Genomic DNA, 72,089 nt, shown 5'->3' on the forward strand with positions numbered 1-72,089 from the left:
GTGAGCAGGTAGACAATAGGCAAGTGAAGGATAATGTATAAGAAAGGAAAAAAGACAGATGAGCTGCATATTGAAATTTAAATGTATCTTGCATTTAATGTATAAGATATAAAAAATTATGAAACTAGGGTTGTGTTCAGATTAAGAAGTTGAAAGAAGTGGAATTTGGATAAGTTTAAGGAGTCAGAATTGAAAAGAGAAACGATAGTTCATCATAACTTTCATACCTTAGTAATATGGAGTTCTGCATCTGAATTTGTGTATAGGTGGGATTAAAATTTGATCCATTAACTTTTAAATAGGAGTTTTTATACATTAGCAAATAGAATTTTAGTTCCCAGAATAAATCACATAACTAATTAAACTATTGTGGACTGTTTTCTTCAGCTTCCCGTGAAAAATTGAGTATAACAGCTATGCCAGTTTACAGTAATGAAAGGTATGGGCTTTTCCATTTCAAATTATAACTTTCTTATAATTATTATCTGTCACTTCTTTCATTTCTACACTATTCTATAACCATAAGCAATTTTCATGTTGTTCAATATTTTTAACTTTTGACCTTTCTCTAACAGTCTCTACTTTTCAAGTTCTAACATTCTTGTCAGCATCAACACTTCTACAATATATTCACCTTCTATCCCTTTTATATTTATGCTTTCTGTTATCTTTCTAGCTGCATGTAGATATCAGAGCTATAACAGAGCTTTAGCAAATATATAAGACAAATCTCTACGCCTGGACAGGCTTGGGAAAATCAACATGAATTCATGATAATGGTGCATATTCCAGTAAATTGAGACCGTACATACTACTGGAATGCTCATAACTGTATACTTTCTCACTTTGAAAGGAATTCAAGTCAACACTAATGTATGTAGATTCAGCTTTTACATTTAAATGAAGTACCTATGTTCCTATAACAATCAGTGAAAACCTGGGAAAACGTTCAGTCTTTTCAGATATTTCAGGTGTCCCTCCTCATCAACAGATGCTTCTCCAAATGATGCAGGACCTCTATAAGTCTTGTATTATGCCTGTCAGCCAGGTATTTCAGATTCCTGTACAGATATCTTAGACACCCAAAAGCTTTTCAAGTGGCAACTGATCCCACTCTTTAATAAATAAAAGCAATGGAAATGAGAGAGTAAGTCACCATAGGCTGAAGCAAACATTTTTGGCTCAGTGCTACTGAGCCATTTGCTACACAAATGTTTCTAGAGCTGTCCTTTACAGTATGTAGTACAGGAGTGCCAGATATGACACAAAACAGGTGAGAGACATGCTATTTTGAGGAAGCAAGTGGAGAGTCCGAAGAATAACATAGGCAATACAGATTTGTATGTTTGGACACTTGTTTATTATACATGGGCAACTGATCTGAGTTTCTAATGATGGAATCATGCTCTAAACATAATAAAGAATATTTCTTAGATATCCTTTGGATTTGGTAGGCATTTAAACATACTCATATGTAAGCATCCAAACTTAGATGTGCTTTATCTTCCACTGAATGTTTAGACTTTCTGCTAATAACTCAGTACTGCAACAGAACATAAAATTTCTGACCTATATCTCAGCAAACAATATATTTTCATATGCTCTTGTAGTGGAATTCCAAGGTCACAGCCTGAACCAATACATGAGCTACGTGAGGACATGAGTGCCTGGAGCCAGGGGAATGGGGGTTAGGGGGCTAGAGACACCCTTTCTGTCTCAATGATGCTTCCAGGAGCGCATGTGTAATTTGACTTTGTGCGGGTTCCCCTTCCCCCTGCCCTTTTCTCCTGGAGAAGGCTACATTCCTCAGCTCACTCCTTTCTCCAAACTGTTACTGGGAGGGGTGAGTTAATTCCTCTTTGATATCTTTTCCTGCAGCGCCTATTTCCTCAAATAAAGGCTCTGTCATCGCCTTTGTTTGCTCTACAGCTCTTTAAAAGAGTTCTTTAAAAGAAGCCCCAAAAGTGGCTGCTATAGGAAAAAAATAACCTGTTTTTCCATTGTTGTTTCCAATTCTATTCACTGATCTTTCAGTGTAGAAGTGAAGAATTAGCTTCTTTACAATTTTGCATCTTGTTTGGAAAGTGTGTGTTATGTAAGGAGAACATATCTAAATTTTCAGGATTCTCCCATGGACAAAATAACACTTACCTAGTCTAGTTTTTTTTTGAGAGATTAGTTTTTTGCTTATGTACTATAGCAATTCAGTGACGTCTTTAGAATGCTGTTTTCCTTTAAGCCAAGATCCTCAATGACAAGACTGGCAGCTTCATAATCTCCACAGAGAGAAGAACAGAAGCTTATTGAAAAACAGTTTCTAGAAGGCAAAAGGGAATATTTTCAATCACTGGAGCTGCTCAGAGTTCTAATTTAAATACAAATGCATATTTATTTATATATCTTCACTGAAATAAATGACCAGCAAATGCTAATGATTGTGATTTATTTTTCTCCCTATTTTCCTTTCCTCCTTGCAGAATTGCAGGGCTGTATTGCGCTAAACTAGTTTCCATATTCTTATTCTTCTGGGACCTAATCAAACAGAGTCTATGTCTCCAGGCTCAAAAAATTGAATCTTCGCTGCTTTTGCAGGAGTTTTGACTTCCTCATCAGTCAGGATCATGTCTTTAAAAGCATAAGGTGCTCTGAACACGCCAGGCTGCAGAGAGCTTTTTTGCTGATAAACCTATGGCACTACCAGAAGGGAAAAAATGCCATTTGTATGCACCACGGTGGAACTAGTAGGATGATAGGCTTCGGATTTTAAGAAAGAATAGGGAGTTAACAAGAATGGAACCCTTTTTCCTTCTCAGAAACACAGGTAATTGACTGTTAGAACCAACTCTGTTGCTGGTATTGATCTGTGACAGTTAAAGACATTCTTTACAATCACTCCTCCTGTGAGGCCTAATTAACAAAGGCTGGCTTGCTGAATTAGATAAAACTCAATGTCCACTGAAATTAGTGTGATGCTGCCTAAGTGTCCTTCAACTATTAAGGGAAAATCAAGTTTAAGTGGAAGAAACGAGGGAAGTCCTGTTAAGACCTAAAACAATTGTGACTCAAAAAGTAGATTAAGACAACACTTTGGCAAGGACAATGCAGAAATATAAAGACGGTTTCTTAAAAAAGAAAAGATTGTTTTTTTTTTTTCCTGATATTTTGACTATGTTTATTCTATCTACTAACGCTTTTTGTTTTGTTTTGTTTTGTTTTAATTTCTTTTTTTCTTTTTTCCCCATGGGAATCACTGAACTGTAGAAAAATCATCGATTGAAAAACTAGAACTTTAAAAATGAAAATATTTCTTGGCAATACATTACTATCCAGCATACCTTCTGACACAAGTTTGTGCAACAGTTTAGACATTGCCTGGGAAGCCTAATACTCAGCAAGGCATTAGATCCTGTGCTGTACACAGATTCTTAAATCAGATCTCAAAGGAGACTAACCAGACCAGCTAATTACGGTCAACATAATTTTCAACTGCATAGTTAAGAAACATATTTAATAACAGTAAAACAATGTTTACGTAGCATTGCAGTACAGGATAACAAAATCACTAAAGAATTTGGATGTGATTCTCTCTGAGCTATTCATTATCTTTAATGTAGCAACCCAACAATTCTGTAGGCTATTCAGCAATGTATGTTTTTTATAAAATATCCCATTTACTGTGTGGTTCACCCCCTTTCAAAAAACCAAGTAACCTTGCATATTTTCTAGGGTAACCTATTTACCTGTGAATTATATTATTTCTTCAGACACACATTTATGCTTTTTTAAAATATGAGTTCCCTCAAATGATTTTTCAAATGTTGTTTAAGATAACTTCAATACATATTCAATCACACATATGTTCTTTTTCATTCCTGTATTTCTCAGGGTCCTTGGAAACTGACATTGCATAACAACCGAATGCACATAAAATACCCTTCTAAATACTTCTCTTTAGCATCTTAACATCTCTCTACTTGTGTTATCTTTAAAGATTTTTTCCACATACATTTATTTTGATTTTCATCAAGCTATAACACTGAGTCAGATCAGAAACTGAGATTTCTGGGATGCTGTTTCCACGAGCAATGAAACTCCTTAGATGTTGTACATAGCGCTGTAAAGTTCTACTCCAGAGCCATATGTCTTGAATTTCTATTGGTAATTTATCCTGTAGGGATAAATTAGGTAAGTCCAAAGGTGCATTGCTTAAGGAGAAGTACACACTTATATTAATCTACAACATCTATATGATTATTTAGAGAAGTAACATTTAGATTAGTGTAAATACTGAAATCTGAAATAGAGAGACCTGTAAATTTAGGATGAAGGAAATGGTGATATAAGTATGCTCTGGCTTTGGAGCAGATTTTGAATGTTCAGTGACAGTAGTTGAAGTTTTTATTGTACTCGTCTCCAGGGGAGACTGTTTGACAGAATGTCATTTTCAAGGCATACACTGGGTAGTCCAAAAGTCTATCAGTTCCAGACTAGACTCTCCTTTCTCTTTTCCTTTTATTCAGAGGACAGCTAATCGAATCTGAAATGTTTTGAATGGTCCTTCATCTGCCAATTTACAGTAATTGCTTGCCATCAGCAAGAAACTTTGAGAGAGGAAGGAAAGAATATCTCCTCATTTTTAGGATACAAAAAAAAAATTAAAAGTAATGTAAGTTAGAAATAGAAATCTGTCAAAATTAACCACTATCAATACCTTTTTATCCTGGCTGTAATCACTCGTGTAAAAATTCTCAAAGCTTATATTGCTGGAAATTATCTTCCTTTTTGACAGGATACTAGAAATTGCAGAACTGAGATTTTTGGTTTCTTTACTCTTCCTATCTCTTTTTGAAAGAAGTATCTCAGCAATGGAAAAAAATCAGTTTTGAATCTGAATTCATAGTTAACAGTAGAAACTGTAAAGTTATATATATTAATTCAAATCAGTTTGGTTAACATCTGTGGACATTCAGAAGCTAGTCTTTTAAACACTGAAAAATTATCTACTCTGTTCATTAAGTAGGGGAATAATATAGATACTAGTTATCAAATGACAGCAATTTACACATACTCTCTTTTTATACTGTCAGAATCAAGTTTTTGTTATCTAGAAAGATGTTTAGATCAATAGCTAGAGATCAGTAAATGTTACATTGATTTGTTAAGCAGATTATGGATGAGGAGTACAAGGAGTTATGGCCAATATAGGTCAATCTCTATGTAATGAATGTAACATCTTTCAGTCAATTCTGTGAACATAATGAAGTATCAGAAGTTCTTAAGTATTTTTGCTTTATATTCAGTGATGAAAACAATACAATCAGTGGAGCTTAAAGTAGAAAATCTGGCATGAGAATATAGCTTTTTATCCTCTAATTATAATTTAGCAAATGTAAAGCAAAATGGGTACAGAGCAAACTTGTAACTTGGTTTCATATTTGTAAAAGTGACTAAACAACATATAAAGAAATAAATTCATGAAAGAAATCAGCAAGGAAAGAGTTGATGTCTTCCGGGAAATGTACATTAAATGAATTTGGATTTTAACTAGTGCTTCATTTGTGATGAAGTGTCCATGATCCATTCATTCATATCATTTAATTCATTAAAAAAATCTGTGTCTGTTTTTAGTTCACAAAACTTGAAAAATCTGTATAATCTAAAATGAAGAATGTGTTTGTTTATTATTATTATTATTACTGTTGTTATTATTATTATTGTTATTATTATTATGCTTGTCTTTTTATTGCCATGAATTTCTTATTCTCCCCTGCTCACCTTCCACTTGGTAATATCTGAATTGAATATTTTCCTGAAAGATAGTTTTATGTCTTTTTAAATACTGGGCTACTTTTCTATAGTTTTATTAATATCATGATGTAGGAGCATACTTGAATATCCTAGATGATTTTGGGTATGTTCTCTATGCAATCCCTCGATGTACAAACTATTCAGAAGAGGGACTGCATCTTGAATCTGGACAGGAATATGAAAGATACCACAAAAAATGATGATAGTTGTGGGAAACAAACAAATAGGTGAACAAAAGGAATTAGCTCCTCATAATTTTTGAACGTGCATAAAATAAAATGAAATAAAAATAATAATTAAAAAAAAAACCCTCAAAGGTATCAATGAATAGCAAAAAATTTATGGTAATTTGAGTTTAAGTGGTACTTATATTCCTTATGTTAGAGAATATAATCAAGTATCCTCTGTTCTCAACCTGTTTTGTCTAACCATAATTATAAGAAAATTTCTTTTGCAGTGCCTTCTTGATACATTCTCGATTACAGTACTGGATAGCAAGGGAAAAAAATAAAAAACAAATAAAACAGAATGTCAGAATCATATAGTTAACACTCACTTCTTTTTATATATGTATATACATATTTAATCTGCAAATAGTCACATCCATATTTCTTCATATACATCCACTTGCTATAGATGGATTGAGTTTATTTGCTTTCATTTGCTTCTTCTGTAGATATGTGATGGATTTAATTTCCTTGTGGGCTTGCCTTGATTCAGCAGAAAAAGACCATATTTGTGAAGACTGATCTTGTCCCACTCTTCTGCTGCAAAGGGAGTATGTCACTGATGGCAGAATGAACTGTGGCACCACTGCCACACACAGAATTTCATCTTGTTCCACCTGATACAAGCATGGTTTTAGTTCATAAGTATATATCAAACAAGTATTTATTAACTATGGCTAAGATTAGGTCAAATATGGAATAAAGAACAAATTCATGTGGATTTATGCTGTATTCTGAATCTGAAATTTAAGTGCAGTTTTAGGGACAGAGTGCAGAATTGAATAGGTGATATATAAGTTTTGGCATTGCCTCTAGACTTAAATATTTCCCTTGCCGTTCTTTTAAGGTTTCATTTAAGATAATGAAAGAAAGGTGTGTTTTTTATTCAAATGAAATACTGGTTAAATTTTGTTAAGAACCGAAGTGAAAGCTAGCAGCAGAATATGGTGCTGAGCTGAATATACATGACTGGACGTAAATATAGTCTTTCCTATTCACTTTTGTTTCACCTTTTTCTAAAGAGTAACTCAGTTCAGAAAATACTTCAGTTAAGAAAGCTCAGAAAATATTTCTGGTATACCTCTTCAACATTTAACTAGAGCAAAACTGTTTCAAAATTCTTGATAAAGACTCATAGCATCAGATAGTTAACTGGAACATTTAACCAAATTAAAAAGTTAGAAGCCTTTAAATCCCAATGAGAATTGTTTTGTTCTTAATATTTATGCAAACAATTTTCATGCAAACAATTTTCACGCAGACAATTTTCTGCAAAGTTTCCAAATGCTTTGTTATGTGATGCATTATTCCATAATTGCGAGGTCCTCAGGTAACCTGTAATTCATTACTGTACCAGTTCTGAAAAACCAAAGGGATATGAGTCCTAATGAATTTAAGTTACAGTATTTTTTTTTGTTAGAGTATTTCTTCCACTTTTTTATATTTTGATTTACAAGCTCAGTGAGCAGCACGTTATAACATTGTAGCATTTTATGCTTCTATATATATATACACACTAATTCATAGATATCTAATAAGAAGTCTAGCATTTTTTACTTAAGAGGAAAAAATGAATGTCTGATTTTCTTACAATTTATTTTTATGGATTTTAAATAGTATGATCTGGAAATAAAATACATTTCTGTACAAGAGCAAATAACTTTAAATGTACGACAAATTTTTATTATTTTCAAGGGCTATTGTAATATTAAGGCTTCATAATAGGAGTGTTATTTGGACATATCTGTGCCTTAAAGTTACTACTTTCAACATGCAAAACAAAAAATGCAATCTCTTTGAATTTTCAAATGAAGTTACCATTCTCGCCTACATACCAAGACTTCATCAAACCTTATATATATACTCATAAAGCAACAAACAACCTTTCAGTTCAAGTACTTTACTATTTATACTCACTATTAAGAGTTGGGCAAAATAACAGTGTAAAGTTATAATTAATTTAGTTACAATGACTGTATGTAGTGAAATAAAGGAAAGAGAGGAGGGAGTAGGAGAACAATGACAAATGAAATAGTAAAGACTAGCATAGGGTAGAAAGATAACAGAATAGAGAGGAAAAGAATACCTAAAAATGATGAATGGTAAGAAGCATGTCTATTAAAAAGCTTGAACAGACATTTTATTTTGAATAAAGCAATCTACAGCAAAAACTACAAAACTATAATCTTCTACAAGAGATTTCCCTAATATAACATGTATTATTTTTGTTTATTTTTAGTTCAATTTATTGGAAGTCAATTGCCTTTGGAAGTCCTTGAAAAGCAAAATATTTCAAAACCTTTTATAACAGCCTTGTGTAGCTTTCTTTTCGAAGTACAGGTTGGATCTTTGCCACTTTTATGCTGCTCAGATTCTTTCCATAAATTTGGAATTAATGAGTGATAATATTAGCATCTCTAGTAGGATCCTCTGACATATGCAAAACTGACTTTCATGTAAAGAGCTAACATAATACAGAACATGTTCCACAATCACTGTATGGATGAACATAGAAATCTTAGGAAAACTAAAGTAGTAAGGAAACTCAGGAGTTCTGAAGTTCAACATAACCCAAACAAATCTGAGTGAAAAGTTGTTCAGAATTGTTCACTTTCAATACATCCATGATGACTAAATCACGTCTGCATGAATGAAGTCGAGGAGTTGGAATTTCCCAGGGACTGAGTGATGTCTTCATTTCCATTGATTGATCTTAGGCTCTTCTTGGTGGTTGATGAGGCAAATATTCTTCTCCAGTCTTCAAGCACTTCCCCCAGTCTCCATCAGCATGTGGCAAGTATTTTTGAGAGGCAGGCTAAAAGTGCAATCTAAATTTTAGTATTCATATTCTTCTTAACTTTCTTGTTGCATTTGCTATCTATTTGTGCCCATTCTTATAGGGTAAAAGGTAAAAGTAATCTCTCTAGACTATATGCACGCTTACAGACACAGCGGCATTCATTTTTTTTCAGACATATGTTCTTGATAATAGTACTCATTCATAAAATTAAAAAAAAAAAATACGAGGCAACAACAACAACAAAAATTAAGCTTTAGGACCCCTAGCAGAAAGATATTGACATGTTAAAGCATGTCCAGAGGAGCATCATGGAGTGATCAGAGGACTGTAGTACCTCTCATGAGAGAGTCAAGAGATATTCATCCAGGAGAAGAGAAGCAAATTTTAAATATAAATTCAAATTTAAAGGTACAAAATTATTATGTGAAATGAGCCTTTTGTTTTATGAATGTGTATACAAAAATGCATTTAAATTGAATTTGAAATATTTAAAGTATTGCATCTTGAGAAAGTGAAAAATCTTTTGAATATGTGGAGTGAATTTTACTTACAAAGTTGAAAATCAGAGAAGATTGTTCTGGTAACTGATTAGTGAGAGCAACAACATATAACTGACTGATCTATGTAGGGTCCAAGGACTAAAGTAATTTATTTGTGCTACGATTTCGGCCTCTTCAAGACTATTGCCATTACTATTACCAATTTCATAAAAAATAAACTAATAATTTTGTCTAAAAATGATTTAGAATTCCATTAATATCTTTTTAGTTTATCTAGGAAAATCCACTCACTGCCTCTCCCACAAGAATTTTATTGGTTGTTCTTTTAGATTTTTCAGACCTGTGTGTTTCTAGCCATAGATTAAATCTCCACAGTATATTCAACACCACGTTGGATGGTGCTTTGAGCCACAGTGTCACAGTGGAAGGTGACACTGCCCACAGCAGGGAAACGGGAACTAAATGGAACAGGTTCTTTAAAGTCCCTTCTAACTCAAACCATTCTGTGATTCAATGATCACTATAACCCTAGAACTTATTTATTCCTATTTCTAGCTCATGTCAATTTCTTTTACTACAGCTATGATTATTATAGTATCCCTCTCTGATTTCTTTTTGTAACTGTCTGAAGAATCAGCCAATTTATTCTTTAAAAAGGTAAAATATACAAAATCTATTATTTCCAAGTTCACTGTCATGTAATTTTCATGTTGATGTACATTCCCAATTTCATGTTGATGTATTGTTCCCAAGAAAACTATAGAAATGATAAAATTTAACTGCATTTAAGCTCAAGGTTCAATGAAGGCACTGCAGTTCAATGAAGTGATTAAAAAGGAATGTATAAAGTACAGATTTGTCTTGTTTGCTCTTTATTTTTTTCTAGCTAAATATGCTAGAGCAAAGAGTGATATTGTATCAGAATGAAAGTCAAGAGTCAGAAAATTATTCAGCTGTGGAGGGTAACTCAAATACTCCAGAGAGTATTAAGTGACCATTTTACTCATAGAAGCAGTAATATATCTATAAGTTAACTTCATGAATAGAAATAAAATTCAGTGATTAGATACTAACTGAGGGGGTGGGCACTTCATTTCAATTCCCCCATCTCAGATAGACTGCATTCCTCATTCCATGAAATTAATTAATGGCAAAGTTCACTATTCCTAGTTGCAGGAGCACTATGCTACTTGAACATTATGCTACTTGAGACATTTCAGAGATGCCTGAGACATTCACAGGACTCTACAACGCAAGATGGAAAATCTTTGTTGTCCTGAGGAGCAGCTGAATGTAAAAGGTTATTAAAATACATTTAAAACAGTGATATCTGTCTTCCTGCCTGGAGAGTAAACACCTACTTCAAGCTACATCAAGGGTTGAGTTCAGTTTCTCACATACTGTCAGCCAGTGTCGCATAAGATACTCTGCCTTCACTATCACTGCTAATGTGACTGAGAAGTCAGTAGTCAATCTGCACTGTAGAGCTGAGTCACCATCTACCCATGCTTCTCAGGTTCTCTGAACTTGTATGCAACCTAAATTACTAAGTGAAACTTAGTATGAGGACTGCTACTAAAGTAATGTCTCCTATTTTATTTTGTTGAATTATGACATCAGAGGTAGAGATTGATGCTATGGCAGTAGAGGTTAAACCTTTCTGCCAATATTCTGTTACATTTTGTTGTCGTCTGACAGACAACAGTCTGACAAAATGGCGTCTGACAGTTTAACAAAAGTATCTAAGATCATCATTGCCACAGATTGAAAATTCTTTGGGAGTTTATCTTCATATCATTCTATGGTGCAAAATATTGCATTGAAATACTAAGAAAAAGAAAATGCGTTGATACACATCTCACACGTCTTTACTCATATAAAAAGTTAAGTATGTATGTATTCTAAAAGTAATGCTTCGTATTTATTTCCACGGAAATTACAGTAGATGTAAAGAACGCAATAACTTTATTTGATAGTGCAAATTCTCAACTACAAAACACTAATTTTCAAATAGTCACCACAGTAAGCTATGCGTTTTCACCAGTTATGAACAAATCCTGCATGCCACATTTGTAAAAATCTGTACGATCAAAGGCAACCCATTGGTTCACAGCTGCTATGATAACGTTGTTGCTGAAGTGCATCACCTCTCTATGTTCAGCAAATGTTGATGAATTTCAGTGTGTCATTTTTTCCTCATAGAGGAATTCAGTTCCACGCATTTACTTCACATGCACTTCCATGTCGGACTGCCTCTGCTACCACACAAGGCAATAAAATGTAATGGAGTATTGTCAGGAAGCTTCAATCTCTACTGCTTTGTAACCAACATTCTGATTTGACATCATAAACCAACATGTTTATGATACAAAGCCGGAAGAGTGGCTCACACACCAAAAGGCTGAGCTACCATTCAACAAAATGGAGAGACTGGAGATCTAGGCAGGAAGGAACCTGATGAGGTTTAACAAGAGCAAGTATAAAGTTTTGCAATGGGGAGGAACAACTGCATGCATCAATACAGGTTAGGGGATGACCTGCTGGAGAGGATCTCTGTGGAGAAGGACATGGCTGTGGCCAGCAGGTTGGCCATGAGCCAGTAGTTTGGCCTTGTATTCAAGAAGGCCAGTGGTATCTTGGGTGCATTAAAAAGTGTGTGGACAGCAGGTTGAGGAAAGTGATTCTCCCCCTCTACTCTGCCTTGGTGAGGCCACATTTAGGCTACTGTGTCCTGCTCTGGGTTCATCAGTACAAAAAAGACAGGAAAGTCCTGGAAGGACTCCAGCAGAGGGACATAAAGATGATTAAGGGCCTGGAGCATCTCTGATATTAGGAAAAACAGTAACCGGGGACTATTCAGGCTGGGGAAAAGAAGACTGAGAGGGGATCTGATTGATGTTTATAAATATCTAAAGGGAAGAGGGAGGTAAAAAGATGAGGCCAGGCTCTTCTTGGTGATATGTACTGATAGGACAAGGAGTAATGGCCTTGAACACAGGAAGTTCCATATGAACACACAGAAGAACTTATTCTCGGTAAGGGTAATGGAGCACTGGAATAGGTTGCCCAGAAAGGTTATGAAATCTCCTTCTATGGAGATGTTCAAGACTCATCTGAACACCTATCTATGCAACCTGTTATTGTAGGGTACCTGTTTTAGTAGGGGGGTTGGACTCCATGATCTCTTCAGAATTTTTCCAACCCCTACAATTCTGTGATTCTGTGATTATAAAATAGGAGGCATTAGTTTTACCTATTTTTCATGTAACTTTGCTCAGAATATCACTTAAAGAATAGAAATATGTGATGCCATTCACCTTGCTCAAAGAAACTAGGGTACTTTTATGATGAAGTGGTACTTGGTCATCACAAGAATTACAAGTACAAATGACAGGATTTTTGTATTAGCACTACATATGTTTTCTCTCTCTTCTTCAAAATGTGATTGATTGCAGCACATCTAATAATTGATCCCTAAAGTATAATTTACTGTACCAGGTATTTTCTGTTTGAAATTATAATTTCCCTTCTCCTCACAATTTGACTGTCTGAAGAATAAAAGCTCTCTAACTTTCAGAATAAAAGCTCTCTAACTTTCAGTTGATGTAAAGACATCTTTATTTTTTAATAGTATTGATGACAGAGAAGTTAGGTACTGATAATATTGAGACAATAAATTATCCAAAGAAATAAACATACTATTAAAGTTATAAAAAGAAAGTAGGCTTAGAAGAATAAAATGCACAAATAATTACGTAGATGTTGAAGACTACTGTATATGTCAGTTTTATTAACTAATGGTGTCGTCTTCTCTGTGATGATCAGAAACAGAAGACTGTTAGATACAAACAGTGCAAACTGAAATTGGCATTCTTTGACAATGAAAATTGTTAGCAAGAGTGCAACACATGCCTAGCATGAAATTCAGATTTATTTAGCTGCCTAGAAATGTTAGTCCACTCTGCAAATGAGAACGTGAATATCAGATTTATGCGTTTTTTGGTGGATTTCATCTTTTATAACTTTAAATATTCACATCGTAATTAGCTACATCTGATTTTGTGTGCAGTGATTTCATGTAGGTTATTCAACTAAGTAAATCATGTCACTGTATGGTGGACACTAAAAGTAAGCAAAACAAGACACATTTTTAAATGTTTTGTTCCAGATGCTTTAAAACAGGCATCTGACTAGGCAAGAGAACAAAGGGAAAAGGATGACGAAAGCAGCTGTCACACACAGGAAAGGTATCAAACAAAAGGCAGTTCTATCCAGCTTTGTATACTGGCGTTTTCATCCAGGGAATCTCTGAGTTACTCTCCTTAATGGCACTTTAGTTTGCACCACAGCATGCTTCCAGGTAATGACCAAGCAGTCACTTGCAGATGAAGCTAATCCATGGGTTGTGCTCCAGGAGTGCACCTAAAACTCATCAACTGTTAATGTGCGTTTTCCCCAAAGTGCTAGCCTAAAGACAGTCTGAAGCATATCCATGGAAATGCATACTGTGTGCATGTTAAGTCGGTGATATTAACCATTTGTTGTAAAGACCTACTGTCAATATTATACCATAAATGATACACTGTAAACTTAATCTTTAAGTTCTAGATCACAGTATAATGTGTAAGATGGTGCACAGTTCTGTAATACACAGAATTTACTTTATGCTTGTTTTTGTCTTCTCAAGGAAACTTTTATCTTCAGCTTTTCTTCTGAAATCATTTTTCCATTCTGTTTCCTCATTACAGGAAAGTGATCACAGAGAAAAACAAACAGATATGTGTTTATGCATTTATTTGAGTTATACATGACTAGCTCATTTCTGTCTTTTATAGAGCAAAACAATAGTTTTATTCTCTAATGTAGAAATATACATTATTGAAAGAAATTCCTCTACACTTGATTGCTTGGAGTTCTACCATGAATTGCTTATCAGTACATTGCTGCATCTTGAAAGCGTGATGTGAGAGGAGGAATCTGCAGAGATATATGTATGGTTAGAATAACAGATATATAGTCTGTGATACATGATAGAAGGAAGATAAATTTAAACTTTCTTAACTGTTTAAGTGGATTTTTTTTTCTCCTTATTTCCATTAATTCTAATCTCACCCTCTATTTACTCTCTAAATCTCTATTCCCAGTCAAGCATTTCATGTATTACAGAGATGGGAAATAAATAAAAGCAGTGAGTGAAAGCAGCAGAGAGGGTAAATTATGAAAAGCTTGTATGCAAATACTCCTAGGTTTTATACAGCAGCTGCTTAAGACAAACTTAAAAATGGGATGTAGAAGAGAGGTGTTTGCTGAGATGCAGATCTCATTCTCAGATTCCACATATGTAATAAAATCATATATATATAAGATTGCTGTTACTAGCATAGAATAAACGTAGAGTTTAAAAACAACTGTGTAATAACCACTTAAGGAAGTAGTCCTCCTCTGTTATGTCTGTGCCAGTTAGAGTATGCTGGTTAGTTTATTCCGATACTATCTATTTGCAGTTTTGGTTGTTGTGTGGGAGATTGATTTTTTTGTTTGTTTGTTTTTTTGTTTTCTCTACTTGGGAGTTTAAATCCTTTCATGAAGCAATGTAAGCAAACCAGATACATTGATGGTGATTTCCCTCAGCCTCTTTTCAGAAGTTAGATGCTCCAGTCCTCCTGTTCCTCTTGTGGACACTCTTCAACAGCTCCACATCCTTCTTTGTGATGGGGGTCCCATGCCTGGACACAATACTTCAGATAGGGCCTTACAAGGGCAGACTAGAGGGGGGATGATGTCTCGCTCCGATTTATAGGAGGGAGATGAAGTTCTTTTAATATTATATACCCGGCGTGAGATTAAGAAACAATGGTTCAAATGTTGGTCTGACCAGTTTATTGTAAATCTTAATTAGGGAGATGGGGAAAGGGAGGGCGGACATTATTATGATTAGGGTAATGGGGAAGGGATGGAGGGCAATAGAAAAGATAGAAAAGAAGAAGCAAGGAGTCTTTGTAGGCAGCAAGAGGGAGATAGTCACCACCATGGATCCAGCGTGCTTCATAGTTCAGTCATTGATCTTCAGTAGTGGTGGGTCGTCGGGCATTGTTGTTCTGTTGACAACGACGACGGCAACGACAACGCCGGCAACGGCGACCATGGCGATGATGGCCTCTTTTCAATGCTTTCAAAGTGGTCGAGTCAGCTATCTTTGGAGTGGCAGCTTCTGGCTCTGGGGTCTCCGCAGGGAACTCCTTTGCTCCTATCTTCCTGGCCTTGCCAGCAGATAAGAGGGAGCAGGGAGACGCCCACTTGTACCCTGCCTTCACAGGATACAATTGTATTACCCCCCAGTCTCCCATAGCAAACAGAAGTCATTTGGTCACAGGCTAGATCTTCCGCCAGTGAACTGTCCTTGAGCACTACCTTCCGAAGGCAAACAGCCACACAGTAATGTTGATTGCCACACGGCAACACCCATCACTCATCTTCTAGACAAGTCAGTCTTATCACAAGAAATACCTCAGGCAGCAAGCTTTGAGCCAAAAAACAAAGAAGGATTCTCACAGATGATCAACTCCCTATTCTTCCTCTTTGCAGGGCTAAAAATCCTAGATTAAATGAAACATAAGGATCAATAATTTAATATGAAGAGAGGAAAAAATTGACAAAAGCCAGTAACTACTAATGTAAACTACTTAATTTTTGTTTTCATCAAAAAAAAAAAACCACAATAGGAACTTGAACTTCCAGTGCCAATATACTTTTTTGTTTGCTTGATTCTATTTTCCAAATAAAATTTGGAAACTTTAAAAGCAGAAGAATTAGTTTGTAAAGCTCCAAAAATGATAGCTTTAGGGTAAAAAAAAAAATTGTAAGGATTTATCAAAATAATTTTTGCGGTTTATCTATGAGAATGAGCAGTGTCCTCCAAGGGACTTTCTTGGAACCAATGCTCTTTAACATCTTTATCAGTGACATCGATGATATAACTGAATGCATTCTCAGCAGATTTGCTGGTGACACCAAGCTGAGTCGTGCGGTTGACATAGAGGAAGGAAGAAATACTATTCAGAGGGACCTCAACAGTCTCAAAAGATGGGCCCAGATGAATCTAATGAGCTTAGTACAGCAAAGTGCAAGGCTTTGCACTTAACCCAGAAGAATCTCAGGCATATACACAGGAGGAGCAATCCTTGAGAGTAGCCCTCAGAGAAGGACCTGGGGGTCCTGCTCGATGAAAAACTGAACGTGAGCCAGCAGTGTGCCCTTGCAGCTCAGAAAACAAATGGTATCCTGGGCTCTGTCAGAAGAGGGGTGGCCAGCAGGGGCAGGGAGGTGATTGTCCCCCTCTACTCTGCTCTTGTGAGGCCCCATCTAGAGTACTATGTCCAGATCTGGAGCCCCCAGTACAAGAAAGACAAGGAGTTGTTGGTGAGAGTCCAGAGGAGGGCCACAAAGATGATCAGAGGGCTGGAGAACCTCCCTTACAAAGACAGGCTGAGGGAGCTGGGCTTGTTCATCCTGGAGAAAAGAAGGCTGTGGGGTGACCTCATTGCTTCCTTCCAATACCTAAAGGGAGCCTACAAACATTCCTGACATAGCTGGTAAGACAGCCTACCAGGAGAGGTGCCCCGCTAGACCTTCTGTTCACAAACAGAGAAGAACTAGTGGGAGATCTGTGTGTTGGGAGCTATCTTGGGCAGAGTGACTACAAAATGGTAGAAATCTCTAGTCCTGGTGAAGTCAGAAGTGGGGGCAGCAGAATTGCTACCTTGGACTTACAATGGGCTCACTTTGAACTATTCTGACATTGGTAAAGAGGATCCCTTGGGACTCTGGCCTGAAGGATAAAGGGGTTCAGAAAGGCTGAACAGTCCTCAAGAAGGAAGTCTTAGATGTTCAGAAGCAGGCTGTTCCCCTGTGCTGTAAGATGAGCTGGTAAAGAAGACCAGCATGCACGAATACAGAACTTATCCTGAGGTTCCAGAAAAAGAGAACTTACCCACGTGGAAGAAAAGACAGGCAACTGGAGGAAAGTATGAAGAAGTTGTTAGGATACATAGGGAGAAAATCAGAAAGACAAAAGCCTAGCTTGACCTCAAACTGGCCACTGTAGTAAGAGAAAATGAAAATCTTATTTTACAAATACATTAACAATTACAGGAAGGTTAAGTTGAAACTCCTTCCTTTACTGAATGCGGTGCGGAACATGATCACTAAGGATAAGGAAAAGGCTGACATTCTCAATGCCTTCTTTACATCAATATTCAAAAGTCAGACTAATTAGCCTTGGGGTACTCTACCCCCTGACCTGAAGTTCTGGGATGTGGAGCAGAATAAACTCGCCATGATTGAGGAGAAAAGAGTTAAAGACTTCCTACTCCACGTGGACTGTTGCAAGTCCACAGGGCCAGATCTACTCAAGGGTGCTGGTGGATGTGATCACCAAGCCACTATTCAGCATCAATCCTGGTCAACCAGAGACTTGCTAATCTGACTTGCATCTACAAGAAAAATTGCAAGAAGGATCTCAGGAACTGCAAGTCTGTCAGCCTGATCACAGAATCACAGAATCACAGAATCACAGAATCAGAATCACAGAATGGCCCCGGCTGAAAGGGACCTCAAGGATCAAGAATCTCCAACCCCCCTGCCACATGCAGGGCCACCAACCTCCACATTTAATACTAGACCAGGTTGCCCAGGGTCCCATCCAGCCTGGCTTTGAACACCTCCAGGAATGGAGCATCCACAACTTCTCTGAGCAGCTTGTTCCAGCACCTCATCACTCTCTCTGTAAAGAATTTCCCCCTGACATCCAACCTAAATCTTCCCTCCCTCAACTTAAAACCATTTCCCCTTGTCCTGCAGTTGTCAACCCTTTCAAAGAGTTGATTCCCCTCTTGTTTATAGACTCCCTTTAGGTACTGGAAGGAAGCAATGAGGTCACCCCACAGCCTTCTTTTCTCCAGGATGAACAAGCCCAGCTCCCTCAGCCTGTCTTTGTAAGGGAGGTTCTCCAGCCCTCTGATCATCTTTGTGGCCCTCCTCTGGACTCTCACCAACAACTCCTTGTCTTTCTTGTACTGGGGGCTCCAGATCTGGACATAGTACTCTAGATGGGGCCTCACAAGAGCAGAGTAGAGGGGGACAATCACCTCCCTGCCCCTGCTGGCCACCCCTCTTCTGACGGAAGATGATCTTGATGTTAGAAAAGGTTATGGAACAGATCATCTTGAGTAAGATCATAGAATCATAGAATGGTTTGAGTTGAAAGGGACATTTAAGATCTTTTAGTTCCAACCCCAAGGAGAGGGTTCTATATGTCAATACAGGATAATTGGATATGAAACACAATTTTTTAAAAAAGGCATGATAACCATCATGACTTCTGTTCCTGTGGGTTTCAAGACATCTAATCAAATAAAACTAAAGCAATTAAATAACAAATGGTAACATGCTTAATTAAATTTCAAAACACTTAAGAAAGAAAAGTCATCACTCTTGAATGAAAAACTAAATATTGAACGGGAAAAGAATCCTACTTTTTAATCATTAGCAGTGTGTTGCAAACAATGAACATGTTATGTTTTAAATATTTCAAATAAACTGTCTGATTTCTCAAGACTGGGATATGATTTCACAAATAATTTTCTGTAAAAAGATTATTACAATTTTTTTTTTTTTTTTTTTTTTTTTTTTTTGTAATCTGTACATTGTTATAGGGTTATAGCACTGCAACAAGATGCTTCACCTTTGAAAAAAATTTAGCACACATTTTTACCTAATGGGAAAATGGATTGGATCATTCAAGCAACTCCAGAGTTTATAGTATATATTGATTTAATAGTTCTGTAGTACAGGAAAAACATCTAATTAATTGCAGTTTATTGCTTCATTAGTAAATGAAAACTACTAATATTTTTAGACTGTCTTGAGGTAAAAAAAAAAAAAAAAAAAACCTGAATAATATGTTCCCTTTCCCACAGTTTATTTTCATTCTTGATCATTAATCTTGTACATATTCCTTGCTAAATCTGAAGGTTTGCATTTCTCAGAATAAATATATGAAAAGGTACAATACAGGAGAGTCAGCAGTCAGCTAACATTTATGTTAAAAATGCTAGCTATATAACATAATATTCAGCAAAATTAATCATCCATCAGCAGCAACTCTGAGGTAGACTTTTAACATTTCTCTGTATAGGTGTTTGGGCTATGATGTATTTTCAAATGTGTTTATTTTAATAATATAAATGTCAAAGCATTTTTTTTTCTACATGTGTGTAAAGAACAAATAGAGAAAGTAATATGAATTCAATGTGTGTTGAGAACACTGGGCTATTTATTCATTTTCCTTTCTAGGAAAACGCAAATAATTCAGCTAGAATTTGGATTTCTTCTATACATCTAATCTCATGATTTTGTTCCTTAAGTTTCTATTTATGTTGACTTTATGTATGATATTAATTCTAAAATATACCACTGACTTTGTATTGGACTCTATTGTCTCTGAGCACCCTTGCTCCCTTTTAAATGTCTGGCAGTTCGCCATGCTTGAAGAATCTCAAGGTCTCAGGGGATCAAGCCCAGAGATTTTAGGATATACAGAGGAAGCTGCTGCCTTCAGCTGTGACCCAAACGTATCTTGTTACAGGGCAAACCCAGAGCTCCCATCAAAATAAATATGGGCTCAAAATAAATCAATGGATTTAGAATGACTTGACTGATTGAGGTATTTTACTCATTTTTCTTTTTTTTTTTTTTTTTTTTTTTTTTTTTTTTTTTTTTTCTTTTTTTTTCTTCTTTTTCTTTTAAGCATATAATCAGTCCTTTCTAGTTTGCTGGCCTGTGTAGAGCAGGTTATAGCTAATAGTAACAACCTAACATTCCAAGATTAGTGCTGTTATTACTGTGACATAGAGACATCAAAAGCAGTATAAAAACATTCAGAGTGACAGGTGGCATTTGCTTTTTTTCTTTGCTTTTGCACATGGCTGTGACGTCTCTTCATAGACACAGTAAAGCTTTGATTCCTTGTTGTTTTGTATTCATGTACTTTCACAGTGCTGCTGTGGATATACAGTATGCTAGGAATTGTAGAAATTCAAAGCATGCATATAAAAGAATAAATGATAAATTGTTGATGGGGGAAAAAATAGCAGTCATCAAATAAGGGAAATAATCCATGAGAGATTTGTATTCTAGAAAGACTATAAAATCCCATGGGAACATAAATGATCATATTGTTTGTCCCACAATTTTTAACTCTTTCAGAGAAGTGTTCTACTAATTCTAGTATTAAGAATAGATAGTAGTTTGCAGAGGCCACAAATGCACTCTCTCATAGCTGGGTAATATATTTTAATCCTGTAAATGTCATTGTGCCACTCTCTGGTTCAACATTGTTTTCCCAATTTAGTATTCAGAGAGCTAATTCATTTTGTTGCTGGCAGCAGTGCATTAATGATCAAGCTACGACAATGAACACTGTCTGCATAACAAATGTGTCTTTCTCGAGCTGCAGTAAATACAAAATGATTAACATGAAATAACTGCTCTTACAAACTGCTTCTCTGCTTTTAAATAGGTACTGGTGATTTTATTTAACCCTACATTTGTTAGATATGTCTTGAATGAGCTTGTTTGCATTTATATTTTGGTTGAGTTAAAAACAAGTGGGGTCTTGCTACCCTTGGAGCTCTACATTACAGAGTACATTCTCTTGGAGAACTGCCTTTAGCATATTTGTTGTAAATGATTATTAATACTCTGTTCCTTTCTTCTGGCATTTACAAAGGCAGAAGCATCAAAGAGAACTAAATCACACCATACTCCTCAAGCCAGCCTAATCCTGCCATTCTATCTAAGCTAATGAAAATAAGGTCTGAGCAGGTTAAAGTTGCAGTTGTTAATAACTTTTAAATCTAACAGAGTACAAGGTGATATTGGTTTGCCTCCTGAGTCAGATGAGAAGGTATGATTTAGGAACTTGATCTAAATGGAAGAATCAAACTGAAGTTCAGATGAACTCACAGCTTCATCTCCATTTTTAATTCTTTCATAATGAGGGACCTCATCAGTGTTACTGTATTATGAAAAGATGGGATTACTCTGTTCTTAGTAGGAGTAAAATAGTGGCAAGGACCCAGATGTTTGATCTGTCATGTCCCTTACCCTCAACACTCATGCCATTCAATCCTCTTTGGGCAAATCCATATCCAAAATGTAACAGACAGAGAGGAAAAGTATAGCATAAAATACTTTGAAATGCTTTTCCTGTCACGCAGGCAGTGCTCTAAACCTGTGTTGCTTATATTTCTACTGTCATCTCACTTCATCTCATTATAAAGTGCCAGTAGCGTAGGCTTTCTACTTTGGAATAGTCTTTTAAAGATGCTTTATTGTTTTATTGGAAGATGTCATAAAATGGAGCTAAAATTTTTCTTTGGTGGTGGTATTGTTTTATTTTTTTGTTGTTGATTGTTTGTTTGTTGCTTTTTTGTTTGTTTCTGCTAAGGCATTGCTATAAAGAAATGCTGTCAGTATTTAATGTTTGTATGTACTTTTAAGGACTGGATTTTTTTATTGTATTTTAGATAATATTTGAAACACTTGTCACAAATTGAAAATTGAGTAACAGAACTTGAATGTGTATGTCTAGTGAAAAAAATATTAGTAAAACTAATCTACAGGTATATAGCTCTAAAAAATATACATGATTGTGCCAAGGGGGAACAATATCACAAGGAAGAGAAAAAGAAAATAGGAAAGATAAATTTGTTTTCCTCACGAAGAATCAAAGAAGCATTAACTATATGTTTTTTGCGGGAAAAACATACTGACCAACTCATCAAGATATTGTCTAAAATTTAAAGGTGGAAGAAGGAAGATTTTGGTAATGTGTTTGGGATACACATGAATTTGTGACTACAATATGCCAAAGACCACACAGAGAAGAGAAGAGAATGGCAAAACAATTTTCCTCAATCAGAGCCTCAAAAGCAGTCAAGTTTAAATACAAGATCAGTGCAGCTGTGCTGATTCATACACAGAGATTCCCATAACAGTACACCTCATCTTTCATTTCTGTAAATCATGATGGTTTGAAGAAAGTGGCATCCAGATAATGTGTATATGAAGTGTACCTGCTGTGCTCAACAGAAAAAGATCTGCAATACTTAAGACTCACCAGCATTATTATTATTATTATTTGGTAGCACATTCAGTGTGCAATGCACTGCTGTAAGCATATCCTTCCTGTCACTTCGCTTCCTTTTTTCACTATTTTTGTTAAAGTTAATGGTGTGGGACTCTATGCAAACTCTTACATGTATCAGAGCCAGATTCAGAAAGTCTGAGAAAACAAATATATCTGGCTCATGAGTCAACTTTATCCAAACTCTTTTAAAATTATGAATGTTGATCTTTTAAAAGATACTTAGGCTGATGAAATCAAATTCACATTAGGGCCATCCAGATAAGATTACACTGAATATTTCTTTTCTTAAAATGGGATTATATGCCAGGCTTTAAATTGAAGAGTACTGATGGAAGTACTGATGTACTACTCGAGGCTGCACCTTAAGTACTGTATTCAGTTTTGGGCCCCTCACTACAAAAAAGACGTTGAGGCCCTGGAGCATATCCAAAGAAGGGCAACAAAACTGGTGAGGGGTCTGGAGCACAAGTCTTACAAGGAGCGGCTGAAGGAGCTGGGATTGTTTAGTCTGGAGAAGAGAAGGCTCAGGGGAGACCTCATTGCACTCTACAACTTCCTGAAGGGAGGTTGTGGTGAAGAGGGGTTTGGCCTCTTCTCCCAGGCAACAAACAGGACCCGAGGAAATGCCTGCAAGTTGTACCAGAGGAGGTTTAGGTTAGACATAAGAAAAAACTTTTCCTCTCAGAGAGTGGTCAGGCACTGGAATGGCTTGCCCAGGGAGGTGGTGGAGTTGCCGTCCCTGGCAGTGTTAAAGAGGTGCCTGGATGAGGAGCTGCGAGATATGCTTGTGGTAGCAGTGGTAATGAGAAGACAGTTGGACTAGATGATCTTATAGGTCATTTCCAACTTTGTGATTCTATGATTCTATGATTCTATGAAATTTTGTAATTAATGAACCATAAACTTTTGAAGAAAATAAAATAACTGACTCTGACAAACTGAATTAATGGACAAAGGAGAATTTTAAAAAAACATAAGAGAAGTTATGTTTATCAGCTGTCATGCTAAGATGAAGGTATCAGGACAATATCAATTTTTAGGGAAAGTTGTTTAATTAGCGATAAATATCTGTGGACTTAGCAACCATTGTAACTGCTGATTTATTTCTATGTTTTTATATTTTTAATTTTGATATTATTGTTAATTTTATATTTATATTTTGACTTTTTAATTTTTATTTGCTTTATATTTTTGTATTTTTTATTATATTGCAGTAAGTCCAGAAACTCCCATCAACTCAAGGAAAATTTATTGAACACAGTGTACAAAAGCATACATAAAAGAAAATCTCTATTGCTTTATGCAGTCCAGTTCAATTTTACATTGATAAGATAATCTATATCCTTTGCCAATACTATTTAGATAGTTTGATATGTGATCAGAAAACCAACAGGCCTATGCTATCTCTTGCATTGAGAAATAATTTCAAGAACATAATTAAACCTGCATGCTATGGATCTTAGAAGCAGTACTTTGATCTTCATTTCTGATAATATCATTAAAACAATTATGATGATGTAGATGGGATTTTTTAAGAGAAATTTTCTCTAAGTCTCTATTTTGAATCTTCGTATCTTTATTCTGACTTCTCACTTGAAGAAAGTTAAAACATAAAAGTTTTGTTTTTCACATACTTTATCGCTACTCAAGCAGGAAAAACGTTATCAGAGCCAAGGTAAAAACTTTTACTTGCATTGAATTTAACCATTTTTAAATATTTTTGTCTTCTCTAATGGCTTCATTAAGTCTGTTGGCATAATGTTGGCAAAATCTAGTGACTTTCTACAATTATAGAAAAGCACTTCCAATATATTCATTCGTAAGACTGTGACTTACTGCAATATAATAAAAAGCTATTTATTTATTCATATTCTTTCTTTTTCACATGTTCACAGAAGACATTCAGTGCAAATATAAAACATCAAACAGATCAAACTTCAATAAATAGTTTTGGCCTTGTGTTAGTAGTATTAGCATACTTTATCCAGCCAATTAATTTTATTCTTCTTAATGCAAATTTCTGTTTGCACGCTCAGGTTCTTTCTTTTGCAGTAACCTTCCTAATTATTTATGCTTTTGAATCCCTGGATTTTTTTTTTTCCAATTTTCATTCAAAAATACATGTTCTGAAATTTCTTTTGTCATATTTATTGTCTGGATTTTATTAGTTAATGCTTGCATTATTTATCACTAAAAAATGTTAAAACTTACATGCAATAAATCTTATGCCGTATAAAACTACATTGTTTAACCTGAAGGAATTATGCTGACAGTATGTCAAATTGTGCTTTGCTTATACAACCTCCACTGAAGTTTCATGGTGTATGGTAAGCTGAATAACACTGGAGGGTAACAGATTTTTTGAACAGCTTTGACAACCACTCTGAAACACTGATAAAAAGCATTAAGGAAAAAGGAGGAGAGGAACACCACATGGAGTTTGCATTAGTAGAACTGTGATAAATTGACAGTTTACTGGTTGCTCATTTATTCGTGCGCTATCACTAGGGAGCGTCAAGCCACTGAAGTAAACATAATAGATGGGAGAAACGCACAGAACACACTGCGCTGCTACAAGGAGGGAATGATTTGGGGATTTATCAGCATGTTTTTAGTGATTTTTATCTTCCCTGGTGCCAGGAAATTCCTTGCCCAAATAGACAGATTCTTATTATCTTGTGTTTCTTACAGGCAAAATATAAAAATAGAAAATTCTACAATAATATTATGTCTTTACTAATGTGAAATTACAATATTACAATAAGTTATTATTTTATACGATGTATCAAAGGAAGAATACGGACCTTCAAGGAGCATTTTACACTAAAAGTATAACTGAACCTCTAAGTTCAGGGACAGAGTCTCTGCAGATGAGAATGTGCTATAAAAATTGTTTTCTAAATGGTTCACATTTTACACTATTCTTCTTTATGAAAAATATGTATTTATTTCAGTAGCTAAATAAATATTTATACTGAATCCTGAGCAGAGAACAGCTTATGATATGTAAAAGAAGTTTGTAAGCAGCAAAAATATGCTGAAATGTTTACATGTTTTAAATCTTCCCAGTGTACTCCTAGATTGTCTTTAAACATGATGCATATTATCAACAGTTGGACTAAGAAACAAACAAAGAAAAAAATGCAGCTCCTTCCTCAGTGAATTCTACAGTCCATGTTTTTGGTTTTTTTCTGCAGGATTTTTATTGTCTGTATGCATTCATAAGTGTTGGAGGAAATGAGTCTTCTGACAATCTGTTTTGATGCCGCTTAGTACTGAAGTGAAGAGGAGCTCTTGGATTCCCACAGGTTATCCCTGTGGATTAATGAAGGGTGAGACAGAAACTGCAGAGGTTTCATGCAAAATGACCTTAACTGATAAGACTGTTCTGCCTTCACTGCAATAGGTGAGAAAGGCAGGCTGTATGCAGCAGGCTGATCTTTTCTACATCTTAATGAGAAAAATTGACCTGTTTATCTGTTTATCCACCAGATATCTTTGTTTTTGATTCAAGTCATTTTTTAGAAAATCTTTTCTGTTTTTAAATTTGATCAGAATCATCTAAAATGATTTAATGTTGGCAAAATCTAGTGACTTTCTACAAATTATAGAAAATCACTTCCAATATATTCATTTGTAAGACTGTGACATTCATAGATTACTTCAAGACACATAGTGCTACTGACTTAATTTACATGAATTAGGAAGTAGTATATGAGTGAACATATGCTCCTTTTTCCACCTACCAAATGGTTTTCAGTAACTATATATTTTTTTGTTTGTTTGTTTGTTTTTGTTAATCTAAGTTCAGCTTTTTATTTCTCTATTGTATCTTTAGGCTATTATTTACTGAAAAAGTAGATATAGAAAATATAAAGATCTCCAAATTACAAATTTCTTCATGCAGAAAATGCTCATTTTGATAAAAATCATTTCCTTAGCTTTAATTTCATAATGAAAGCTAGATCTGTGTATCAAATTGAACGAACCTCTAACACAGCTTTTAAGCTTACTGAATCAAACTTTTAAAAGTTAGGAAAAAAAGAAAAAAACGTGGAATGAAAAAATGTTAGAACTAAGGTAGAGTGAGACATTATCTATTCTGCTACTTGTTTTATGTCTTTCACAGTTCTTGAATTCAGTATCTTTGTGCAGTTGAAATTTCTCCCAGATGTTCATCTCAGCACCTTATTCCTCATTCAGCCATTAAACTCCTGCTTGTTTCCACCATAGAAATATAGCAGCTCTCCTCTTACTCAATTTGGTATCTTCCTTAAATTTGTACTGTACCTATCATCTAGGTTAACGATAAATACATCATTTCTGTAGCTCAGATTGCTCAAAGCCCCCATCCAACCTGGTCTTGAACACTTCCAGAGACGGGGCATCCACAGGTTCTGAGCTATATGTTCCAGTGCCTTGCCAACTTCCAAGTAAATAATTTATTCCTAACAAATGGTCTAAATCTATCCTTTTTTAGTTTAAAAACATTACCCTTATTACTACATTCCTAGATAAAGACTCCTTCCTCGTCTTTCCTGTAGGCTCCTTATAAGCACTGGAAGGTCACTATAAGGTCTCCAGAGTCTTCTTTTCTCTACTATACAACCCCAACTCTTGTAATCTGTTTTTCTGAGGTGCTCCAGCCCGCTGATCATACTCATGACTCTCCGTCACCCCACTCAAAAATGTTCATGTCTTTCTTATGCTTTCTTACACCTCAGGGCTGAACACAGTGTTTCAGATGGGGTCTTAAAGTGTGGAGTAGACAGAGAGAATAACTTTGCATGACCCACTGGCCATTCTTTAGACATAGCCCAGGATGCAATTGCCTTTCACTGCAAGCTCACATGACTGGCTCATGTTCAGTTTCTTTTCCTCCAGAAGCTCCACGTATTTCTCCACAGGGCTGCTCTCTATACCCTCATCATCCAATCTATGTTCAGTTTGGGATTATCCCAACCCAATACAAGACGTTATACTTGGCCTTGTTGAATTGAATGAGTGACCCTTCCCTCCAATGTGTGATCTGCACCACTCAGCTTGGTATCATCAACAAACTTGCTGAGGATACACTTAATCCCACTGTCCATGTCACTGAAAAATATGTTAAATGCCTTTTCCTCTTTCATATAAGTAGAAATTACAGTTGCACTTAAAGTGTTTTTTCAAGACATAACTGGAATAAGTATTATAGAATTCTGTATGACAGGTTTTTTATTATCTAAAAGAATTTACCAAATTAAATATTTCATAAAATATTTGTAGAGTATTGATATGTTGTCAAATGGAAGGCAGCAATGTATTCACTTACTGTAGCTTAATATAGAGGGGATTTAGTACTGTCTATTACAACAAAAAGTACTGTCTTCTGTGGGTAATTTAATATTGTCCTGTGACTTCATTAAGAAGAAGGTATGTGTACAAAAATGTCCTGTCTCTATATGCAATATTCATAGTGTTGCTAATGAAGTAAATAAAAGAAAAACAAATCCCTGCTGGATCCTAGTTTGTTCACTGATATGAAATATCTCATTATGTGAATGGCTATAGTGCACATGTATTACACAATAATTTGGATATTAACATTAAAGTAAGAAGTGCAGTTGGGAACATATAACATTTTCTAACCTTATCCTCTTTTAGAATTATCTTACTCTAAAATAAAATTTGAAACATAATTGTTATGTACAAAATTAACATTTCTTGCTTTCCATAGCAGTTTTGTAATTAAGGATTTATTTCAAGTGAACAATGCTAACATCACTATTTAGTATTTGAGAATATTGCTGTTGTATTGTTTTGCAAACCTTGTCATTTTTTAAATGGCAATTATGTAATACATGGTTCTTGCATGTCATCTGAAAGCATTTGGGAACATTATTATATATTGTACAACTGAGAAACACAGATATCAACTTTCCCTACTAAGTGTAAATACGTGTCTTGCTACAATTTATAGGAGGGAGATGAGATTCTTTTAATATTATATACCCGGCGTGAGATTAAGAAACAATGGTTCAAATGTTGGTCTGACCAGTTTATTGTAAATCTTAATTAGGGAGATGGGGAAAGGGAGGACAGATATTATTATTAATTAGGGTAATGGGGAAGGGAAGGAGGGCGATAGAAAAGATAGAAAAGAAGAATCAAGGAGTCTTTGTAGGCAGCAAGAGGGAGATAGTCACCACCATGGATCCAGCATGGTTTGTAGTTCAGTCATTGATCTTCAGTAGTGGTGGGTCATGGGGCATTGTTGTTCTGTTGACGACAATGACAACGATGATGACAACAGTGACCATTGCAATGATGGTCCCTTTTCAATGCTTTCAAAGTGGTCGAGTCAGCTGTCTTTGCACTTACAGCTCAAATCCAAAGTGGTTGAGTCAGCTCTCCTTAGAGTGGCAGCTTCTGGCTCTGGGATCTCAACAGGAAATTCCTTTGTTCCTATCTTCCTGGCCTTGCCAGCAGATAAGAGGGAGCAGAGAGATGCCAACTTGTATCTTGCCTTCACAGGATACAATGTATTATCCCCCAGTCTCCCATAGCAAACAGGAGTTATTTGGTCAGGCCAGATCTTCCACCAGTAAACACTCCTGAGCACTCTCTTTCTGAGGCAAGCAGCTCTGGAGAAAGGGGCTTTCAAATGTTCCCAAAGTGATGTCGATTGTCACACGATACCACCCATCACTTGCCTCCTCAGTAAATCAATCAGAGTCTTATCACAAGAAATACCTCAGGAAGCAAGCTTTGAGCTGAAAAACAAAGAAGGATTCTCACAGTATGTCAAGTCAATTTCCTTGTTATTACATGGCTAAAGACATTTCTAAAACAGTTTTAATGGATGTATATCAGTGTAGAAGTGAAACACTGTTTCAGACTGCTTTGCTCAAGGGATTGTGTAATATTTAGGAAGCAATTATAACACACAAGTCATTGAATATATTAACTCTAATTTCATTTTGAGAGACAGAGAGAGAGAAAAAGGAAGTTAATATTTTGCTTTTAGATAATTAATCATTATTATCTAAAATATATAGTCTGCAAATAGCCTCAAAAAGAGAATAATTATTAAATTTTAATATGGTAAGAAAGTTGGATATAGAGAAAAGATACATGTAACTAATTCTGCCAAAAGTACTCTAACTGTATACAACTATAGTAAGTACTCCAAATGTTAACATTCCCTCTAGCAGTATCCTCCATAGAAGACCAAACTTTTCTGATAAAGCAGGATCTTGGACAGAAAATGTAGGTCAACTCTTATAAATGAAGTAAATGCAGCTTACATGAGAGAGAGGAAATAAAATATAGATCAGTGAAGCATCATTTTGTCTTTACTATCAGACTATATTGCCTACAATGCCACACCTCACCATATGGTCATTTAGTTTCCTTGTACAGATTGGGGTTGTTGCCTTCTCAAAAACAACTTTTAATCCAGTGGCCGATATTCTATTGAGAACTACATCTTGACAATCAGGATAAAGAACTTCTATTAAGAGTTAAAAATCACCTTTTCCCTTATATTGATGCCTCGAGTGTCTGACAACACTTGTACTGACAGATTTTTCAGTCTGGTGCTGCACTTCACACTCATAGATTACATAGTGGGAACCAGATTAACTACAGCATATATAGTGATGGATTTGGATTATGTATTGACTTTACTCTGATTGTCACCTTGTGATTTTTTAATTTTTGCCATCAAGGATTTATGTAGTATGTGGTTGAAATTATAGTTCCTCAGTTAAAAAAAAAAAAAAAAAAAAAACAAACAAAAACAAACAAAAAAAACTTCACACTCATTTTATATCACTTATGATGATTATTTATTTATTTATTTATTGTAAAAATGAGAGGTTTTCTTTCTCTCTCTCTCTCTTTTTTTCCTTTCTTTTTTTTCTTTCTCTCTTTTTTTTTTTTTTTTTTTATAACTGAATCTTAAACTAATCCCTCATTTGCTGCATAGACAATATAGCTTGTTTGAAATTGTAACTTCTATCCTGGTCCTAAAGGAAGACTAGAAAATTGCCTGCACAAAAAGAAACAGCATCTTCAGTTTAATATGCATTTTAAAATTTTGAGGGAATTTTGATCAGCCTGGTATATAGAACATACATTCTCATGCAAAATGCTTATGTTAACAACAAAGTTAAATACTGAATGTTAAGTGTACAGACATTAGCTTTACTGTGGAAAAAACATTAGGTATCCAACCCATAAAAGAACATTGAATGTGCAAGCAACTAAACACTGTGCAAACAATCCTCATTTAAGGAATGAAACTGCTAAATACCTTATGCCTGCTTAGTTATGATTGCACTTTTTACATACCAGCTATTCCCTGGTTTTCTTTCTGATGACATTTATGTGTTATGAGGCAAAGAAAGATAAACAGAGGAAAAGTTTTACTTTTCAAGTCTGTTTTGCTCATCAGTCATGTTTCCATAATCTTTTCAAGATAGAAAGACTTGAATTCAAGATATTTTTTTCGAGATTTAATGGACTTTATGTCACGTTTTCTACTATATACATATTTTTAAGTTTTTTAACTAAACTATTGATGAGCAGGTTGTTTTCTAAATAAATTCTTAACTACTGGAAGGGCCTGAGTAGTTAATTATAAAAACATGACTAGTGACAGAATTTTTACTCAATCTTCTACTAAAATTACTTATTTATTGGAAAACTTTTCAGAGGATTTTTTGAAGTGAATTATGTAGAAAGAGAAGAAAAGAGCAGAAAAGGGTAAGATCTTAAAAAGTGAGGGAAAGTACAAAGAGTTTCTTTTAATATTTTCTTTTGGATGAATCAGTCTACCTATGGCAGTGTTTAGAACCAAGAAAGGCTAAAGGATGATTTTCCAAGAAATGCAGAAAAAAAACCCATCAAACTAGATATTGTACTTGAGGAGCAGGGTATATGCACTTTCAACATGAACTGCAACACATACTGTAACACTTATAAATCCTTTGATAGTATCCATAAAGCAGTGAAATCCTTTAGCAGTCAAGCACTTAAGCTTCTGGCTGTGATGAATAGCAAACATTTAAGAAAAATTCTCCCATTTCATTTTTCCTCCTCTTGCTGTTTGCATTTTAATTCTTTTTTTCCTATTTCAGTTGATCTCATACTACTATGTCACTCCCCACTAGACTCGTCAAGAAATTGTATGGTAATTTAACAGCATGCCTCTGGCACAAGTTGCTCACTGCAGTGGATTCAAGAGGAACTTCTTCCAGTGCATAGTTCACAGCTGCACTATGTTATATTTTAATTTCAGTATCCTAAGTATGGTGGAGAAAAAAGAAGAATTGAAGAAACACGTAGGCGAAGAGGGACTCTGGACAAAAATGCTAACTGTTCATGACAAAGATTTTAACAATATTTATCTCAAATGAAGTTTATTTGGGAGTTACTTGAAATGTCTCCATGTGAGAAAAAGAAGCAGAAATAAAATAGAAAGGACAAATTACCACTCTGTGGCTGTACGAGAAAACTACACAAGGCAATGCCTTTCTGTGAAGAAAATTAAATTCTGTTTCACCTCCCTCAGGGCTCGAATCTTTTCCTTGATATCACAATCTGCTGTTGACTTCCAAACATTTTCAGAACATATTTTTGGTGCTTGAATTTCTGACATCTCAGGATCTTTGCTGGAGTAGGTGTTGACGATGGCCTAAGGAAAACCAGTAATCTTTGGTTTTTCAGATGTGACGATGGTGTATAAATAATTACTTCAGTGAACAGATTTGCAAGAAAAAATGTGTTTGAGTTTGTATTTTCATTTTCAGAAATGTCATTCTGATTTCCTCAGAATGTCCAGACGAGGCTGGCAAGACTTTTATCTGAGTATTTTCTGTATATATCTAACACTGATGAAGTGAAGATGAAGCAGACAGTGGACACCTGTCTTACTAGCCTTATTCTGCCAGAACTTCCATTAGGGAGCCAGCAAAATTTTCCAGCTGGCCCAACACCTGACTTTCATTAATTACTACACAGTAGCAAAAGAGTTATTCTTAGCCTGCAGATAATGTTATATTTGCTCCTGATATGGCTGTATCCATGAAAAAGGCATGTGTTCTAGGAACCACGAAGAGAATGATAGTACTTTTTCCAGGCTTCCTTGGTGGTAGATTCTGTATATGATCCAGCCTATGTGTCACTGGGTACTGTAAGAGAGGTGGGGGATATGTAATAGCACACAGGCCAGCCTAGACTCATAGTGAATGATTTGAACTATAAGTATCCAAATGAATGTCCACAGCACGCACATGACATGAATTAACTTTAACTGATAAATTCAGCTAAAACTTGGCCTAGATATGAGAGAGTTCCCTGGGAGTTGCATTAGTCTAGCTCTTTGGCATGCCTCAAGAAAATATAACAATTTAGATTAAAGGGGATGTCAGGAATTCACTTAGTCCAAGCTTCTATTCTAAACAAGTCTAAATTCAAAGTTAAATTTTGTTCCTCAGTGCCATAATCATTCAAGTTTTAAATATGTCTGAGGAAGGACATTCCCCAACCTCTCTATGCAACCTGTTCCAGTCATTAACAAAGTTCTTGGTGACATCTCCCATGGCCACCTTTATTTTCATTCACAATTTTCTTTTTTTTCAACTTGTCACTAATGCCTCTTGGTTTTTGTTCCTATCTGAAAATAGATCAGCTCTGTTATCCTTTTATTCACATATTAAATAATTGATGGGCTTTTTGGCCCAGGTGTCTATGAAATTGTTATCTGCAACATCTATTTTTTTATATTTTAATAGTTCCCAGCTTAAACAATTGGATAAAACATCAAAAACAAATCTGAAAGGACATAAGAAAACTAACACTGAAAAAAAAGAACTGATAAAAAGTCAGCCAAAATATCAGATTAAAATAAGTATCTAAATCTGTAAATGCTATTTGTTGCCTCTTTCTAAAAATAGAAGTAAAAAGACTAAATTGCTTGTGTGGAGGAACTGAAGAAAACTGATAATTCCAAGGATAACATACTGATATATTCCATTATTTATGCTTATACACCAAAATGAATAGAATTTGTGTTCTTGATTTTTTTTAATCTTACTTGCTATATAACACTTACAAGTGTTCAAATATTCATTGTTGGTGTATTTTTCAATGCTTCATTTTATTATCATTCTTTTTCTTTATGTGTTGCAATGACACTACAAGACATCTGAAAGAAGAATAAGGTGGGTATGTTCCCGATTGAAATAAAAGTACAATAAAGCAAAATTTAAGTATTTATTTTAAACAATAATTAATTACACCAGACAACTTTTAAATTTTCTGCTTGGTTAAAGTATTTCTGATAATTTCTATTTTCCCATCTTCCTGTTGCAAGCCTGAAATTAGGTGTTCTTTAAATGAACACTGCAAGATGAAACAAAACAAAGCAAAAAGCACCTGAAGTATTACTTTCCTACTTTGATAATTTATATATGTATGTACACATGGAATATAGGTTGGTGTTGCAGGAATATTCCAGCTAGATGCAAGTAAGGAGAGAAGGTGGGACATCATATTACCTACCTGCAATATCTACTGAACCATCCATTCAAGTTACCTTTATAGTCAACCTTTTTTGTTGGAAGATGTACAGAGAATTCACCTTTGCAAAAAGGAAATTATTGTATACCCTACTAAAATAAAGTATCCCACAGCTGCACATAAGATCAAAGAGTTTTTTCTTCAGTCATACTTAATCACTAATTTATAGCAGTTGACTTAATAATATTAGGGAAATTCAAACATCCTATACTGATAGAATGATCACAGACATGGATTTTTGAGTGGACCAGTGGATCAGAAGTTATTCTCACAGGTGCCTTCTCAACATGTCATAGATGTTAACAGAGACAAGGAATAATCCTCAACATGGAACCTACATAAGAGCAGTTTTTTTGGAAGGTAGGAGAATTTAACAATACAGACGCAGGCTACTGTGTGGATCTTGATACTATAGAAGTTACCCTTCTTTAAATTCAGCACCTAAGCTGCTATGTGAAAAAGTTCATATTTCTCTTTCATTTCAGCATGCTTCTCAGCATCATTCTTACAGCTACTAAAATTTTTTTTGATAGAAGCGTCCTCTGTAATCTCCTTTCCATTCAAAGCCTCCAAGTACCTCATTTTGCAGCAAGAACTCTGCTTATAGTGGAGGAGACTATAATGTTAGAGCCACTTGATTTTATTATCACTGAATAAAGCAACTGAGGAAATACAGTATTAGCTAACTCTTCAACTTTAAAACACTCAATAAGGATAACCGATGAAATACATTCCTAAAGAAAAGCCATTGACACATGCTGAAGTGTTTTGTATTATGAAATGATATATAAAATACACCTGAGATGAATAAAATGGTATTGCACACCAGGCTACATCTTCACTTTAAAATATGTAGTGGTTGTAATTAAAGGAGAAACAAAGGTAAATTAAAGTGCAGCTCAGTTGTTATTTTCACTCCTGAGACTCACCAGTTTCTGGAAAGTCCTACAGCTCCTTCCTAGAAGCATGCTGTTACAAGTTGTTCCTAACACAAAATAATTGATTTTGAACTCATGTTACTTTACCAAAATAGATGGAAGACTATTTATATAAAATAAAGTACTTGATACCTCTAGCTGAAAATATTTCACTCCACTGTTCTTATTGCTATGGGTTTGTTGTTGTTGTTTGTATTTTCTGTGCATTTTTTGGCATGAGAATAAGGATATTTCTTCATATAATGATTAAGGATGAATCTTTAATACACTCCTTAGTGCTCATATTTTACGTACTTCTACATTTTTAGCAGATTACATATTTTTTCCTTATCTTCTTCATAATAATGAGTTAAATAAACAACAACAGCAACACTTCCCAAAAAATTGTATGCATCATTATTGATTTATATTTTTATTTGAATGAAAACATTAAGAAAATGGAAAGTAATCTACAGGTCAAAACTGATTCACAGTTATTTTTGGTATTATAATGGTATACATATATATGGTATATATATATGTACCATATACATATATACCATATACACATATATGGTATATATAATGGTTACATACATTTTTTTCCTAATTTATACATTCGAAACATAGGTATCACAAATAAAATTAACCAGAAATTTTGACTTATTCTGGTAAGTTGCTGCTTAAAAATGCTAACTTCATATTTACTGTTATTCATGACCTTTAATAAGGTTTAATGGAACAAGGCTATGCTAATTTTATATGCTATGAGTATCTTGAAAAGTTCTAGTTATAGAAATCATAATGCAACCTAATTATTAAATATAGCTAACAGATGATTTGTTCAGAAGTTCTTGTTGGAGCCTAAGAAGTAGAAATGCTTAAACCTAAACCTAAAGGTTTAGGGAAGATCTCCTTCAGAGCAGCCCTGAGGAGAAGGGCTTGGGGGTCTTGGTGGATGAGAAGCTGGACATGAGCCAGCAGTTTGTGCTTGCAGCCTGGAAGGCCAACTGTGTTCTGGGCTGCATTAAAAAAGGGGTGGCCAGAGGGAGAGGGAGGTGATTGTCCCTCTTTGTTCAGCTCTTGTGAGGCCCCATCTGGAGTACTGCATCCAGGCCTGGGGCCCCCAGTATGGGAAGGATGTGGCGCTCTTGGAGCGGGTCCAAAGGAGGGCCACTAAGATGATCAGGGAGCTGGAGCACCTGAGGAAAGGTTGAGGGAAATGGGATTGTTTTGCTTGGAAAAGAGAAGGCTGCAGGGAGACCTCATTGTGACATTCCAATGATTGAAGGGAGCAAAAAAACAGGAGGGCTGTTTACGAGGGTGGATAGTGATAGGACAAGGGGGAATGGTTTTAAACTGAGACAAGTTTAGGTTAGATATTAGGAGGAAGTTTTTCACACAGAGGGTGGTAACGCACCAGAACAGGTTGCCCAAGGAGGTTGTGGATGTTCCATCCCTGGAGGCATTCAAGGCCAAGCTGGATGTGGCTCTGGGCAGCCTGGTCTGGTGGTTGGTAACCCTACACATAGCAGGGGGTTGAAACTAGATGATCATTGTGATCCTTTTCAACCCAGGCCATTCTATGATATGATTCTAAAGACTGCCTCTAGTGTTCTTCATCAATTTACTTTGAGTTTTTCACTAAGAATAATGCATATTTACTGCATTATTAGTCCATGTACATTTTCTATCATAAATGTCTATATACTCATCATGATCTTACTCAGTTCTAAAAAAATGGGTAATTCATGTTCAGTATAACCAGCTTTTTTGGAAGCAAAGAGTGAGCCATATTTTATCTTGACTTTGTGTATTTGTATAAAAAGCAGCTGAACAAACAAACAAACAAACAAACTTTAATTACATATTAAACCTTAATTTGTCTTACTTTCTTCTAGTTGCAGTCATAACATGCAGTCTTTTTTCTATAGTGAATCTAAACACTAGCTCATCACAGTTTCATTTGCTTTCTCTGTGAGAGATGGTTCTGCATGGCTATGGTGATGGCTATTGACATTCCCAATTTGCAATGATTGGCAAATTATAGGTAATCAGTTTCTGAAGAATGATTTGAAATGCATCTTTTTTGCTATATTTTGGCATATTTTACCAACTGTCTCTATACTCACCTCTCTAGAATAAGATCCTAGAAGACTAACACTGTGTTTCTGCACAAGCCTGCACAGACTCATCAGAATACTGCTAAGGCAAATTCCAAATCTATGAGGAAAACTCTAGGAGAAACCATTAGTTGGATTATTCCAATTTACATAGGGGCAAGAGAGATTAGGAAACCCAGCTCCAAAGAGACATCACAAAAGTGTTAAAAGTATTGAAAGTCTTTCTGCAGCCATTATTTGCACCCAGGAGAACATAATTAAGTTAAAATTTATCTTTGTTTTATATTTATTTATTTATATTTTTTCATTTTCAGTTTTCTTGACTTTCTGTCTCTCAAAAAGGGCAATTACAATATAGTTTTATGATTACATATATACACAAAAATGTTGTCATATGAAATAATCATGACAGATTATTTTGAAAATCTACTGGAATAAAAACCTTCCTGAAGTATCATTTCAAGACTTTTAGAAAAATAGTATTTAATACAGTATATTTGATGATGAAACATGCAACAGAAATTCTGGAAAATGTTTTACTAACATTTCTTTCCAGAGAATACTGTCCTTCGAAGAATTCCTGCTAATCATCATTTTATTAATCTTAATGAACTGTTTTTATATATTTTTCCATCCCTAGATCTCCATTCACAATGACAGTTTCTTTTCTCTCTCTATTATTTTAGTAATATTCATTTAAAGTCTACCAATGTGGGGTACTATATATCAATTATATTTTTGTTTCCATGATTTTCCTTTGTATCTTACTCTTTCCTCAAAGAATCATAGAATCATGGAATATCTTGTGTTGGAAGGGACCCCAAGGATCATCAAGTTCCAACCTTCTTGCAACAGGCTGGGCCACATACCTTCAGATCTGGTAATAGACCATGTTGCGCAGGGCCCCATCATCTTGCTTGTTTCTTTTTTGCAAGCTGTTCATGAAACCAACAGAGTGTGTAGTATTCTTACAAAAGTAACAAAATTAATGACTTTAATATGAATGCATTTTTTTTCACAATCCTTTTTTGATTGCTCTGTAATATGTTATCCCCAAACCTAAATTCTTTGTTTTTCTTCCCCGATTTTGTCCTGTACAAAAAATATTACTCCTTCAGTCTCTCAGCTCCCACATTCAGTGTTACAGTGTTACAGAATGGCTGAGGTTAAAAGGGAACTCTGGTGGTCATCTGGACCAGCCCTCTGCTCAAGTAGGCATACCTGGATCAAATTGCTCAGACAATGGCAGTTTTTTTTTAGGACCTCCAAGATCTTTCTGTGTGGACTGTTTCCTGACTGCAATTTTCAACTATTTCAGCTTAAAACTTTTCACTTTATTTTTCTCATTTTTAGTTTTAAAATCTTTCTCAGTGTGGACAAAAATAGTGTCACCCCCACCCCACCCCCAAACCCACAGTTTAAATGTATATTGATTTTAGTCAATCAATGCTTCTTCTAAAATCTGAAAATAAGTATTGCATTACTCCTATTTTATTTAGATGCACCAAGAATATACTTGTTATTCTTTTACAATAACAGTGTATATACAATATATACAAAATATAAAAATATTTTGTACTGTGAGAAATTGATAATCTGTTTCACTTATAAGAAAAGTAACAAAAATGTAAGAAGAAATGCAAATGAAAACATTAGAAAGACTCAAACTATTCTGATAAGCTACAAAGTAAACTATGTAATTTCTTCATCTGTCGGTCTATTTATTGAATTAGCTCATGTGATTCTTAAAATAAAGCTTTAGCCAGTAAAATATCTGAACATGGAGGAAGAGAGAAGTATTTTAAGCACCAATAGAATATTTATTTCTTCATGATCCCCATCAGTTACTTTTTTGCATCTCACTAGACAACAGTTACTAAAGGTATTATTGCTTAGTGGTAAAGTTGTTTTTTACTATCTTCAGAAGACTTTAATTTCTGGGTAAGCTCAGTGTCACATAGTGTTTTTACAGCATAATTTTTGTTGGTGACTGTATTTTGACTAACAAATTTGGAACAAGGTGTTCCATGCTCCCTGAGTTAAAATTAATACCTGTTGCAGTCAGAGCTAATACAAAATTTCTTCATAGTGGAGACGTGGTGCATTCATTTATCATCATCATATGATTTTACTTCAGCAGTTATCATTTCAAAATTGTGTACAGTATAGAGGTTATTCACTTTAAAAATTAGTTCTTGTGTTTTGGAACTTAAAACAATCCCTCAGAAGCACCACTTCTATCATGGTTCCTATGTTGCACAATACCTGGAAACTCTGCTGGGACCTTACAGCTATGTTCCGTCAGTGAGCTTCCGTGTTCTTATGTATTTTAGAGCAATTTTCAGGAGATATGCAGATGGCTTGGCACATAGTCATTATTCCTCTCATTTTTTTTTTCCTACATAATTTTCTCTGTGCTTGAGTTCTTTTCAGACAGATAGGAAAGTGTATTTTCAGTGGTCTTCCCAATCATGCTCAGTGTTTCTGTGGTCTCTGGCAAATTTTTCTAAGGAGTAACAGTTACATCCTCAGGGTCAACCAGCATAAATTTTAATTTAATTGAGACTGTACGGTATAATATTTATTTCTGTGGTATTGGTGTAGAACCTACTTTTTGTTTCATAAAGTTTCTTTTTCTTCCCCCCCTCTTTATTGACATATCCTACACCATTGTAAATCTCTTCAATTTATCAAAGATTATACTCAAAATTGTCTTTAGCAAAGGATCAATGCTTTTCTGTTTTGGATTACAGAATTCACACTTAATCCAAATTCCTCTTATCTTTCTAAGAATTCTATACAAGAGCTTAGCACACATCCAAACGTCTGTAGTGTTGGATATATTCCTTCTCTCTCATTTCTGTCTTAAAAGCTGGTATTCTGTACACACAGATTACAGTCCTCTTGATATAGCCTGAAAAGGTGGACAAATGACTGTGCAGCATTTTCTGGAACAATTGTTGTGAAAAGTACATGTAACAAGTGTAATGATTTGTGTTAATCAGACTCCTATGATTATTAACTTTGGGGTTTTGATGAGCACTACCAAAATAATGTAAAATACATATATATATATCTTCTTGCAAAACGAATCAGCAACAGTTTTCTCAGATTTCTTCTGTAGATTTACAACATATATACTGGGACTTAAAAAACAACTCCACTTTTATTGCATTTCCTTTACTAGATATGGAAAGAAAATAATACAAGCTGTGTTAAGTTCATGCTGTCCTCACTATCTCCTCTCCCAGGGCACAGTTCTTCAATAGTGATGCTGAACACATCTTCATAATCAAAAATCCTCTTCTCTGTTTCCATGCTCTAAATCTTCTGTCAGCTTTAACAGTCAACTGGCTGTGTAAAAACAGTAGATTGCATTTATGATGTTGCGTGATAATAATCATTCTCTAAAGCAGAAGATACTTTGTGTGTTACTGTTTCCAGATGCAAAGAGTATTTCCTTGTAGTCTTACAGCTCTGCTTAATTCTTTGAATGACCCAAAAACATCTGACTCACCTGTATATTATGCCTTTCTCAGGTACTCAACAAATTTTCTTGAGACAATTCTGTATCTACAGCTTTATTATTTTGTTTGTTTGTTTTACTTAACCTTAGTTTCTACTGGGCAACACTGGGTTATAGGTAATGATTTATTTTAGCAAAGCTGACAAGAAAATGAGATTTTGTTAACCTTTACAATAAAAACATAGATTCACTCTTGAATCTTAATTTCCCACAATTAAAATTTTCTCTGCAAGTCCATTTAAAAATTGTTTTTTTTTTTTTAATGTTGCTTAATAATATTAAAATAAGCTTTACATACAGATATAGTAGATTTAATTCAAAAGGAAGTGATAGGAAATTGCCTTCTCATTTTCATGACCAGTAAATAAAGTCCTGTTTTCTTTTGTATGTCACGTGCCTTTTACTGTTTGTTTCTAGTTTTACTCTTTGTTGTACCATTCTTTCTGTTAATGAGAGACTGAACAGTAATAAGATGATTTTACAAGTAGGGCAGTTCTAGTTTCCGCTCTTTCTTTTCCTACTCAAGATCTTATTCCAACCTCCAGTTCTTTCCAACCTCCAGTCCCATACATTTTTCTAGTCTTGTTTTTTTTTACAGCTTCTGCTGCCACAGTCTTTTTAATTTACCAAATCAGGAACAACTGTGATTAGACAAAGCTGTCCAGCAGGGAAAAAGAAAGCATAATTGCTGCATATGTAAGTGAGATCACATGACTAGAAAGACTAGAAAAGGTGGAAAGACTGAGTTACCTTACACATTGGTTGAACAGGGATAAAAATAAACTAAATAAATTGCTAACTTTGACCTTAAAAACAGAAGAAAAAAAAAAACATTGAATACATAAGGGGTGACTTTTTTATATTATTATTTATCTATACAATATTTTACTGTAAAAGCTGTGCTGTTATTCAAACGTAGTTGGTATAAGATTCTGTTAGCAGATTTTAAAGGATGAAACAAATGACACATGGAAACAGATATTAAGGAAAACTTCACTAATTTGTAGGACAATAATGACGTGTCTTTTGGCAAGCACAACTAATTTGCTTATTTTAACACTCCTTTTTTTGTATGCTGCTGATCAAACCAGGACAAACATTAAGTAACCAGAACATTTCTTAATGGTTTCTTACTGATATTTTCTGTCAGAAATGTATATTTATCTTTTTCTGTTGTGCCTAGAGTGTAATAATTATTAAATTATATCTTGTAATTAGCTATTTTATTTATTTAAGGTAAATTCACTTTGTTACACTTGTTCTTTTCATTTTTCCTCTTCTACCTAAGTTGTACTTACTTAATAAGTAAGACTTTTCTGATTCTAATACGTATTTAACTGCACAAAGTACTTTAAAACTGCATTTCAGGTCTCATGATCTTCAAATATTATCAGCAAATGTAGCATCTGCCATTTTCTCCATGATTTTACTGAGAGAATGAATGTCGGAAGGAGGTTCCATTGGATCACTGACTTTATATCACTGTAAATTAAATCTGCAAAGATACAGCTATGTTTCCACAATGATCTGTTAAAAGTTTCCCTGTGTGGACATTTCTGACATTTTGAAAAATCTTCATTTCTGATAGGAATGAAAATGGAAACATAAAATTTGCTGGAGGGAAAAAAAAAGTAAATAATCTAGAACAAAAAGTAATTAATCAGTTTTTAGTACACAGTCTCCTCGCCCTTTCCACCCTCCTTCCTTCCCCCACCTTAGTCCTAAAGAAATAATATATATATAAAAATTGAATCTGTATACTTTCTCTAATTAGAAAACCTATCAAGAGTCCTAAAGACAGATCGGAAAGAAATGCTTTGAATCATGCTGTACCTGGAAGTATGCAGGTGTATTTGATGGATCTGAAATTTCCAGCCTTTACACTGTGGAGGCAGTAGCACCCCCATCTTCCAGAGCAAGCTGCCATCTCACCTGCCCCAAAATCTATCACAAATGTCATTTGTCTTTTAGTAGAATTTTCCCCAAATTTCAACTTTTTTTCTCATTTGTTTTGCTAAGATTATTTTTTGTATTAAAATAAAAAAAAATGTATTTTTTGTTGTTCCTGTTGTTTGTTTCTTGTTGGTAATATTTTGTTCGTTTTTTTTTTTTTTTTTTTTTTTTTTTCAGAAGATTCTTGATTTCTTTCCCAGGAGACAAACGCTGAGAGGCAGGGACTTGCCTGAATCACCAGATTCTGTAATATTCTGACAGTCATTCAAATCAGCATTCTAACTGTGGAATTAAGCAAATTAATGGTAACTACCTTAACCCTTACCATAAACATTTGCCTATAACATAAACAGTTTATTCTTTAAAACTGTTTTGAATTACTTTTCTCTCAATATTCTTCCATAGCACTAAAGGAAAGTCCAGTCATGATGAAAGTAAAAAAAGGAGAAAACACATTTGTAGTGATTACTGCAATTAATCCAACCCATTGAACTCAAAGTCATAGAATTATTGTGGTACACTGCATTTCCTCCTTTATTAAATCAAGTTATGTAGTTGTAGCAGACATACTGTTATCTTCTCATTATTGTAGGTGACAGAAAAGTCATTAATACTACAAAGAAATGAGTAATTGTTTCGTGATTCCTTTATCTTTAGAGACTTCTGAATGCATAGAAACAGAGATCAGAGATCAGTAAAACCACACTATACTAAGAAATGTTGATGTTGATGGAAGGGGAAAATAACCACATCTCATTCAATTTTATAATAGACAAAAGAAAATATGAAATATTATCTTTCTAAAAATCTGTTACATATCTGGATGAAGAGATTAAAATAATATCTAGCAAGGATAAGAACATATAATATAGTCATCTACTAGTGAAGATGTTTCCTAGAGATGCAAGCATTCTGAGTACTTGCCCTCCTCCCTTACTTCGTTACAAATTTTCTTCAGCACTTTTAAATGTGAAATAAATAAGCAACTGTATAGATCAGCCGACTAATCTTTATTCCCTTTCCACATAAATACTTAGTAAAAAATACAATAGAAAAGAAGCAGTCTTTATGTTTTCTATCTCTGAAGGAATCTTGTATTCTTCTGTGTGAAATTTCAGATGGTGTAATACTTTTTCCTTCGAACAATGAACATTCCCCAAACCCGATAGCCTACTGGTTAGCTTGCCCATCAGGAAATAGGAGAAATCTGAGTTTCCTCAGGCAGAACAAGAACTTTGATCTCCCATATTCCCAGTGGATGATTTGACATTATACTAGACAATAAAAAGATGATATTGGAGAAACTGGATGAAAGTCTGTTTGTGGATCAATTTGAGGGTATTTTGCTCCGGGAACTGAAACCAAGGGCTACTCCACCAACAAGATTTCACTGTAACAAGCATAAAAAGAACTATCATCTGGGGCTTTTAAAATACCATCGATAGCACCTTACTGTGTATCAGAAAGAAAGCAGCTGTTTAGTACAAAAGCTTTTTCAGATTCTCAGTAACTTCTCTCATAATAAGGAGAATTGCACAAAAAATAGAATCAGAGATCATTTGAAGGCTATTTCTAAGTCTAATGACTTGCATAATTTTAACTCTTTCTTCAAAGAGATATCTAAAATCTCTGTATAGTAGAAAAGATGCAGACATGACAGACAACCAAGACATACTGCTGATTTGTTCAAGTCCACAGTTCCAGCTGTGATTGGATAGAGATACAGGTGTAGCTGGTTTGCTCTGCATACCAGACAAACAATGAGGAGAAAAGCTTCTAGTCAAGGAGTAGTCAAGTGTTGACTATAAACTGACTGAACTAAATACCATGGCATTTTTAAATGTCTTGTTGCTGCTGTGTACCTCAGTCCCACTCAGGAAAGCTGACTAAAGGGTAATGTATCCAATCTGTCATTAAGTGTCTTCTTCAGAATGGACAGAATAGTTTGTTTGGTTTTTTTTTTACCACAATGACTGTATTTGTATTAACTGTGAAAGAACCTTAGAGACCCAGCTCACATAAGACTCCAACTGAAAAAGTTAGGATAATTTGAATCTGACTGGATATTAAGAAAAATTATTTTCAGAGAGAATGGTAATAGTTTGGAACAGGTTGCCCAAGGAAGTAGTGGAATTGCTGTCCCTCAAGTTTTTCAAGAAAAGAGTACGTGTGGTATTTAGAAAAATGGTTTAGTGGGCATGGTGATGGTTAATGGTTGGACTAGATGATCTTGGAGGTCTTTTCCAACCTTAATGATCCTATGATTCCGATTCAATTACTATAGTCATAGAAAAGACAAAGGAATGCAAAGGCCTTGAGAAAGAAAATAATAAATATTTGAAAGATATCACATAAATGTATAGAGATAATTGTAACCGAAGAATCTTCCCTGGCACAGAGGTGAGGCTAACAGGTTGTTGGATTCCTGGGTAGCCCTTCCTACCCTTGTTAAAAATGAGTGCAAATATTCCTTTTTTCCAGTCACCAAGGACTTCACCTTTCTGACCAGATTTTTCAAATACCATTGAGAATACCTTGGCAATTACATCAGTCAACTCCCTTAGGACTCCGGTATGCAAAGGAAATGGAATTATATTTTATCTTAGGACTACTTCGGCTTGGAACATGCCCTGACTCATTTAGATGTGCACTATCCTTCAGAGAGAGAGCCTTTCTAACCATATCTGTGCAAACAACCCCCATAAGATCTCCGCAGTCATCTTCATGTACCATAGAATACTAGAATCCTAGAGATTGGAATATGTCATCAAGATCATAAAGTCCAACCACACATCTGACACTACTAGTCAACTGCTAAATCATGCCCCTAGCATCTCTTAAATACTTCCAGGAAGGACAAATTCATCATTTCCTTGGGCAGCCTGTCTTTATACTTTGTTATCCCCTCCATGAGGAAATTCTCCTAATGTCCAATCTAAACCTCCCTGCACTCACATGACTAACTTAATATCATTCTTGTAGTGGGGAGCCTAAACCTGAACATTGTATTTGAAATGTGATCTCAACACTGCTGCATCACTTTCCACATCCTGCTGGTCACACTGTTTCTGATGTAGACCAGAATGCCTCTGGTCTTCTTGGCCGCATGGACACACTCCTTGCTCATGTCCAACCAGCTGTCTACCAGTACCAGGAGATCCTTTTCTACTGGACAACTTTCTTCTCCAAGCCTATAACATCATATGGGCTTGTTAGGGACTGTCACAGAGTTAACTAGATCAATCTATGCCCGTGACAGGGGAGAAGTAGGCCCTTACCCTCCTCCCCCCCGTCCCACAAAATGGGAAGGAAAAGGGAAAAGGGATAGGGAGATGGGAGCTGGGCTCAAGGAAGGGAAAAAATAAAACAGTGGCAACAATCTATGGAGGAAAACTTATTTTACTAACTATGATATCAGAATGCAAGATAACACAATATAATACAATCTAATTGAAATTGAGACTAATAAATCAAATAAAACAGGAGAGAGAGAGAGAGTTCCTGAGACTGAGTCAAACCTGAAAAGCTTAGTATGGCTAGGAAAGCACCCTCCAGCATTCACTGCAAGGCAATAAGAGACCGCCCAACCTGCAGCAAGCAGGTAGCAGGAAGAAGCTGTGGGGTAAGTCTGGGAGCAGAACTCAGGTAGCAGGCTGAGGAGAGTCTGTCAGCATGCAGGCATTCCGTAGTGAGGGATCTGATGGCAGACACCTCTGTTCTTCTTCAGCATGTAGGCATCATGTTGTGAGGAATCTATTGTTAGAAAACCTTTGGGGGAGAGCAGCAGCAGCAAGGCCGGCCTTAGGCAGCAAGAAGGTGCAGCAACAGAGTAGGTCCAAGAGTGGCAGGACGTGAGGCTTCTTATGTCCGAAAAACCCCCTTCTTCATGAGGAATCTGTTGCCACAAAACCTAATCTCATGGTTGTAGGTCCCCTTTTTATCCTTCTTCTTCAGCCAGCGTGGCATTCCTGGCACTTGGGTAAGAATCATGTGCAGCACCCTCTGAGATGGCCATCTTCCTCAAGATAAGCCCACACAAAATATAAGCTGTGGCTTATCTCTTCTCTCTCTCTAGTTGCCCCTCGCCTTGTCCATCTGTGTCCCTCAGACAAAGGATTTCACAGCCCTTGCCCTGAACTTGTCCATCCAGACAAAGAATTTCTTAACCCTAGTCAAGGACTTGTTTGGACTTGTTCATCTGTGTCCCCAGCAATCTTTGAGGCAATGACATAAAAGAATGATCTCTTACAACATGTCAATTGCTTACCATCAGCTGATCAATGTCCAGTCAGTTTCTGAGCAGTGGCAGGTCTCCCAGACAATTTTGAGTTTTATTGTTCAGTATGATGCCATAAGATATGGGTATCCATTTGTCCAGTTTAGATCAACTGTCTTGATTGTGGCCACCCCCTGTGCACCCTCAGCTCATTTCTGGCAGGGCAATGTGAGAAGTCCTTGAGTTAGAGTAGGCACTCTTCAACAACAACTAAAGCATCAATGTTTTAACAAAATTGTTTTTTCTCCTAAATCCAGAACACGGCATCATTACAGTCGCTATGAGGAAAATTATCTTGTTTGTGCTAATCTTTTATACATATCTGGACACATCTTTTGTTATAGGAAGTTTATGCGCCTGGAAGTGATTAACTTAGAATTGCAGAGTAATTGAAGATGCCTCATTTAGATTACTGCTCACTCTTTTTTTTTTTTTTTTTATAAGTACTTTATGTAGTAGAGTACAAAAGAATAAATGGAAAACCCAGTACTCACGTCTTTGTCTTTCATTTCTATTTCTGACATACTAATCTTTGTATTAAAAAAAAACCAACAACAACACATCTAGAAATAGATGTCTGTCTTCTGAGACTGTGCCTTCTGACTATCAATTTTCTATTTAATAAGGCATGTAATGCTTTTTCTCAGGAGGGTGCACATGTCAGTCTAGGCTGACCTCTTTTTTCATTTGTCAATAACTTGCCAATAGTTTAGGATGCACCTGCTAAATGAGTTTCCTTTCACAAAAGTTTGAAGGGGAATGGTGTTGCCAGATGGACATTTAACATGTCTCTAACTGAGGCCAAAAACAACTCAAAAAACAAAGAGAAGATTTTTCCACACTGAATACAGATGCAGGACAAGCACAAGAACTCTTTACAAAAGGAAAACACGCAAGTCAGAAATGAGAAAAAACAGAAATAGAATAATTAATGCGATATAACAATGGGACCTGTAGTGTTGACTCTGTCAGAAGTGACGGTCTCTATTCCCTGTCTTGTATGACTATTGCATTATCTTCTCTTTCTTATTTAAATTATAAATTATAGGAGATCAGATCTTAATACATATATTTTTTAGCCATCTAATCAGTAACTACTTAATATTTGGACAAACAAATAGGACTGTAAACCTGGGTTTTTAGAGGTCTTAAAGTTTATAAATGTGCATAGTATCAGGAAGATGAGACTTTCTGCAACATAATACAGTTATATATGCCTGTTCTTCAAATCAGTTAACATTCCTAGTTTAATATGAAAGATTCAGGGAACAGTGTTCAAGTAAGTACCCTTGGTGCTAAGGTCCTTGTCTGTTCTTTTTTGCTCAAATAAACACAGAAAATTAACAAATGTGAAAACTTGAAGTATTCTAGCTCAGGTTGAGGATGTACTTGAAACAAAGTTCCAGTGTATTCAAATGTCTTATGAACACTGAGAAACCCAACCTCCTAATTAATAAGGAGATATTAATTTTATTTCAAAGAAGTGTATGTTTTCTCCCTCCATTTTCCTACATTTTTGTAACCTGAAGGTCTAAAATCTCAAATTCCCTCTAAGAGAAGGTTCCAAGATCATAGACAAGTCCTGTGGTATGGGTGTTTGTACCTGTTTTGAAGATTTCTGAAGATTTCAGAATACATTAAAGATTTCCATATAAATAATCTCTGGATCATAAGTGAAAATAATTATCAACAACAGTGTCAGTTATATGCTTATCTGATAGTATAAAGAGATGTTTTATAGGTTGCTCCGGTAACCACACTTCCACACAAACCACTAGCTTACTTCTCACTTTACAAAAAAGTAAAAAAAATTCTCAGAGTTCATTTTATATATATTACAAAAGATTCACACATTTGCAGAAACCTTTTATCTTCCATAGATCACTGTTTTACAACAATATAGGCCTCCTCCTTCTGCAGAGTAGTTAGTTACTGGGAGAAACAAAATTGTCACCACCACCAATACTCTTAGTTTTTGTGTGGGAGAGAAAAATCCATTTAAGCTATTTTCATTAACAGAGAAAATGATAGGAAGATATAAAAAAATCTGAAGACAGTACTTTTCCTGATTGTTTTTGTCTCAGTTCTGTCAAACATTCTGAATACAAATATAAAACAATTATGAAGAAAAAATGATGAATTATTTCAAAATAAATAGCAAGTATATTTCTTTCTTTCTTTTTTAAAATGTAGAAAGACTACTTAAAATATTAATAATACTTTGATGTACCAGTAGTTATCTACAATTTTATATATATTCTGTAATCAGCTATAGATTTGTCAAGAAATAATGAAAACATAATCAGCAATGTTATCACAGATTACTCAAGAAACAGTGAAAATATAATCAGTTATATAAATTAAAATAAAACAAGTCCAACTTTCATTCAAATTAAAATTTGTCAAGACATTTTTCTTAATGTTCTACATCCCTAAAGAAAGTACTACAACAGATATCTTTTGAAATATGAACCACTAAATCATTCTCACAGAATTATGAATTTTGATAAGCTCTGAATTCATTTCTCCATGATGAATCAAGAAGCATAGCAGCAACCCACATAGGCTATTTTGAACTGAAGTAATTCATATAACATGCAGAACAACTCATCACTTTGTATAATCACTTGCATCTCATGTGTCTCAAACTATACTGGAGAAAGTAGTGATATAACTGTGGTTGTGAAGAGAGAAAATGAAGGAGGTGAGTTATCTAGTTCTTCAAAACATGCAGTCCCCATAAATTTCAAAGAATCCTTCCTAGAAAGATTTTGGTCCTGTTTTATTTCCTCAAAATCTTGGGAATATTAAAACTCATTTAATAATAGGCAAAGAAAGCATTAAGCTCCAATTCAACTCCTTGCAAAGAAGTCTTTTCACCAGCTAGAGAATCCATGTGTAAGGTTAGTATTTTAGTTCCTTTTCCACTGAGGAATCCCAGGGAGTTACCTCTCTTGTGCTTCCAATATATTGTTAGATATAGTTCAAAGAATCTGTGAAACACTGTGGGTGATACCTGCAGCCTATGTTGGTTGTCAAAAGAATTTGAATTTTAATGTCAAGTTGCCCTTTTTTAAAGACAATTATATCACCCTTAGAAAGGATGATTTTGTCCTTAAAACTGAGCTATTCTGTAACTTAAGTGGAAGGATTTTTTGCCACAAAAAACAAAAGGAAACGAAGTGCACCTTGAAAGTAAAAAGGACATTCAACCAGATTTTCTTAAGCTCCATTGGCGCTGTTACAATGATCTTCCATCTCTCCCTGAAGTATAGACATGTTCTCCTGCAGATAAGTGTAGATCTGCACTTAAAATCTGAGAGGAAAAAATAAAGACGAAAAAAGGAGCAAGTTCAAAGATATGTCTACATGGAAAGAAAATCACAACTGGCAACTCAGAGAAATGACAACTGAACGTTTTAGATCTACAGGATATCCTTTCTGTGAAGGGTGATTATTACTTTTTTGGGGGTGTTTCTCAGTTACTAAAGTCTTTCTCTGAAGTGAAAGATATAATCATTACACTTCATTGAAGATAATTTATTTGTTCTTTGAGAAATGATTTCTTCACAAAAGCTCAGATTTAAAGATTGAGTTAGTAAGCACATTATTTTCAGCCAGTCAGCTTTTATTTATACATAATTTGCTCCAAAATTAATGCCTCCTATTTATTTCCTTGGAAAATGCAACAGATACAAAAACACAATAACATTGTTTGATAGAGCAGACTCTCATCTAAAAACAAAACAAAACAAAACAAAAAAACACTATTTTTCAACATAGTCACCAACGTTAGCTGTGCATTTTCTTCAGCAGTGAACAAGAGTCTGCACGCTGCACTTGCAAAAATCTGCACCAGTGGAGATGACCCCCTGGTTCACAGCTGCTATGGTGATATCATTGCTGAAATACCCTAGTTACCATTTCAGTGTGCTAATATCTGCTGTTTGGTATTCAAAAACATTCAGCAAATGTCAGTGAGTGTCAAGGGGTACAGTTTTTTTCTGCGTGGAGGAATTCAAGAGCACACCTTTGCTTCATCTGCACTTCCATGTCAGATGCCATTTCGTCATGCTGCCCCTCTGCTGTCAGCTGTCACACAGCAGCAAGATACGATAGGGTACTGGTGGGAAGGTTCAATCTCTACTGCCATACCACCAACATCCACATATGATGTCATGGTCCTACATTATAAAAGAAGAGGCATTACTTTCAGAGCAGCCCTCATATTTTCAAACACTAGGAGGGAGTCCTAACCCTTATCTCCCTCGTGAAAGTGGGCTGAGGTCTGTGGAGGGAGGAATAGATACAAACAAGGTTTTGAAGCTCAAGTTTTTCCATTAGTTACAAGTGTCAAAAACATTGAATGCTTCTTCAGATCAAGAACAGTAATCATTTTTTGAGAAATTTTCAAATACATTGGCCTTTTCTTCATGCCTTAGAGACATTAGTTTCCATTTCAAATTTGCATATTAAAGTTATTTGATTTCTGTGACTGTTATGAAAACTGTTTTTTTTTTTTTTTAATTAAACATGATTTTTCAGACTTCCTGTGCTGTTTTTTTTTTGACAACTGACCTAGTAAAAGACTGTGTATAGCCATAATTTAACTTCTTGACACCCACTCAAGTGCATAGTAATTTTGTAAACAACATTACTAAGTCATGTTATGTGCATTGTTAAAAGTGGCGGAATTGTACAATTATAAGAAGTTCTCCATGGCATTACTTTGTAGTTCTGAAGTATTACTGGTAGCGAATGCTCTATTAATGTATTAACATGCTGAGTATCATGTTGTCCCTGGCTCAAAAAAGACTGTACTTGTGTATTTCTAATTTAAAAATGGATGAAAGCTATGCAATTCAGAGTAAGCTTTCAAGAATTTAATCCTTCAAAGGGGAATGGTAATGCTATGCATCATGGAGCACATATAGTATTTGCTTTGAGAATTTTACTGTTTATACATGAAATAGAATTGTGTTAACTTTACTGAATTTAGAATCTATCTTCCCCAGCACTCAATTCTAGTATTCACTTTGCCAGTATTAACAGGATTGTATCACATTTCTATCCTTATTTTATGTAGTCATTTACTGTTTTAAACATTTAGCAACACTCAATGCACTTAGAGGTACAAAATTATGTTTTCAAGATCTGAAAATTTCATCATGCGCCCACGTTCATGAAACTGAAAATGCAGGCATCATTTCAATATATTTGTAATCGGGGCCTTCTCAGGTTAGGCTTGGTAATTTGTTCTGATATCTGCATACTGCAAACCAGGATTTGGTTTCACAAGTTCCATTCGTAATCATTAATAAACTATATCAATATATTATAGTTATGGTAGAGATCTCTCTATCTAGCATTTAAAAGCTACTGAATATATTCATACGCAACTGAATATATTCATACGCAACTTCACAGCTGCTGAATTGTTTCTGAGAGATGTCCACTTGAAGTAGCCCTGGTTGGATTGCTTTACCTGTCCAAAAGACAGGCAATAAAGGTAGCTCCAGAGGCACTTAGGGACTTCCTAGCTTCACATAATGGTATGTGATTGTTTCCAACACTTATTCCAGTGCTTCTGAAATACCCAAGGAAGGTCCTGCCAGTCATCATTCACATTCGCTTTTATCCCAGTAAAGCAAAATTTGAGCTCCAAGTAGAAGTCTTTGAATCTACAGTCTGCAGAACGATTCTATTGCAAAGAGATCAGTTGAAACCTGAACATCCAGGAGGCAGTTGGGCTATCAAAATCCCTTGCTTTATAAGAAAAGTGCAAGTTTAAGACCACCTGAATGTGAAAAATCTATGGGGCCTGATAACATTCATCCTAAAGTCCTGAATAACAGTGTAGTTGTCAAGTCACTCTCAGAGAATCACAAAATGGCCCCGGTTGGAAGGGACCTCAAGGATCATCAAGCTCCACCCCCTCTCACCACAGGCAGGATCACCAACCTCCACATTTAATACTAGACAGGCTGCCCAGGGTCCCATCCAGCCTGGCTTTGAACACCTCCAGGAATGGAGCATCCACAACATCTCTGAGCACCCTGTTCCAGCACCTCACCACTCTCTCTGTAAAGAACTTCCCCCTGACATCCAACTTAAATCTTCCCTCCCTCAACTTAAAACCATTTCCCCTTGTCCTGCAGTTATCCCCCTTTCAAAGAGTTGATTCCCCTCTTGTTTATAGGCTCCCTTTAGGTACTGGAAGGCTGAAATGAGATCACCCCGCAGCCTTCTTTTCTCCAGGATGAACAAGCCCAGCTCCCTCAGCCTGTCTTCTCCAGGCCCCTGATCATCTTTGTCCCTCCTCTGCACCCTCTCCAACAGCTCTCTGTCTTTCTTGTGCTGGGGGCTCCAGACCTGGACACAGTACTCTAGATGGGGCTTCACAAGAGCAAAGTAGAGAAGGACAATCACCTCTCTGTCCCTGATGGCCATGCCTCTTCTGATGGAGCCCAAGATACATTTGCTTTTCAAGCTGCAAGAGCACACTGCTGGCTCATGTTAAGCTTTTCATCCATCAGGACTCCCAGGTCCTTCTCTGAAGGGCTGCTCTCAAGGACTGCTCCTTCCAATCTGTATGGATGCCTGGGATTCCTCCAGCCCAAGTGTAAAACCTTGCACCTTGTTGTGTTGAACCTCATTATGTTCACCCAGGCCCACCTTTCTAGTCTGTAATGGTACCTCTGAATGGCATCCCTTCCTTCCACCGTGTCAACCACACCACTCAACTTGGTGTCATCAGCAAACTTGCTGAGGGTGCACTCGATTCCATCATCATTGGATGTTAAAGAGCACCAGTCCCAAGACAGACACCTGGGGGACACTGCTTGTTACCAGCCTCCACCTGGACATAGAACTATTAATCAACACCCTCTGTCTGTGGCCTTTCAACCAATTTCTTATCCATCAAATGGTCCACCCATCAAATTCACATCTCTCCAATTTGGAGATAAGGATGTGTTGGGGGACCATGTCAAAGGCCCTTACAGATGATCTCCCAGGTGAAAAAGGGAAACAGCTATCCTGTTTTTAAGAAGGGTAGAAAGGAAGACCCACAGAACTAAAGACCAGTAAGTGTTACTTCTGTACTTGGGGCGATCATGCAAAAGATTCTACTGGAGGCTATATTAAAGCACGTACAAGATGAGGAGGTGATTTAAGACAGCCAGCATGGCTTCACCAAGGGCGGATTGTGCCTGAGTATTCTGAGGCCTTCTACAATGATGTAACAAATTACATCATCTATCACAAATCCTGCAAAGCTTTTTATAGGGTCCCACATTGCATTCTTATCTCTAAATTTGAGAATTATGGATTTGAGGAGTTGGCTATTCAGTGGATGAAGAATTGGTTAGATGATCATAGCCAGAGGGTATGGCCAATGTCTCTGTATTACCTGCCTGCCAGATTAAACCACAGCACCGAGTGTATTCCAAAACTAAGTTTGAATTTAATTTTCATAATAAAGAGAAATGTAACTTCAAGTAACTAGTATAATAATGTTGCTATGCAATTGGCCACCATCTAAATTGAGTTATTTATTTGTGAAGAAAGTGACACAATGGTGCCTGCAGTTATCCAAGAGTGTCTAGGCAGCATCAATGTACATAAATCCGTGAGCCCCAATGGGATGCATCCATGTGTGCTGAGGGAGCAGCAGAGGTGATTGCTGAACCACTCTCTATCATCTTTGAGAGGTCTTGGAGAATGGGAGAGGTGCCTAAAGACTAGAGGATAGCCAATGTCATTCTGGTCTTCAAAAAGGGCAATTAGGAGAATCCAGGAAACTACAGGCCAGTCAGCCTCATCTCCATCCCTGGAAAGATGATGGAATAGCTTGTTCTGGATACCATCTCCAGGCAATTGGAAGAGAAGAAGGTTATCTGGAGTAGTCAGCATAGGTTCACCAGGAGGAGGTCATGATTGATCAACATGGTAGCCTTCTATGATGTTGTCACTGGCTGGATAGATGGGGGGAGAGCAACGGATGTAGCCTACCTTGATGTAGTCTACCTAGACTTCAGCAAAGCCTTTGACATGGTCTCTCACAGTATTCTGCTGGGGAAAATGGCTGCCTGTGGCCTGGACAGGTATACTCTTCTTTGGGTAAGGAATTGGCTAGAGGGCTGTGCCCAGCGGGTAGTGCTTAATGTAGTTAAGTCCAGTTGGCAACCCATTGCAAGTAGTGTCCCCAAGGGGTCAGTACTGGGGCCCATCTTGTTTAGTATCTTTTTGATGACCTAGATGAAGGGATTGAGTATACCTTCAGTAAGTTTGCAAATGACACCAAGTTGGGAGTTGGTGTCGATCTGCCCGAAGGTAGGGAGGCCTTCAGAGGGATCTAGAAAAGCTTATCACTGGGCTGAAGTGAATGGGGTTCAACAAGGCTAAGTGCCGGGTCCAGCACTTTGGCTGCAATAATCCCATGCAGAGTTATGGGCTTGGGGATGAGTGGCTAGGTGACTGTGAAGAGGAAAGAGACCTGGGGATGTTGGTTGATGCTCGGCTGAACATGAGCCGACAGTGTGCCCGGGTGGCCAAGAGGGCCACACCTTGACTACTATGTTCAGTTTTGGGCACCTCACTACAAAAAAGACATTGAGTCCTTGGAACATGTCCAGTGAAGGGCAACAAAACTGGTGAGGGGTCTGGAGCACAAGTCTTACAAGGAGCGGCTGAGGGAGCTGGGATTGTTTAGTCTGGAGAAGAGGAGGCTCAGATGAGACCTCATTGCACTCTACAACTTCCTGAAGGGAGGTTGTGGTGAAGAGGGGTTTGGCCTCTTCTCCCAGGCAACAGACAGGATCCGAGGAAATGCCTGCAAGTTGTACCAGAGGAGGTTTAGGTTAGACATGAGGAAAAACTTTTCCTCTCAGAGAGTGGTCAGGCACTGGAATGGCCTGCCCAGGGAAGTGGTAGAGTCGCCATCCCTTGCAGTGTTCAAGAGGCATCTGGATGAGGAGCTACAAGATAGGATTTAGAGGCTTGGGGTAGCAGTGGTAATGGGAGGTCGGTTGGACTAGATGATCTTATAGGTCGTTGTCAATGGTCTACAGGCTGGTTCGGTCCGGTTCCGTGACTAGAAGGGCGGAGGGATCCACGGATCCGCGCCCCCGGAAAAGGAAAATAGGGGACACTGAAATAATTGAAAATAGCGGCAACAATCTGAGATAAAACAAACTAATTTACTAAATATAGTATCAGCAGAATTTAAGGAGAGAGAGAGAGAGTGTGTGTCTGGAAGGTGGATCGGCCTCACCATAACGCTGAGATGAGAAGTGCAGTCCAGTTGAGCTGATGAAGAAGCGCAGGCAGAGAAGCGCAGGCAGAGAAGCGCAGACGGATAAGCGCAAACAAAGAAGCGCAAGCGAAGAAGCGCAAGCGAAGAAGAGAGCATCGGGTGACCTTGCCAGGAGTTATATCTCCTCACTGACCACAAAGCCCCCTGGGGAAATGTAGCTCATCTTCTCCTCTGGTCAGGCACCCGGAACTTGAGCATCAGCAGTCAAACCCCCAGTGCATTACATGATGTTATGATGTGGAATACTGATAACCAAAAATCATGAAACCATGACAGTCGTTTCCAACCTTGTGATTCTATGATTCTATAATTTCAGCAAGGCATTTGATACTGTCTCCCACAGCACGAAGCTGAGGAAGCGTGAAACAGATGACTGGATGGTGAGGTGGGTTGAGAACTGGCTGACTGGCAGAGCACAGAGGGTTGTGGTTGGCAGCACAGAGGCCAGTTGGAGGCCTATATTTAGTGATGTTCCTCTGGGTTTTGTCTTGTTCAACATCTTCATCAATGACCTTGATGAGGGAATAGTGTTCACCCTCAGTAAATTTGCTGATGATATGAAGCCGAGAGGAATGGCTGACACACCAAAAGGCTGTACTGTTATTCAGCTAGATCTGGACAGGATGCAGAGGTGGGCAGAGAGGAATCAGATGAGGTTTAACAAAAACAAGTGTAGAATCTTGCACATAGGAAGGAATAACTGTGTTCACTAGTTCAGGTTAGGGGATGACTTGCTGGAAGAAAGTTCTTCAGAGAGAGACTTGGGGTTCCTGGTGGACAACAGGTTGGCCATGAACCAGCAGTGTGCCCTGGTGGCCAAGAGGGCCAACGCGATCCTGGGCTGCATTAAAAGGAGCGTGGCCAGCAGGTCAAGGGAGCTGATCCTCCCCCTCTACTCTGACGTGGTCAGGCCTCAGCTGCATTATCGTATCCAGTTCTGGGTTCCCCAGTGCAAGAATGACAGGGATCTCCTGGAGAGAGTCCAGCAGAGGGCCACAAAGGTGATAAAGGGCCTGGCATCTCTTCTATGAGGATAGACTGAGTGACCTGGGTCTGTTCAACCTTGAGAAAAGTGACTCCATTTCTAGTTTTCATCTTAACATTGCAGCAATCAAGTTACCATTCATTTCCATGATACCTTTCACATAGTCTACATTTGTATGCTCTTAAAGTTCCAGAAACTTCAATCTGGGTATGTATGATCTAGTGCCTTTTCTTAAAAGGAATACCAAAGGAGTGGCCTACATTGTAAGTCACAGAGGAATTTTTTTACAGATGTTAAGAACTTAAACTAGGTGAATGAAACCTTAATGAGAAGGTTCACATGGGCAGTTGCTTTATTTTGACACTGAAAGAAACTAACCATTTATTTCAAGAGGCTTCACATCCAGAATGTAGTCATTAACAAAATATTCTCTTATTAAAAGATACATTAAATTAGAGCAAGAGGAATTAGTTTATAAAAATCCTGGAGATTTTGGACCTAGTGCCTTTTTAAAAATAATAAATTAAAATCAATATTTTTTATTAACTTCACATTTGTATTCTAGTTTTTTGTATAGGTAATACTACAAATCATCAACTGAAAAAAACATATATATTTTGTATGGTCTCTGTATTTTCAAGGGATATAGAAATCTTACTTATTCTAGGTCAGCACTAGACTGACATATAGTAACATACATTCAAATTCCTGGCTACTATTCAAATTTTACTTGATACATAGAATTATGGAAACAAATATTTCTTGTTCTCATGAAGAGCTGCAAAGTTTTACAGTGATGTTAAGAAAGAATTGTAACATCTTTGTAACATCAAATAAATAAAACAGACTCAGCTTCTTAAGAAAACTCAGATACACAGTGAAGCTCAAAATCTTCTGACACCTATGCACTGTTCTTTAGGAAGTCTGAAAATTTCATTGCTGCAGAAAACAGGGATCATAAACTCTAGAAGTCTTCACTTAGTCTAAGGAACTTAAATTTCTTCATGCAAGCTATGCAGGCTAGATAGCTGTGATTCAAAGAAATTGAAAGTTTTAACCACTTTTGACTGAATGTAAAATGTCAAGAAGATATACAGTTTAAACAGCTTAAAGCTTTGTGGGAAACAATGGAGTTTTCGAGGACCTACAGGTGAAGAAATGTAAACATAGCTTCGTCTTCAGAAATATTCAGTGGCAACATTTTGTCATGGTTCCTTGATGCTTGCCTTCTCACTCCCACACTGTTTTGCAACACCTCCCAGTTGTGCCAAGGCAACTGCCTTTATTTCACCCTGAGAGACAAGCAAGACCTGATACGCTATAAACATGCTTTTCCTATTCCACCCATGTTCCTATCAATTGTTTATTCCACAGATTACTTATTTCATCCCTTAAATATTGGTGCTAGCATGACTGAGAAGTGGCACTCCTTTACAGTAAGAGAATGAAGAACCAAGGAATGATGGGAGGTGGAAACCCCTTGTGTTGCAACCGTCATAAGCACCACTTATATATTCAGAGGCCAAGACCAAAGATTTACTTTTCTAAAATTAAGCCCAATTGAGCTGAAGGCTTATTTATTTATTTATTTATTTATTTATTTATTTATTTATTAATATTAATTATTTTTAATGGTGGTCAAATCTAGTCATGAGACATACCTAAGACTAGTCTGGCAAAGGTTTTTTCTCCACCAGGCACTTGTAAGTGTAAATGGGTTGCTGAGGAGCAAATCAAAGGAAGGTCGTTTCCTGCTATTCAATAGCTTCCCCAGAGCTGTGTGTTTAGTGTAAAATCTTACTACCATGGTGTGAGTATTCTGTTTATTCTACTGTCTTTATTTTAAAAAGACCCCTACCCTTGTCTTCATCAGTGAGGAAGAGTTCTAATTAAATGATACTCATTTGATACACTTTGTCAAAACATACAGTGAAGAACAAGTTATTTTGCTATTAGTCAAACACGTTTTAGCATAATTGCCTACCCAAAGCTACAGATCTCATTCATGTTAACTATTCTTGTCAAGCACAATTGTTTTCAATTCAAACTGGAGAAACTGATCAGGAACCTGCTTTAAGAAACTAAATAAATAAAATGAAAATGCATAATAAGAACAAAGAAAGGAGGAGTACATGGAGAGTGGTAAAAGAAGTGGTGCAAGATGGATTTGGAAGTCATAGAACTAGGTCTAATGTTAAGAAAATTTCCAGGCAGCCATTTCTATAACTGACTCTATAGAAGAATAGTCAGGATATAGCTGAAAATAAAATTTTTATGTTTACTAGTTTGGATACACCTTCAGCTACTTATATATATCTGAGCATCTAGGTATTGGTTTATTGATTTCAGTCTTTCAAGAAAACAGCAAATACATTACTAAAGAAATAAAACGGTCTCTTTTATTAATAAACATTAAACGGGCTATGCTCAGGCAACAGATTGTTTTTAAAATAAGAGTCATTTTCAAGCCCAAAGCATAGAATAGCTTTTGATTGCAGTTCTGTTTTTAATAAACATTTCAAGTAAATTGTGCAAGAAAGCAATCTTGCATTATCTTTGGAATCAGTCTTCCTAAAATTTCGTACCTGTGATCCCAGTCAGTATCATAGAATCATAGAACACTTAGAGTGGGAAGAGACCTCTGAAGGCCATTTAGTCCAACTCCCCTGCATTGAACAGGAACACCACAGCTAGATCAGGTTGCCCAGGGCCTTATCCAGCCTTGTCTTGAAAATCTCCAGGGATGGGGGGCATCAGTAGGCAACATGTTCTAGTGCTTCATCAACCTCACCGTAAAAGATTTTTTTTCTTATATTTAATGCAAATTCACCCTATTTGAGCTTGAGTATTAAGTAATTACTGATTTCGAGACAAGTTCTGGCTTTCTAGAATGATTCTCTTATCTTTACTAACATTTCTGGCACACTTACCTGAAAATTTATAGGAATTGGATCACTTGTAGGAACTAATTTTCCTTTAATAGATAGTATGTTGAATTCTTAATGTTGTTACAAGAAGAAACTTCTTCCCATATTCTATTATTATAAAACAAGTTATTAGAAAGAGAAATGTTATCACTTATTATATAAGTAAAATGCAAACTGGTTGTCATGGCAGTTAAAATACAAATAGAACAGGAAATCAATTTTTAAAAATCAGTGAAAGGAAAATGGGAGTATTAGGAACTTAAAATTTATTTCTGATATTAAACATGCATGATAACAATATCAGGTAACACATTTCCTACAACATCACAGATGATTCTTTGTCATAGTGTACTAAGAATTATATTCTTAGTGTAGGATTTCAGGATGATCCGTATTGCTGATATATTTGAAATCTGGGGAAGGAGATGAATAATAAATTAAGTGCTGACTTTCAAAAAATGTTTAAATTAATATTCTGAAACGCTAAATAAAAGAGTTTTTACCAGAAATGTAAGATAGATAGAAATTAAGACCAGGACACAGCTTTAAGATAACTTGCATATGTTACCTTTACCTTTATTTTACACTTAATTGCATGCATACGTTCTCTATGTAACTTTGCCTAAATTTACCACCCTATTCTGTAGCTAGTAAGATGTAGAGTGTAAGAAAAGATAATGCATTAAATACTGAAGAACAGACCTGATAACTTAGGCCTGTGCACAGAGGGCATTTTCTTCTACTTGGGCATCAAACATACAGTAAGAAAGCTAAAGACAACCATTCCTACAAATCATGGATCCACACACAGAAGACAGCAGATTAAAATCAGGCTGGGGATAAAACTTCCATCTCATAGAGCCAAATAAATTCACAGTGCATTTCTCATCCCCAGCTGTAAAAGGTTTAAAACAGAAACAAATCAAAACAACAACAACAAAACAATACTCCACCATTCAGTTGCTCTTGACTAGTCAAGAATAAAACCTTGATGATTGTTCAGCTCCAGGTACAGCCACCAACCAGGAGAGTATGCCACTGCCACCAGAGCCGGCCCATTCTCAAGCGGTTGACAGGCTGAGAATTGCTTATAGAAGTTTCTGAATGAATGAATCATGATGCTAGTTAATATAGAATTTGCATAAAATAAAGCAGCAAATGGCAGTCACCAGTTCAGGCAGATGAGTAGTATTAATTGCGGGAGGTAGTTATCATAAGCTGGGACCAAGGAAATTCTGTAAGTATATTAATGTTTCAGGAAAACACTTGAAACTCATTTCCAGCCAGAGAGCCATAGAGAGCTCAAATTCTCATAGCAAATGTAGTTCAGCATCACACACATTTCAGAAAAGAGATCAGTAATGAAACAGTACAGATTCTTTTTCTGTTGAGGTAATTATTCAATTGAATCTGTTGGATGAAACTAGGAAATCACTCCCTAGAAACTGTTAACAAGAGTTTACAAGCAAATAGAGGGGCTGGATTTCTATTGGCTAGCATGTAGGTTTTTTCAAAGAAATTACTGTTAGAGTGAAGATGGAAGACTAAGTAAATGGCCACTATATTATATTGTTTATATAAATGTTTCCAAAGCTTGTGTGGAAGAAGTGTGTGCGGAGATAACTTGTTCCGTAGATAACTCATTAGAAAATAGACTTGTGGCAGTATGTAAGAAATCTCAGGAATCAAAACTCCTTAGTCAGGAAAAGAGTTATGCTTTAGTGCTTGGTCTGGATTTATAGCTGTAAAATTCACTCAGTTATCTTAAGACGTATTTAATGTCTTATATGGGTAAAAGAAATGAAGATTTGTGAAGGTGATTCCAATTTACTTAGTAAAATTATGCTTTTTAGCATGAGTTATAAGTTCATGTATATATTTATGTTGCCCAAGGAAGCATTTAAGGAAAGGGTAGATGAACCAGTTGGACAAGATGACTTCAGAGGTCTTTTCCTTTTCTAGATTCTGTGATTCTATATCATAGTCATATATTTTTCTTTTCAGTATAGTAACAGAATGTGTCGTGTACTTTAAAATACGTACATGCATTAGTAAATTACATATTTATCTGCAAACAGTACTAACTTGCTAATTACAAAGCATTATTACACATCTTCACTGCTTAAAGCATGTCTTCATTTTTAGTCTAATCCACTCAGGAAAAAAAAATAAAAATGGAACATCTCAGCATTTGAGATTATTATTAAAAAGATAAACCAGTTAGTATTTTCAGAACTTACAGTTGTTTTTCTTGAGTAGCAATGTAAAGCTATGCCCTAGCTTCTAAAAAGCTTTCATAACATTTCCATCCTATCATTTTGTGAAAGAAGTCTAGTAATAATAATCACACTTCATAATAGAATTTAGTGGCTGCCTAACTGTGCTTTGACTTCTTAGGATTAGCAGTTATTGCTGTAATTGTTATTTCTTCTGATTGCAAGTGGCACAGCACTTAACCAGTCAATTGGTTCCTATTTCACATGCTGTACCTTCTTTTGAGACTGATTTACAGATAATGAAGTAATCTATATTTAGATATTTTTCTGAAGATGGTTCTTTTGGTAATTTTTGTTGGAATTTAAATATGCAATTTCCAGGTACTAAATGGATAATGCTGCTAATATGCATGAAGTTATGGGATTGCTTTTAGGCTGAGATTTGAAGTACAAGTATTTTTAAACTGTATTATAGTACAGAAAATAGATTTACTTCTCTGTTTTATTTAGTTGGAAAATTCAATCTTTCAACACTTACATTGTTAGAAAGAGTAGATCATCTATAAGATTCCAAGATTAGAATGTTTCAACAGTGAATAGATGCTGAATCCATATTTACCTATGTTAAACAAACCAAACTGCTTCATTTCTCATCTTTTACAACAGATACCTTTGACATTCACTGAAGTATGAATGAGAAGGTAAAGATTGCCATCACTAATGTTTCCAGCTTTATTCTGAGGTTGTCTTTTCTATAAAACAAGTTCAAGCACTACCCTGCTTTTCCTCTGTAACAAATAGCGCTATCTCTCAGCCTCACAGTTAGAAACAAACTCTCATTCAACTCCTATGAAGATAATATTTTACTAGGAAGATTGAATACAAAATATAAATTATTAAATTTTATTTCAATTTATGCATTTATCCAATTTATAATAAGATGTACTATTTTAAACATCTCAGAATTGTGGAAAATATTGACTAGCAGAGATCTCTGGAGGTCGTAACCCAATGTTTTGCTTGAAGCAGGACTGTTGCCAACAGTAATTCGGACCACTTAGCATTGCATTGCCTAATCTAATTTTGAAAGCTTCCAAGGAAGGAAGTTTCATAGCACCTCCCGTTCTGCACAGCTCACAGTTAATTTTCTTTCCAGACATTTGACCCTCTGAAGCTGCAATCTGCACCTGTTGATTCTTCTTTAGTGCCTTTTGCACTAAACAGAAAGGTTTGAATCCACGCCCTAGCAATTGCCCTCAAATAACCAGTTTGTGTTACACTGCAGTTTAGCCTCCTACTTGCTAAACTAAGCAAGCCCAGCTTTCTTGGCGTCTCACCCAAGATGATGCCAGCTGGATTGTGAACACCCTTTCAATCTTTCCTCTGGGGATCTACATTTTTTGTTTTACTCAAAAAGGAGGACCCCGAACTGGACACAATCGGCAGGTATAGCCACACCAGTGCCCAGTAGAGGAAGATTAAAACTTCTCTTGATTTGGTGGACACAATTTTGACATAGCATATGTAGTTTCCAATTTTATCTGCCAAACTCAGAAATTTATAATGTGAATATCTACATCTGAGCTCATGCTACATTATTTTTCAATAATCAGTAAGGGGAAAAAAATGAGTTTAATATTTCATCCTTCTTCCCTGTTGTTATGTTTTTCCTCATAGGAAAGAATGTCTATATCTAATCTTTGACAGTAAATAGACTCTAGGATTATATCTACTCTTTTGCAAGATATCCTGAAGTTTCCAAGCCATCTTCACAGGCTGGCACAGGGAGATCTGATGAGATATACTACTACATTTAAGTGCCTGTTTCCATGCTAGATCCAACCTTAATGTAAAAAGTTGAAAGAGAATTATCTCATCCCAGATGTCAGTACATTTTAGAAGCAACATTAAAATAATGATCCTGGAAGAGATTCTGTGCAAGAGATTATGGAGCTATTGAAGATACACAAGCCATGTGCGTAATATTTTCTCAAGGACAGGGAAGCTAAAGTTCCAGCTGGATTTCATTTGGGTAAATATGTTCTATATGTATAAAATCTCTACAATATTTGCATCAACCTTTCCTTTCCTACTAGATAACAGTGAAATAAATAGGGCCTGTTATACTCTATTTACATTTCAGTTCTGGGCTAGCTGCATTTGATCTCCTTCCAACAATATGAAGAGTAGACAGCAACAAAAGCTTTTTGTTATCTGGAATACATGTCAAAGGACTCCTGTATTAATAATAATAAGAAACCTCATACCCTCAGCCTTTTGATTACGTATCCAAGAATAGTTATGACTTTGAATTTCTTACATTTCAAATAATCGTATCTAAAATCTTTTTATTACTTATTACCTGATGAGTACTTCTTACATTTATGGAAATCCATGAAATTACAAAGAGAACAAAATGTAGGGCTAGAGAATTCCTTTTTCTGAGTTGTTTTTGTATATTTTAGGACACGATGCTTTCTAAGGCTATTATATCTCCTTAAGATATAAGCCTTGAGATAAACCATTTCACAGTAACCTATAATGGATCAGTTATAGGAAAGCTCTTCTGCTATGGCTACAAAAACAGCTCACTCCTCTGTAATGATTACAGGAAGGATATTTTTTAATACTAGGGGATTGCCTAATGGGCATCTTTATTTTTTGTTGATAGTGAATTCATCCTTTTCTAAGGGCAAGTATAAAGTCTATGGACATTTAGGTTCCATTTGAGTGCTCAAGGCAGAATCAAATGGGAAGTAAATGGTCTTCTTATGGACTCAAGGTAAATTCTACTCTGATTAAATAGACCATAGCACCTCAGAGAGAGTCGCTGGTTAACAGTAGTGAGGATGAAAAAAAAAACTGTTCAAGTGATAATGTCTTCTTTAAAGTGTCCTCTTCTACTTCAGAGATTGTAAAATTAAGCCTGAAGAATTTGGGACTTTGATTATAGCCTCCACGATGAAGAACTTGCAGAAATGCAAATTGCTTTCAGGTACATTGGTATTCAAGTGCTATCACTTAATTTCACAGAATACATATGTTTGTCCTAAATCTTTCTAAGCCTCTCAGCTGGCCTGTATTTTTACATGCTGTTGCTTTCTCTGTCATCTATTAATCCACTTAAGAGACTACTTTCTGTGCTGTCTCTCAGACAGAGCTTGAATATCACACTCCTGAGTATTTGACTAAAAGCTCTAATTCCTTGTATTCTAATGGAAATTTTGAATTAAAGAGTAAAATAAATCATTTTAAGTATAAAAAAGAGAAATAAAATAACCTCCAAAATGAGTAATTTTTGTCTCCTTTGCTGATGTATTCATTTTCAAAGTATTTTTAAATTTATGCCTTTCTGCTACAAAATAACTAAAATATTATATTGCCACTAGATATATAACAAGTTCAGAATACATTCAAAGTTTATCATGTACTTTCTCTAGACATATTTGACCAAGTGGTGAATGAAATATAGGATTATTTTTTTTTTTTTTTGGTGGATAATCCAATTGTTTCTTCTAAATGAAATATCCATATATTAAATATATTAAATATAATATGTATATTTAATAATTAGTTTAAAATTGATTATGCAAACTGAATGGGAAGATTTTTATAAATGGCCCTTTTCAACATGTATATAATGAGGTTTTTTCTTAGGCTGGGGCAAAAAGAAATCTCTATATTATCTACACATTAGAAGATCAGTATCTTTTCATCTTTTATTTTTCCATCCTTTATTTAAAGTAAAGTTATGTGTTTTTTTTTTGTTTGTTTGTTTTTGTTTTTGTTTTTTTTTTTAGCACAATATGTTATCAGAGTTCTGTGGTCTATAGCTGATTTTTTTTTTTTTCATTTTTTTACCAGAACTCATGATCTTCCAGCCTTTCCTGTCCTTTCCCAAGACAACAGACACAGATCTTACCTGTTTCTACTTCTTAGTGGTGTGGAACTCAAGTCCTTTAACCTTCAAGATCTCAGTGAAGCTCAGGTCGTGTTCATTTTTGTCAACACACATCCTCCTCACCTCCAATTGCATCTTTTTTCTTTAGCAAATCTGGGGTTCCCCCAGTGCATATATCCTGCAAATGAAGAGCACCTCTGCCTCAGCAAGAGTCAATGGGGACCACACAGCTCTGACCTACAGAAGTTGGTGTTGACCTAGGCTCTGCCATGTCAGGGGAGTTGCTACAGTGCCAATGATGATAACTGTGTCTTGTGGTGCTTCTGCACAAACTACTACCACTTCTAACTGTGCTCTCAGCTTAGTACCTGTAGGCACTGATTGAAATAATGTTTGACTCTTCCTAATCAGTTGACATAAAAGTTCAAGGCATGCTTTGATCAGGAACAGCTGATGAGGTTTAAATGTGCATTGTCTATCTCACTAAGCATCCCTTTCAAGAGTGCAGGGGGCTACAAGTTTCCATTCAGTCTGGGAAAGATTGAATGTTCTCATCTCCAATAGTCTGCAGAAAAAAGCATCACTGTTTCCTCCTGGCATACTTGAGGATGTAATCTCCATTTGTAAACATTTTCCTTCACTCTCCAATTTCAGCCTGAAATGACTCATAACTACAACTTCAGGGGAAGTTTGAAGGACACAAATTTCAAGTGAATATAAGTGAGCCACTAAAACTCTGTGTAAGACACTGCAACCTGAGAGCTAAGGTGTCTGTTTCAACTGAGATCCTGAGGTGCCTCTTTTCCCTCCAAATATCAAACTAGATCTTTCAGAAGTGACAAGCACGATATATTTGCTTCTACAGATCATAATATTGAATACTGCAAATTACTTCACTAAATAGACATGTGAAAACATGCACTGTAAGATTCTTTTGACTATGTGTAGGAGACATCAGCCAACTATATCTGGCCTATCACTCTTCAGAAAGTTTTATTTCTCAGGGACAAACAACACAGACATTTGAGGTGGTGTTTTTATTTAAAAGAGAATTATTATTGACTTTATTAAGTTTAGATATGAAAAAGAAACATTGCTGAAAGAATATGAAGGATTTATTTTATAGATTGTTTTGAACAGAACAGAACAGAGTGGAATGGTTTCTTACTAAGGACTTAAGTATCTATTCAAGATTTTAAATGTGTGTCATTTCCTATCAAAGCCTTAGTGTATGAGATATTTCTCCATTTCAGTGAATGTCTGAAACGTTTTAGTTTCAGTAAATGTAAACTAATTAGACATATATCTACTGTGATTCAGAGAGCCAGACCTAAAGAGATGCAGATCTCTAAGTAGCATTAAGGTAACAAAAAAGATAACAGGAATATTAAAAGATACATTTTATTTGGTCAGAGATATTTGTTAGGTAAGGAAAAAAATAATTGCCTTGTTCAGTTCAGAAGTTGATTGAATTTGTCACTTAATTATGCAGACTATCTATTTATCAGTAGAATAAAAATAGGAAGGTAAACGAAACTCAAGATTTTAATAATGAAAAGTTAGGCAAATAAACAGTTCATGTTAGCAGACCAACTTTAACTGTCACATTGAGTTATTTAGTATTTTGGTTCACAGATTTTATAATAAAGCTTGTCATTTTCCCCGTGTATAATCCACTACATAAAAACTACATAAAAATGAATGCCAAAAATGCTCTCCTACTTCATAACTGGCAAATATACAGAGATTATGTGTTTCTACCAAGAATAAACGTACCTGTATTTAAAATGAGTTGGGTTAGGATGGGAACACATTTACAATTTAGAATCTGATGAGCTTGTATACTATTTAGATACTACAATTTTTTATTGATTAGCAGAAAAATTAAAAAAAATATATATTTTTAATGAATATCTTGTTATTCATTTTATCATTATAAAATATAGGCACAAATGTATCAGAACAGATGCAGAACTATATCAGTTTGATAATATCTCAAGCACGAAGTTTTCCTGGAACCAAGACAGGTAGGGGAGACAGAATTATGGAATTACATCAAGGTGGGAAATTGCCTGATAGTTAAAATATTCACTTGAGATGGTACAGTTGGATTCTAACTAAATAAAGACTGTGATTCTATGGACAGACAATCTCTTTTCTTCTAGCCTGCTCACTCCAGAAATAAATTAGAAAATCTAATCCCTGGTCAGAGAGAAAGAGACTGCATATTGCATGTCACTTTTAATCCAGCCACTGGATTTAAAGTATTATGGATCTTTTCTTTTCTTTTCTTTTCTTTTCTTTTCTTTTCTTTTCTTTTCTTTTCTTTTCTTTTCTTTTCTTTTCTCTTCTTTTCTTTTCTTTTCTTTTCTTTTCTTTTCTTTTCTTTTCTTTTCTTTTCTTTTCTTTTCTCTTCTTTTCTTTTCTTTTCTTTTCTTTTCTTTTCTTTTCTTCTCTTTTCTTTTCTTATTTTCTTCTCTTTTCTTCTCTTTTCTCTTCTTTGCTTTTTTTTTTATTATTATTATTATTTTCACAAAAGAAAGAAGCAAAAAGGTCATAATCTCACCCCAGTAAATCCTTTAATACAGGTCAGTATTTCACAGCTCTTATATTTGTGTAAGGTAATGAAATAAACATTACTCTAGAAAGTCTGAGTTTAATGTAAATTGAAACTGGCACTGTCCAAAGTTTGACCTTCCTGTTTTACAACAATTATTTTTTTTATTAATTGACTTTGATTATACTAATAGACTAACTCACTGCTAATTATTTACTGTGGAGGTACTGTTTTGTCAAATGATATGGCTGCTGTGGACCCGGCAGCAATGCATGGAAATTTTCTTTGCCTTTCCTCTTGATGATGTGTGGAAGACCTCTCTGGCTGAACGCATCTGAGAGCATAGCCTGAAATGGATAAATAGCAGAAATAAAGCATAATGGCACTCCCTGAAGAGCATGAGAAAACACATTAAATCTCCGAAGAGAACCTGATTAGGAGTCAGGTGGGTAGTGCTGAGATGACTGAAGCTAGGGGAGTGTGGAGAAAGGAATTTAAAAAAAATGCAACAAATTTAAAGAAATAATCCGTCTGGGATGGTGGCTAGAAGAAAGATCTCATGAAATCTATGAAAAGTAAAGATACTGAGTCCCAGAATGTGTATGTAAGGATACAATTTTTTTTAAGTCCAACAGCATTTTTCATATGTTTTGTTTTCAGATTCCTTAAAGTATGCCTGAAGCACCACATATCAAAATCTTTACGATGGAATTTAAGGAGTTTAACTTCATTTTTTAAATTGGTCTCTTTCTTGTGACTTTCATACTACACAGCATTTAAAACATTTTCTATTTCTTCATGGTTTGTGGAAATATTTTTTATTTTACAAGTGAACACTTAGGGACTGTTTTCTTAATCCCCTCAGGTCCCCTCTCAATCGTCTTTTCTCAAGGCTAAACAGACTAAGTGAACTGGGTCTGTTTAGCCTTGAGAAAAGAAGACTGAGAGGGGACCTGATCCAGGTTTATAAATATCTGAGGAGTGGCGGCCATAGCGGTGAGGCCAGTCTCTTTTCAGTGGTACGTGGAGACAGGACGAGGGGAAACGGACATAAGCTGCAGCACAGGAAGTTTTGCACGGATGTGCGTAAGAACTTCTTCACGGTGAGGGTGACGGAGCACTGGAACAGGCTGCCCAGGGGGGTTGTGGAGTCTCCTTCTCTGGAGATATTCAAGTCTCGCCTGGACGCCTACCTGTGCGACCTGGTGTAGGGAACCTGCTTTGGCAGGGGGGTTGGTCTCGATGATCTCTAGAGGTCCCTTCCAACCCCTACAATTCTGTGATTCTGTGATCCTACATTATTGTTCTAAGCCAGGTGTGTTCAAACTGCAGTCTATGGGCCACACGCGGTCTGGCCCTGCATATCCAGTGTCCATCCCTACCCCACATAATCTTGATGGCAGGTCTTCCCAGCTGAGCTGTATGGCCTGCCTCCAGCCACACACCCATTGCTCAAAATAACTAAACAATGGTGTGCAATGGCAATGTCTGGGCTGAAACCAGTCCACAGGGAGGGCACAGTGCAATGCTAAGTTAAGTTGTGGCAAATAATTGCATACACTGTCTTAACACAGTCCTGTAAACAGGAAAAACATGCAGTTGTGTTTTCTGTTTTGATAAAGGAATTTAAGAACTGGTTTCAATATTGCCAAACATACCAAAACTTTTACCCCTCACTTCACAATCATACCTTGTTCAGGTCATTGCTTTTTAGCATACATTTGTGAACAGCTATTTTCAAGGATGAAGAACTGGAAGAGTAAAATTTCATCAAAAATCTCTGATGAACACCTTGAGAATTCACTAAAAATTGTAGCAACTTCCAGTGAATCTGATGCATTAGTTTCACAAAAATAATGTCAAACATCCCACTAATTTTCTGTCTTTATTGCTTTTTTTAATATATGTTTTAATAAAAATATTTTTTTAAAGTTTACTTGTGTCTAAATACATTATAAGTTACTTATATACATTAACTATTTTATTTATTTGATATGTGACCCCAGACATTTCTTCTTTGCTCAGTGTGGCCTAGGCAAGCCAAACTTTTGGACAACCATGACGTGAGACATAAGTTCTTTCCAAATCTTCTTTCAACAAGCTTCAGAGAATCCCATAGATAGAAGGAATAGTTACAATATACTGGTATGTATGCTATCTTATTATTGTTTGCAACAGTTAACTATTTTTCATATTTATGGAAGAATAAATACTACAGAGAAAACATTGCAGGCTGAACAGTTTGGAAACTGTTTTATAAACCAAAGCTGTAGGAGGTGGGAAATACAGACAATTGTTCCAGGGAGGCTGGAGTTGATTCCAGGACCTGCTGTGAGAGAACAAGGGAAATACGTAAGACAGAGGGAAATGTACATTCTTACGATTTTTTTTTTGTTTGTTACATTTGGTTCTTTTAATGTAAGACCGTTTTCAGCTTGTAACAAGTGGCAGGCTTAGGATGCTTTAACGTTTAGAAGAAGTGGAAGGTGAAATTAACAAGAAAATCGTGATATCATTTAAGATTGGAAAATAAAAATATTGGTGAAATTCCACATATTTAATATGAATCTATGAAAATTTTTCAATGAATAATTTTAAAAAAACACCTAAAAACTGCTGACTCAGTAAATGTCACGAGTGTCTGGGTTCTGGTAAGTCAGATGTTTGCTATGAAGGCACATTTAGTGGTGATACAGCCCCCGTTTTATCCTCTTATGTTCTGAACTGGGTGTCCAGCACAAACTCAGATCTCTCCCACATCACACTTCGACCAAATCCTTTCAATAATCAATCCTATCTAATTATCCAAAATATTATATAAACATGTATATACTTGCATGTGAACAAATGGCTTCCTTTTTGTTACTTTTTCCTCAAATTGACAGGAGTTTGTAAGATTTTATCCTATTTTGTAAAAGAGGTTGGATTGTTTTTTGTTTTGTTTTTTTTCTGAAACATTACTCATCAGTATTCTTGAAAACTTATGGAGTTCTTTACTTTTCAAGTTAAAAATCAAATGACATTTTGTTCTTCCTTGATTTTCCCTTTAGGCTGCTTGAGAGTGAACCAGGTGTTTAAGAGAAGACTGGTGGAAAAATGTTCTGAATCTCCAGTCAGAATACTCCTGTAAACTTTCTTGAAGAACTTATCAAATGTTACTGTATTACATAAAACAACCAAAACAACAAAAGTTTCCATTACACGTCTAACAATAACCACGTTTGACTTATGTTGTTCCAGTAAAACTCTTGATTGCTTGAATATATGTTACATATGTAC

Source organism: Meleagris gallopavo, chromosome 1 (assembly GCF_905368555.1).
Source record: "Meleagris gallopavo chromosome 1, MGAL_WU_HG_1.1, whole genome shotgun sequence".
In the NCBI taxonomy this organism is placed as follows: Eukaryota; Metazoa; Chordata; class Aves; order Galliformes; family Phasianidae; genus Meleagris; species Meleagris gallopavo.